The sequence below is a fragment of the Triticum urartu genome, chromosome 2A (genome assembly GCF_056163025.1).
Source record: "Triticum urartu cultivar PI428250 chromosome 2A, HENAU_Tu73, whole genome shotgun sequence".
NCBI lineage: Eukaryota > Viridiplantae > Streptophyta > Magnoliopsida > Poales > Poaceae > Triticum > Triticum urartu.
The window spans coordinates 589381171-589453259 of NC_141874.1; positions in this window are offsets into that span (position 1 = coordinate 589381171).

Genomic DNA, 72089 nt, shown 5'->3' on the forward strand with positions numbered 1-72089 from the left:
TACCATGATTTCGAATAGGAAGGACAGAAACACATACGGTGCAACGGGAGCTGCACCGTTGGCGTTGAGGTTGTCGCCCATGCCCAAACACCACGTAGACACGGTCTTTGAGCATGGTTCGTAGTCGTTCCATGCTCGGGCATTGAAGTTTGTCACTATTTTAGATTAGAATATACTACTCCTCCGGTGCTAGTAGTAGAGCAGAGTCCTACTCTACTACTCTACTCAAGCAAGTTAGGGCATAACATTGTAGGGAGTACCAGTACTATGATCACTCAAGCAAGTTGTCTGGCATCGACATGACCCTACGCTGCTGGTATGTGTCTCATAAGTCAAGCGGCGTGCTGTAGTCATCATCACCTGTCCACTTCCCGCAGCACATATTCGCTTCTCCATCTTTGTCCGCACATAATCTCGTCCAATCTTCCATCGCCGCTAAGGCGCCTCCCCCCCTCGTCCGAAACCCAAGCACTAACAATGGCAGAACCGAGTAGTGTCCGCCGAAAGAGTGGCTGGAATTCGCTCCCCATAGAGGTAATCAAGCTCATTGTTTCGCGTGTGGACAATCTCAGTACCATGCCGCTCGCGGCATGATCATCGGGGCTGTACCATTTACTCAATGCCCTTAGGCCGGAGCTTTTTAAGCCAGCTTCTTGCTTGCTGATGCCGCCTGATCTTCAGAAACGGCATGCCACGCAGCATAACGATCGTAGGGTGGCGAGCATCAACCCCCTTGACTGTGATCCGATCCCCGTCAGCCTCAACTACATTAACGGTATGTACTAGGTTGGCATGAACACGTCTTGGATGGTGCTCGTCGACGGTCGCGGCAGCTGGATGCTCGTGGAGGTCTACACCCGGCGATTGATCCCCCTTCCTTCGATTAACACTGCACTGCATTGGCACCGCGGCCTAGAATACTTGGAATCTTACAGTAGCCAACATGATACCAAGTTTGATTTGCTCAAGGTTGTAATCTTCCAAGTGCCCACAAGATCTACGAATTATAAAGACTTCAGGCTAATTGCGTTCTTCAACCGCGGTCTCGCCTATCTGACAGGTCACTGCGGTAAGTGGATAAATCTGCACGTCCATCGCAGGATCATACATCCTCCATGGTTCTCTGATGCCATTGAACACAAGGGCTTCATTTACGTTGTCGACTCCTTCTATGGCTGGACGTATTGCTGGCTTGCTTATATTCATGCTCATAACATGTTGTTCTTAAGATTGACTAAACCAAGAGCCCTTTTTTATTTGACTCCAACTTGATATGATGTTGTAGGCCGCCTGGTGTCCCTACCTTTCCTAATCCCAGAACCTTTCAAAGAAAAGCGGCATGGCAGTTGCAGGTGGTTCCTGGCTCGATCAGACGACGGCGAAATATTGATGATCGTTCGCACGTATCGGACGTGTTGTTTCGCGGAATACAATCACAGTCACTGCAAGGTCTTTGAGCAGGATCCCAGCTTCTCTGGGCCATCAGGAATTTTTGACTGGAGGATGGTAAGTAGCCTTGGTACACGCTCTCTGTTTGTCGGACTGAATTATCCGATTAACCAGGAGATAACCGACGACAAGGATCATGATGGCAGCGCGGTTTTGTTCATCAGGCAAAACTGTGTGTACACAGCGTACCATGCGTCTCTGCATGCACCATACCCTGATATGTGCCGCCATGCTCTGCAGCCCGAAGTAGGAGAGAGGGTCGCAAGTATCAGACTTCGACCTTCTGGCTGGAGTTTCCCCCGTCAAGCACCCATCTGGTTCCAGCCGTCAGCCAATCTCCACAACTTAATAAATAGTAACGTCTAACTGAGCCAGTTAGTTAGATGCGTACACTTGGTGTATTAGGATCTTTATTTAGTTTGATGCATACACTTGTTCTTATTTGGTAGCCCTTTTGTAATGATGGCTGATGTTTGGTTTGGAAGAGAGAGCTGCATATTCACTCTTCTGGCCTGCTTACTGCTTTTGTTGCACCCCCAGCCCTGGTTGCTGCTGCTATTTTCAATGTACAATCAGTAGTATATTTTGTCTGTTGATTGAATAAATGTGTTGTTAGAACGACAAACACAATGTTTTGGAAGTCGTTGCAAGGTTCGATCCTTTAGTGCCCGTATCGTACGTAGCGCATACTATTTATCGTACGGAACACATTTTTTTTGAAACTCGGAACACATTTTCCACTTGTTGATAACATGCAGCCCACTGATTAAGGCCCAATAGAGAAGCCCATAATTAACTGGAAGGGAGGCTCTCACATGAATCCGGCCCAGGTACATGCTCATGGTCCCCTAAACATAAATAAGTAAATAAATAAATAAATAAAGCTAAATGCTCATGCACCAGTTCTTTGGGAAAATAGGTAGCCCGGTATTTCTTTTTCAAGAATACTCAAGCTAGGCATATTTGTTTTCTTCGAATTACTGGGCTGCAAATCTTTCAAGACGAGGAGGGATGCATTCCGGCCTGGCTTAAGAGTATGGTCAATGTCTGTTAAAAGTAATATCAAAAGGGGTTGAAAATTCCAAAAAAATTACAGCAAATGGGATATGAGTTTCTTTTTTGTTTTTGTTCTTCACTGATATCTTATACGTATTTCATTGGATTTAACACGACATAGTACTAATTTATTTTTAAATTTGTTTTAGTATGGCTATTAATTTTTGGATTAAGAATATTTCGTTCCCCAGCAAAAATTTGCGAATTTTCAAAATTTCCCACATATTTAGTTAATTTTTTGACCCTGGTACTGACCAGAAAATGGCTAGCAATTCTAAAAATGGAAAACGGGCTGCAATAAATTCCATATGAATTAGAAAATGAGTAAAAATTATAAAAATAATAGCAAATGGGCTGTACACGCCAGAGATTTCGAGGCTGACTTGTTTATGCAAGGCTTTGTTAGTGAACACACGATTCTAGCAGCAGTTAGTGTTGGATGTCCATCCAACGGCCGACGTGCTTCTTCAATCTCTGATCTTCCTGCTCCAGCTGCCTAAACTAGCGCCAGCGGGACTGCCTGCTCCCTCCTCTTGTGGCCCGCTATGATGCCGCGCAGGCTTCCTCGGCCCACCCTACTCCCTCCGCTGGCCTGGCCGCACGCAATCAACTGCCTCCTTATTACGCGAAAAAAATGATTCCTCCCACTAACATATGGGGCGCACCGGTTGGGAGGCTGACCTGTGGGCTTACTAAGTTGACACGTACGCAGGGCTTGTCAACTTAGTCAACAAACGATTCTAGCAGCAGTAACCATTGGATTTGAATCGAACGGTCCTGCTGCTTCTTCAATCGCTACTCTTCTTGCACCAGCGGCCCAAACCAGCACCGGGGAGACCGCCTGCTCCTGCCTCCAGTGGCCGGCTGTGCTGCCGATGAGGCCTCATCGCCCCTACTACTCCCACCGCTAGCCAGGCCCTGCGGTGACGGCAGCCACACACCGCAGCTGAACCAGTGAACCCTCGTACTCCTCTCCGCGTGGGCATCCACTGCTGCGTCTTCCCCGGCTCCGCGTCATCCCCTTCCTAGGCCTCGTCGTCGTCCACCGCCTTGGTGCTCTTGGCGCGGCGTGGTCAACGTGGTCAACGACATTCCATCGAAAGAGTACGGTATGTGGAGAGGCTGACAGATGGGTCCACGGCCACAACCCAGTTTTTTATGATTTGCTAAGTAAGTCGCTTTGTCATGCTTGTTGGGCTGCAAATCTTTCAAGACAAGGAGAGCTTTCATTCGGCTGGCCGAGAAAATGGCCCATCAGTAATGAGAAATGGGCTGTACATTTTTAAAACACATCAAACCAGCAATTAGTTTCAAATATCTTTTCTTCATTTTGAGATTTGAAATTACATTAATTTTTATGTGTGTAGAATTTGTTGGATTTCCTATTGATATACATTTATTTTTAAAATCAGTTTGAATGTGAGTCGAAATTTTGGGATTAAAAACAGTTCGGACCGCACCGAAATATGCAAAATTTCGTATAATTTTTTAACCGTGGCCACAATATGGGTTGTAATGCTAACAAAAAGAATATGGGCTCCAAAAAACCGTAATAATTAGCAAATGGGCTGTAAATTATTAGAAATAATGGCAGATGGGTTGTATGCTGTTTTCCACAGATTTGAGGCTTTCCTAAAAAAAGGTTGATGCACAAGCAGTGACTGTTGGATGGCCATCCAACGGCCGTCGTGCTTCTTCAATCTCTGATCTTCCTGCTACAGCCGCTCAAACAGGCGCCGGTGGGACTGCCTGCTCCCTCCTCCCCGTGGTCGGCTCTGCTGCCGCGCAGGCCTCACCGCCCCACCGTACTCCCATCGCTGGCCTAGCCATCCCTCTATTCACCCACACCTGCTGTTATTCTCCGGCGATGGCAGATGAACCAGTAAACCCTCGTACAGTCGTACTCCCCTCCGCATGGGAAACAACTGCCGAGTCTTCCTTGCCTCCGTGTCGTTCCCTTCCTAGGCCTCGCCGTCATCCACCGCCCTGGTGCTCTCGGCGCGGCCTGGTCAACGTGGTCAGCGACCGACATGCATCTGAAGTGGACTGTACGTGGAGAGGCCGACAGCTGGGTCCACGGCCGCACGCAAGGAAATGCCTCCTTATTACACGCAAAATAATGGTTCCTCCACCTGACACGGGACCCACCGAAAGGGCCTCTGTATTTCGCGAAAAAAACGTTACCACCGCTGACAGCTCGGACCCACCAGCTATATCTTCGCACGCAAGGAAGTGCCTCCTTATTACGTTCAAAAAAAGAGTACCCCCTGCTAGTTGGGACCCACCTTGGTGGGAGGCTGACTTGTGGGCCTACTAAGTTGACGGGGACGGAGGGCTTTGTCAACTTAGTCAATATGCACGATTCTAGCTCTAGTGACCGTACGATGTCCATCCAACAACCGTAGTGCTTCTTCAACCTCTGGTCTTCTTGCTGCAGCCGCCCAAACCAGCGCCGGTCGCGCCTCGTGCTCCTGCCTCCCGTGGCCGGCTGCGATGCGGCGGAGGCCTCACCACCCCCTACTACTCCCACCGCTGGCCAGGCCATCCCTCTACTCACCCACACCCCATGTTATTCTGCGGCGACGGCAGCCTCACACCTCAATGAACCAGTGAACCCTCGTACTCCTCTACGCGTGGGCATCCACTGCCGCGTCTTCCCCGGCTCCGCATCGTCCCCTTCCTAGGCCTCGGCCTCGTCCACCGCCCTGGTGCTCTCGGCGCGGCGTGGTCAACGTGGTCAAGGAACGGCTTCCATCGGACATGGACTGTACGTGGAGAGGCTGACAGCTGGGTCCACGGCTGCAGCAAGGAAGTGTCTCCTTATTACGTGCAAAATAATTATTCCTCCACCTGACAGCAGGACCCACCGGATGGGCCACCATATTTCGCGAAAAAAACGTTTCCCCCTGACTGCTGGGACCCACCAGCTACATCTTCGCACGCAAGGAAGTGCGTCTGGGCAAAAAAACGATTTGCCCCCTGACTGCTGGGACCGACCAGCTACATCTTCGCAGGCAAGGAAGTGCCTGACAGTCAGGACCCACCTGGTCGAAGCGTACGTAGTGTTGTCATTCTGGTCGCGAACGTGTACGTACATACTGGTCGATGTAGAGGCGCGCACGTGTCGTAGTAGAGGCGCGCACGTATCGTAGTAGAGGCGCGCACGTGTCGTAGTAGAGGCGCACACATAGCATGTACACGTACGTACAGCGGCCAGGGTGCAAGAAAGAAAATACGGCCACGTATGTGTACATACGGGCGGGGTCTCGAACGCCTACTCGCGCATACGTACGGCCAGGGCTCGTGTACATGGCTGGGTAGGAACGGAGAAACAGCGTTGTCGTCATGTTCATGGGGAGGCAACGGAATGCATCGTGTTCGTGGGGAGGCAACGGAATGCGTCGTGTTCATCGGGAGGGCTTGGACGGAACAGGCGATGGAAATGAGGCCTGGCGTACCGCAGACCGGAGGAAACGGCCTTGTGTTCAACCGGCCATGTTCGAAACGGGATCCTCTTCATCGGGAGGGGTCTGGCGTACCGCAAAACGGAGGAAACGGACCTCCTATGGTTGAAATGGGGGTCCTGTTGATCGGGAGGGGTGTGGCATACCGCAAAACGGAGGAAACAGACTTGTGTTGGAGCGCTACGGTTGAAACGGGGGTCCTGTTCATCGGGAGGGGTGTGGCATACCGCAAAACGGGACTCCACGGGATACTGTTCATCTCCACTGTCGACCTCCTCCAGCCTCCACCGCGCGCTACTCCACCGGCTACTATTCAACCACCCCTCCATCGGCTACTGTTCATCCAGCCCTCCACACCATGGGGTCCTGTTCAACCACCCCTCCACCGTCTACTGTTCATCCAGCCCTCCACACCACGTGGTCCTGTTCATCCACCCCTCCACGGGCACCCCTCCACCGTCTACTGTTCATCCAGCCCTCCACCACACCACGGGGTCCTGTTCATCCAGAGGCAACGCCACCGCTCACTGTTCATCCAAACCCCCGCGCAACGCTCACTGTTCATCCCATCGACCGGCTTCAGTTAGCAGCAGTAGCGAAGGAATCGCTCAATCCGGTTCAGTTAACAACCAACGATCGATCTCTCGGGTTCAGTAACGCGTAGCCTGCAGTGCAATCGCTCGGGTTCAGTTAGAGCCCAACGCCTCGCTCGGGTTCAGTTAGAGCCAACGCCTCGCACACACGCGCGTACGTGTACGAGAGAAACGCGCATCGCTCGGCCCCCAACCTCCCACCGTAACCGGGAACTCCCCGAAATTTCCCCCCCCCCTCGCTTCTACCATAGTTTTTTTCGTCATGGACGGCCCAAAGAATGTCATGCAACTGCGTCTCCGGCCCGCCCAGGATGAAAAGCCCATTTTCTGTCATGATTTTTTGTCATAGAAGTAGGAGCCCACCACATCTATGATGATACTGGGTTTTGTCACAATTATCGTCATAGAAGTGTCATATGTATGACAGAAAGAATTTTCGTTCGGCCCAAAATGTCACAGATGTGTCTTTTTTGTAGTGCAAATCGGAAACAAATTGACAATATTAGATGATTACACCAAGTGGGCATCCTAAAAAATGCCGGCCAGTGCTAGCCCGTCCCCAAGCCACCTGGCGAGCAGGAACTAGCCCATGGCTAGGGCATCGATGCTTGGACCTCGATTCCAAGCCAGAAAATGATTCGTCTGGGTGGTGGTACTCCGAGAAAAACTCCACAATCCCAATCCCATCGATCTAAATTGAAAAAGAGCAAAAAAACAAATCAGAGAAACCCTAGAATGATATTGGAGTTGAATCCTACTAGAGTGCTTCACTTACCTCTGCATCCAAACCAGCCGCGGTCGATGAGCTCGAGGACCCGAAGCTCGTCGTCTACATATTCTCCTCCCTTCAGTCCTCTCCCGCGCCTCTTGATCTGTTCTTCACCAGCGCCTCTGTCTGATTCCCCAAGTGAGCTCGAGGAGGACGAAGCGGTAAAGGGGCAACAGGGGCAAAATTGTCCAAAACAGAGCGCCGTATATGGTCAAACGACACTGACCAAGCGGAACCGTGACGGAAGGGCAAAAATGAAAGAATCCCAAAGTGGCATGGACAGAACAGGTGAGTTTCTGAAACTAGGGGTAAAACAGATGAGTGGGAAACAACTAGGGGCATGAAACTAATTATCCCGAACCATGTGTAGGGCAATTACGTATCATTAATTTCATCCTCTCCCAAGCTTGTGCAACATGTTCATGATCAAGTTGCTTAAAATTCATAATATCTTTTCTAAGAGAGATGATCTTAGTGGGAGGAAAATACTTAGAGATAAAAGCATCTTTGCACTTATTCCATGAATCGATGCTATTTTTGGGCAAAGAAGAAAACCAAGTTTTAGCACAATCTCTAAGTGAAAACGGAAATAGCTTCAATTTAACAATATCATTATCCACATCTTTCTTATTTTGCATATCACACAAATCAACAAAGTTATTCAGATGGGTAGCGACATCTTCACTAGGAAGGCCGGAAAACGGATCTTTCATGACAAGATTTAGCAAAGCAGTATTAATTTCACAAGATTCAACATCGGTAAGAGGAGCAATCGGAGTTCTAATAAAATCATTATTGTTGGTATTAGAAAAGTCACGCAATTTAGTATTATCTTGAGCCATCGTGACAAACAATCCAACACACAAGCACACAAGAAGCAAGCGAAAAGAGACGAACGGAAAAGAGAAGGGGAACGGAGAAAGAGGGCGAATAAAAAGGCAAGGGTGAAGTGGGGGAGAGGAAAACGAGGGGCAAATGACAAATAATGTAATGCGAGGGATAAGAGTTTGTGATGGGTACTTGGTATGTCTTGACTTGTGAGTAGATCTCCCCGGCAACGGTGCCAGATATCCTTCTTGCTACCTCTTGAGCACTGCGTTGGTTTTCCCTTGAAGAGGAAAGGGTGATGCAGCAAAGTAGCGTAAGTATTTCCCTCGGTTTTTTGAGAACCAAGGTATCAATCCAGTAGGAGACTACACGCAAGCCCCTCGTACCTACACAAACAAATAAGAACCTCGCAACCAACGCGATAAATAGGTTGTCAATCCCTTCACGGTCACTTACGAGAGTGAGATCTGATAGAGATAATAATAATAAGATAAATATTTTTGGTATTTTTAAGATATAGATTGGAAAATAAAGATTGCAAAGTAAAATAGATTGGAAACTGTCGGGGGCCATAGGTCTCACTAGTGGCTTCTCTAGAGATAGCATAAGTATTACGGTGGGTAAACAAATTACTGTCGAGCAATTGATAGAAAAGTGCATAATTATGAGAATATCTAGGCATGACCATGTATATAGGCATCACGTCTGCGACAAGTAGACCGAAACGATTCTGCATCTACTACTATTACTCCACACATCGACCGCTATCCAGCATGCATGTAGAGTATTAAGTTCATAAGAGCAGAGTAATGCATTAGGCAAGATGACATGATGTAGAGGGATAAACTCAAGCAATATGATATAAACCCCATCTTTTTATCCTCGATGGCAACAATACAATACGTGCCTTGCTGCCCCTACCTTCACTAGGAAAGGACACCGCAAGATTGAACCCAAAGCTAAGCACTTCTCCCATTGCAAGAAAGGTCAATCTAGTAGGACAAACCAAACTGATAATTCAAAGAGACTTGCAAAGACAACCAATCACACATAAAAGATTTCAGAGAAGAATCAAATATTATTCATAGATAAACTTGATCATAAACCCACAATTCATCGGATCTCAACAAACACACCACAAAAAGAGTTACATCGAATAGATCTCCAAGAAGATCGAGGAGAACTTAGTATTGAGATCCAAAGAGAGAGAAGAAGCCATCTAGCTAATAACTATGGACCCGAAGGTCTGAAGTAAACTACTCACACATCATCGTAGAGGCTAGGGTGTTGATGTACAAGCCCTCCGTGATTGATTCCCCCTCCGACGGGGCTCTGGAAAAGGCCCCAAGATGGGATCTCTTGGGTACAGAAGGTTGCGGCAGTGGAAATAGGGTTTCGTGGTGCTCCTGGAATTTTTCGGGGTATATGGATATATATAGGAGGAAGAAGTAGGTCGGTGGAGCCACAAGGGGCCCACGAGGGTGGAGGGCGCCCCCAGGGGGGTAGGCGCGTCCCCTGCCTCATGGCCTCCTCGTTGAATTCTTGACGTCCACTCCAAGTCCTCTGGATCATGTTTGTTCCAAAAATAACTCTCCCAAAGGTTTCATTCCGTTTGATATTCCTTTTGTGCGAAACACTGAAATAGGCAAAGAAACAACAATTTGCACTGGGCCCTGGGTTAGTAGGTTAGTCCCAAAAATAATATAAAAGTGTATAAATAAGACCATTAACATCCAAAACAGATAATATAATAGCATGGAACAATAGAAAAATTATAGATACGTTGGAGATGTATCAATAACCTCCACTCACACAGACACACACAACCCTCGAAACCATTGGTAGGTCGCCGCCATCGCCGGTGCCTCCATCCTCAACCTCTGCCTGTGTGCTGGGGAGCTCGAGGAGCCAATGGCCAAAAAAAAGTTTATCACGGCCTTTTCGCCCGACGCCGGCGAGGTGGCCGCCGAGGTGTCCCCGTTGTCCTCCGCGGGCCCGATCATCCGTCATCGGTCCCCCAATTCGCCCGCCGCCGCACCCCTACGCCGATTCGAGGACTTCCCCGTCCTCCGCCGGACCCAGCAGCCAACGAAGTCCTACCTCAGGGTCCGATAGTGGCGGTGGGGGACGTGGGTCACCGAGATTACAGATCGAGAGACCCACACCCGCCGGTGGCTCGGTAGCTTCCACACGGCCGAGCTCGCGGCCATGGAGTACGACTGCTGGCAGGTCCGCTACCACGGCACGGCGGCTAGGCTCAATTTCCCCTTCGGCACACGTTCGGTCGACCTCGTTCTGCTGGAGCCTGGGGTGGTGACCTTGGCTATGGCGCGAGAGGACCGTGAGGCGTGTGAGCGCCTCGAGGCCGAGGCCGCTACCGAGGCCTATATGCAAGAGCTCCGCCAATAGCACTCGGAGCTTGTGGAGGCAGAGCGGGCAATCTTTGCCGGCGCGGAGGGCGGCGAGGTTATCGCCCTCTACTCCAATGACGAGGTCGAAGGCGGCGAGGACGGCGGTGAGGTTATCACACTCTCCTTTGATGACGAGGTCGAAGGCAGTGGCGATAGAGGCGCCGAGGGCGTCGAGGTGGGCCCCGAGGACAAGGAGATCGACGTCGACGAGGGGAGGAGTGCCTTCCCCAACGACCCCGACGACGGTACTAGCCCGGACCCGGCTCGCGGCACACCGTACATGACGAGGAAGGATTGGCTCGAGCTCTACTTCCACCGAAAGTAGTTTAGCTTAGTTTAAATTTATGTTTTATGTTCGGTTATGCAAAAACATCTATGTTTATGTTTGAATGCATGCTACTTTTGGTTGAACCTGCTTTGAACTTGATCAAATTGAAGTTTACAACCTTAAGTTTAGGGGATCGACTAGAAAAGGCCAAAAATTGTTGGAGTATATAGATATCCACTAAGGGTTTTAGTTCTTTAACTTTTTAAGGATCGCCTAGAGATGTACTTATGACTTGTTTATTTCAGTTCTTCACAATGTGATGCTCTATATGTGCAAGTATTTGCCGTGCAGTTCAATTTCATCAATAATAGTTTCAACAATACCACTATGAATTACGATATTTGGTTGCTGTTAAGGATATTGCAGTTAACATGCCTTTTCATTTTTCAATTGTTGTTTAGCAACATGCATTGTACCGAATGACTAAATATGCAATGCTAGGCTACATAGCAAAAAGGAAGAGTGTTACCTTAATGTTCTGATGATGTCTAGATATACATGTAATAAAATCTTATATAATGGGATGGATGAGTGTTGTACTACATCATTTTTCAATTGTTGTTTAGCTTCTAATATTAACTTGGTGCTTTTAGGTACATATATCATTGCCAAAGATCCACACTTCGACCTTTCTGCGTATGGGGCAATGAGATATTCATGACCTAGCTGAGGAAACTGATAAAGATTGTTAATAAAATGGATCAAAAGATGTCAATCGAACTATTTGTTTACACTTTATGCAAGACGACATCGAACTGCAGGATGGTAAGTAAGAACCCTGTAGCCTTGTTTTTACTGCCCGTAATGAGTTGTGTTAGATGACAATATCTGAAGCTTTTTTCTTTTGTAGTGGATCCTGAAGCTGTTTACTCAAGATTACCTCTCAAACTACATGATTGGCGTCCGACCATCACAAGGGGTTGGACTAGAGTCATGCATGCCTTCTACATCTAGGAGAGCACAATAGGGCCATTCCGCTTCACCTTTTTCAGCAACTGGAATGTCTGTTGCTTCTTTCTTTACCATCTGTAATAATACAAGTATAGATCCCTGGTACATCATTCTTTATTTGGTGCTTATGTAATTCTTAAACATATGGACCTGTGAATCGAATAAATGCATTGGTTGTTTGAACCTGATGGATATGAATAAAGCTATAGCCTACTTTCAAGTTTAAATTAGGTAAAATTTTAAATAGCAGCAATTAAATTAGGGCGAAATTACGTTGTGCAGGTCATTACAGCACACACGATTGGTAAAACACAAACGTTTGCGATATACACCATAATCCGAGATGGTTCATAGAGAGGAAACGTGTGCAAGCATGCACACAGTTGCCGTTTGCAAAGCGTGTGTGATGTGAGACACCATCACATACGGTGCGGGAAAACTAAATGTGTGTGATTGTCTACCTATCATAACGATTTATAATCATGAACTGTTTGTGATGTGCTAGGCATCGTAAAACTCCCGTGCCTATAATCTGCCTGGAAAACTCCCGTGCCTGGAATCTGCCTGGTTTTAGGCGGAACCACAAAACTCCGACTGCGATGGCAATGCGAGCATAAACAAGTAGCAAGGATGAAGCGTTTGGGATATTCGAGATATCGGAAACGGTTATATAGGGACAACTGTATGCATGAAGGCTCCCTATCCCCGACGGTTTCTGGGTCGTGTGGAAAGGACCCCCCTATCGCCCACACTCACTTGGAGACGATTCCAAATGTCGTTGCGGAAAGGGGTTAAAAACCGTTTGTTTAGGACTGACGCACACCAGTGTATGTTTGTATAGCATTTCTTAATTAAAAAATCACTAATTAGAAAGTTTGGCACTGATCTCATAAAGTTATGCTAGTATGGTGTGTGATATAGGAGAAATCCAATTCAGCTCTTGGGAGCATATGCTCTGTATTTTGTGTAAATGTCAAAAAAATCTGGAAAAATTTGATGGGTTCATTATTACACTTAAATGCTACCTATAAATGTTTAGGAGAAAATCTTAAGCATTTTGGCCTATGAAAAAAATCAGGTCGGACGCCAAATGTTAACATCAAATATTACACTTAATTTTGTTTCTTCACCGATTCACATGAAAAGTGTCAAGCACGCTTGTTACACTAATAAGAACATGTATACAAAAATTTATTTTAAAAAAATTGTTTACTATTTATTGAATCTACTACTTATACGAGAGCATGTGCACCCGGGAGACAAAACGATCGTCCCGCAATGTACACTACTGCAGGATGCTGCTAACGTGACACTACGATCAGAGACCCTTCGAGAAACTATGTGCGATGCAATAATCGCAAAAGGTGCAGTATGAAAACTGTCAGAAATGTGTAAAATGTTTGCGATGACGAATGCATCAAACACGGTTCAGGTTTTAGTTGAATTTTTCGATGAAGGGCATATGGTTCAGTTCAATTAATTGTTTGCGATGAGGAGGAACAAAAGAAACGAGCAGCTAGATGAAGGTGTGAGCGATACACAACATACGGTTCACTCGGATGAACTGTTTGTGATTAGGAAACACAAAAGAAATGGTCAGCCCGATCAAGGTGTGTGCGATGTACAGCATATGGTTCACTCGGATGAACTATTTGTGATTAGGCAAGAGAACAGAAATGGTTCAATATAACAAGATGTGTGTGATACGCGGCAAACAGGTCTGTAGTCAGAAATGTGTGTGAAGACCAATAATAACGCAGGCGATTGCTTCTAATAAGATGTATGTGATATGCTCTGTCTACACAACATCTATTGGCCATTGTGGGACGGGCGGTCATTCGGATACGCCATAAGGATGTGAAGAGGTAGTCCTATCAGCAAGGACTAGGTGTTCCACCAGTAGCTCATGTAAGAAAACTATCAAGATAAGTGTGCTCAGGCTGGAGCAGCCATCGGATGGGTGACTGGATGGGAAGTTGTGTCAGTGTTAATTAGGTGATGGGATGGGCCCCTCAGCTAATTTAACCTCGAGGTCCTTGTTTTTATTTTTATTTTTTTAACACATGTTAAAGAAGGTCTACCGCATTACTTTTTGACAATGTGTGATATGTGGCATACAGTTGATCCATCTGACCTATTTGTGATGGAATAGGCCATGTGTGTTGTGGGCAAACGCTTGCTAGTATTCAACCGTTTGGGATTGATGAATTCATCACCGATGGGTTCCCTAGTGTGGTCCGTGTTCATCTGATCATCATCTACTTTTTGTCCTAGCTCGATGCTAAGTTTCCATTAATTGATGGCGTTTTATGAACACGCTATCATTTCCCGCCATTTCCTCACATGTTTCCCGCCACCCTGCTATATTGCGCATAGGGGGTGCGTGACGCACGGAGGCGACAAGCGCAGCCTATAGCACATCCACCTTTTCCAAGCATGCCAACCCACCAAAGCGCCGCCTCTGCCATCAAAGTCGAGGCCGAGGTGCTCCCCGGCAATGCGATGGACGACGTCGTGCTGCGCGTCATCGCTAGGGTTGAGAAGACCTTTGGCGCATGGCGCTTGAGCGACGCGGATCAAGATAGGCATGTCAGCACCGACAGGCTGCAGCTCGCCGCACAACAAGATCCATGGCGCGCCGTAGAGCAAGCTAGGCACGTCCGTGCCGATAGGCTGCGGCTTGCCGCACAGCGAGACCATTGGAGCGTCGCAGAGCAAGAGGCACGGCGTGCCGCATAGCAAGAGCGGATCAAGCGGCGCTTGCCTGCTATTGACACGGTGTCGCAGCTAGGTACATGTCCCGTCAGTATCCCCATTCCTCGCCAGGAGTGGCTAGAGGCCCTCAGCATCGTACTTTCACCAGAGGCTGGCCGCGTCGTACTTGCACCAGACGCCCGCCGAGCTGTTCGCATGGGTGCCGCCGTTCGCCTTGTCCGCGGCCCGCTAGATGCCAACACGTTGGTCCGTAGGCTCGACCGCCTCATTGGCCCAGGTGTCCACCTGGACGTAGTAGAGGAACATGGCCGTCGCATCCTCGAGCTGGTGATCTCCGATGAAATAGCCAACTTGGAGCTCGAGATCACGTTCCAGATGTACCGCAAGCGTGTCGACCGCTTGGACGAACGCCTGCATGAGTTCAGGCAGAGCCAAGAGCTACCCTAGGAAAGGGTTGTTGGTCATGGTCTCATGGACACGTTTTATTTTGAAAAGTCGTTTCGACATGGATAGCTATGTATTCACAGCAATCGTAGTATTGCTCTGTTTATTGCTTTGTTTCAATGTGTGTACTCTTTTTTCCATTCTTATATGTTCTATTTCAATGTGTGTATATACGCTTTCTATTCTGTATATGTGGATGATAACAGCTAGATTCAAATTAGTATACAAAAAAAGATAGAAAATGGAATTCATAATATATATGTATAATAATTGTTCATTAGATCATCACAGAATATATATATATATACACATATATAATATCATCATATATACGTGATGATACTTAACTACTAGGCACAATGCATAAAATTGAAAACGATCAATACTAAAACTAATAATCCCTCCTGGGGCCAGTATTTCGGTAGCCCCTCGCTAGCAGCTCCCTGGTGCGCGGCGTCTTCCCAGTGCGGAGGTAGTACTCCGACTCCTCCGCCTCGCAGCGCTTGACGTACCGATCTGCCTCTTGCTGGCGGACGCGTGCGGCCGATCTTGCCATTTCGTTGGGCGCCCATGGGAGCTCCTCATCGGTGGCATGCTGGAGCTTATCGGGCCACCTCCACACAGCGACGAGGCACCCAGCGCCTATGACCTTCCTTGCTAAGTACCCCTCTTCGTACACCTCCTCGGCACGACGACGCTCGCCCCACCAAAGCTCCGCCACCTCCTTTTTCCAGGGGGCATCACGAGCTTCACAGGCCGCCTGGTACCTGGCTTCCTCCTCTGCCATCTCCTTCTTGAATGCCACCTGTCTGGCTTTCTCAGCTAGCGGCAGCGACTTCCACATACAAAGATTGTACTGGCCCCAAAACCAATCCAAAGTTGGAGGGTCCGGCGCAACCTCATCAGGCGGCGCATAGGGGTCCTCGTCGCTACTAATCAAGTGACCGTCCTCGGGGGGCGGCGACTCCTCGTCGGCGCGTGGGCAGACCGACAGCACCATGGCAGAGATTTGAAAGAGAGAGAGAATAGAGAGATAGATAGAGAGAGAGAATAGAGAGATAGATAGATAGATAGATAGATAGATAGAGAGAGAGAGCGGGGGGCGAGTGAGGGGAGGATGTAGATGAGAATGCAGGCGGGACGACGTGAGCAAGGTAGTATTTATTGGCGGCCGCAATATAAATTGACAGGGACAGCACAAACGAAGGTCGCCGAAATTTATGAGTACTGTAGTTTGAATTACACACGATTCCCGCAGCAAAATCTGTGTGTGAACATAATAGCAAAAATCCGTGTGTGAACATAATAGCTGATGGTTTCCAATGCAGAACCGTGTCTGATTAATGATCCCCGCCATTCACCTACCAAACGTCGAGCCGCGAGATAGTCTGCCAATCATGTGGGGCCGGTTGTCCTGCCAGATCTTTACATTTTCTTTTTTGAACACCAGATATTTACATCGTCTGATGATTTTTTAACTCGCACACAAGTACACAAAAATATGATTTTTCAAACCATTTTGGTTAGGCGTTGCATGTAGATGTAGTTCAAATTTGAATTACGGTCATTAAATGGTTAGAAAATCACTTAAATGTCTTTAAAAGGTCAAATGACCCCTGAAAATTTCCAATTTTTCACATGACAGTTGTATTAGTGCACGTTAAACATAGGAAAAAATTTGAAGGCCGTAAGAGGAAGTTATCTCCCGTCCGTCAGCAAACATGCATTGTTCCCTCTCAGAACAATGAACCTTCTAGTGAATTGCTCCGGTTTGTGAGGGGTGTGTGTCCAAACTTTCGTCAAACAGGCCAATTTTTTTACCACATCATCTTGGTGGCATGACATTAAATCAAGCAAGGTTTCATGTTTTTCTGATCATTTTTTATTTTTTTGGAATTAGAATGCCATGGCATGCACTCCATGCATGTGCCCATGCCTTGACACCAATATGTTTGAAATTTCCTTATAATTTACTGCACATGGAATTAATTCACACACAAGCACACAAAAATATGATTTTTCAAACCGTTTTGGTTAGGCGTTGCATGTAGATGTAGTTCAAATTTGAATTATGGTCATTAAATAGTTAGAAAATCACTTAAATGTCTTCAGAAGGTCAAATGACCCCTTAAATTTACCAAATTTTCACATGATAGTTGCACATTAAACGTAGGAAAAAATTTGAAGCCCGTAAGAGGAAGCTATCTCCCGTTCGTCATCAAACATGCATTGTTCCCTCTCGGAACCACGAACCTTCTAGCGAGTTGCTCCGGTTTGTGAGGGGTGTGTGTCCAAACTTTCGTCAAAGATGCCAATTTCTTTACCACATCATCTTGGTGGCATGACATTACATCAACCAAGGTTTCATGTGTTTCTGATCATTTTTCTATTTTTGTGAATTAAAATGCCATGTCACTCCATGCATACTATGCATGTGTCCATGTCGTGAGAGACCAATATGTTTGAAAATTCCTTCTAATTTACTTCACATGGAATTAACTCGCACACAAGTACACAGATATGATTTTTCAAACCGTTTTGGTTAGGCGTTGCATGTAGATGTAGTTCAAACTTGAATTACGGTCATTAAATGGTTAGAAAATCATTTAAATGTCTTTAAAAGGTCAAATGACCCTTAGATTTTCCAAAATTTCACATTAAAGTTGTAGTAGTGACGTAGAAAAAAATTGAAGGCCATAGGAGGAAGCTATCTCCCGTTCGTGATCAAACATGCATTGTTCCCTCTCAGAACCACGAACCTTCTAGCGAGTTGCTCCGGTTTGTGAGGGGTGTGTGTGCAAAGTTTCGTCAAACATGCCAATTTCTTTACCACATCATCTTGGTGGCATGACATTACATCAACCAAGGTTTCATGTGTTTCTGATTTTTTTTGGAATTAAAATGCCATGCCAATCCATGCATACGTATTCATGCATATGTGTCCATGTCGTGATACAAATATGTTTGAAAATTCCTTCTAGTTTACTGCACATGGAATTAACTCGCACACAAGTACACAAATATGATTTTCAAACCGTTGTGGTTAGGCGTTGCATGTAGATGTAGTTCAAATTTAAATTACGGTCATTAAATGGCTAGAAAATCACTTAAATGTCTTTAAAAGGTCAAATGACCCCTAGAATTTTCAAAAATTTCACATTACAGTTTTAGTAGTGCACGTTAGACGTAGGAAAAAATTTGAAGGCCGTAAGAGGAAGCTATCTCCCATTCGTCATCAAACATGCATTGTTCCTTCGAAACCACGAGCTTTCTAGTGAGTTGCTCCAGTTTGTGAGGGGTGTGTGTCCAAACTTTGGTCAAACATGCCAATTTTTTTACCACATCCTCTTGGTGGCATGACATTACATCAACCAAGGTTTCATGTGTTTCTGATTTTTTTATTTTTTGGAATTAAAATGCCATGTCACTCCATGCTTAATTGTGGCATAGCCGTTAGACCAATATGTTTGAAAATTCCTTCCAATTTACTGCACATGGAGTTAAATCACACACAAGTACATGAAATGTGAGTTTTCAAACCGTTATGGTTAGCTGTTGCATGTACATGTAGTTCGAATTTCAATTACGGTCATTAAATGGCTAGAAAATCACTTAAATGTCTTAAAAGTTCAAATGACCCCTGAATTTTTCCAAAATTTGACATGACAGTTGTATTAGTACTACAAAATGTCTCATTCATCTAAAACACCATCCATTGGCACTTTATTCCAAATTCGTCTTTCACAGCTAATAAAAAATATCTACAACATCACACAGTTGTTTTCTAGGAACCATTTTGCGGTGAAAATATCTAGGTCTATTTTAGTCCCCCTCCTTAAGCTTCGCCGGCTCGTCTGCTCTAGTGCCGGCAACCCCCGAATCCGTGAATCCCGATCCCCATTCCCGCACCCCCTTCTTGCAAAGATGACACCATGGAAACGCTTCGTGAATGCCCCTACGATGGTCGTGTCCCCCACGAGCGCCGCCGCCTGCACCAAGAGCGCAGCCGCCTAGGCCGAGAGCGCGGCCGCCTACACCGAGACTGCCGCCGCATTCGCGTTAAGCGCGGTCACTTCTGCTGAGAGGGCGAATGCGGCAGCCCACAGGGCAGATGCAAACGCCGAGAGCGCTCGAGCTGTCATCCGTGCCGCTGATGTCGCCCTGGCCCGGGTCGAGGCCATCCATGGCAAGATCGAGGATGCACACGCCAAGATATTCCAGGCCACCTCGGACTCCAGCATGCAACCCACGTCTGAAAAGGCGGCGGTGGCCATGGAGCACCTGCTTCCTTAGGAGGTCACCGAGCGGGAGCTGGAGATGCAGGAGGCGGCGGAGATCGAGGAGCGCCGGGAGGAGTTGCGCGTGTCCGAGGTAGAGAAGAGTATGTCCGTCATGGAATCGGCGATGGAGTACCAACGCGAGCTCCGGCGCAGCCACTACTACGAGTACTACAACCTTGAGGGCAGCGCCAAGGAAGAGGACGAGGACAAGGACACGGTCGACTTCAGCAGGGGGGCGCGGAGTCCATCAACGGCGGCATGTCGCCAGGACAAGTCATTGACATCTCATCTCATACTGGCGATGCCTAGGCCGGCGTGGCAGCGGATTTTTAATTATGCGTACTTAGGCTTTGTTTTTAATGTTGGTCTTTTGTTAGAGCAATGTTTAGGTCAACTGGCTCTGTGTAATTACTAAAATTGCTCGATTTACTAAGTGTGGTATGTCTGCTGTACGGTCTTTTGTGTGCCCAAATTAGCAAGCGATGTTAAATTATGCAATGACATACCCAGGGAATTTTCCTCCAAAATTTGAATTATCAAACTCATCCCATGCGCGTAAAGCAGAAGAATCGTTTGCAATGCACACAATCGTTCAAAGTGAATGGTCCGGCGGCACCGCGCACGTTCAATGTGAATGTGCCCATGCCTTGAGACCAAAATTTGAATTATCAAACTCATCCCATGCGCGTAAAGCAGAAGAATCGTTTGCGATGCACACAATCGTTCAAAGTGAATGGTCTGGCGGCACCGCGCGCAAAGTTTCCCTCCACATTTCCAAAATTTTGGCCTACCGCCAAAATATCTACCCCGCCCCCCTTCCCCACCCCCTTTTCTCCCCGACCACAAGTCACATTTCCCCTGTTTCCTCCTTCCTTCCTTCCTTCCTTGCTAAGCTATAGCCGCTTCCTCACTCTCTCCGTCTCACATCCTACCGCCGGGGTCGCCATGGTCTTCTTCAAAGACATCTCCAGTGGTTCCTCCTCCGGTGTCTACTCCTTCACCACCCGGGTATGCCTCTCTTCTCTCTCTCGGGCTATGACTTGGAATGAAGGATTTTTACCCGGAGGTCGGTTTGAGTCGTTTCTTCCTCTTGTAGCTCCCTAAGACCATCAGTGGCAACAAATGGAGCAGGGTGGTTGAAGATCTATCTTCTCATTGTCACCATCAATCTCCATGCGTGAAGTTAGTTGCGTTTGATTCTGTGGACAGTGGGAGGAAGTTTCTGGCATGTGGAGAGAAGGTTAGACCCTCTTTCACTGTTATAAATCATTTGTTAGATGTGATTCAGACACTGTCACGGTCCCAACCCATTCATACCACACCTTCAACCAAACGCATCCTAAGACAGTGTCACAGTTTGTACCTAGTATCTTAAATTGTTGCCATCTCATCAGCGGTGCCATTAGAAAATTATTTGGTACCGCTTCAGCAGTTTGTGCAACCAACTTTGGTCCCCACATCTGAGTAGCCAAGTAGTAAAATATTAAATCTTTATGGCACAAAGGAACTGGGCATCGGAGCAACTACGTGCTCCGGAGTCTGGGTCCCTGATTTTTTTCCGCTGCATCGGCTCGCCAGTGCAGGGCACCGGTGCGAGATGTAGGAACAGTTGTCTTTACCCCATTTTGGGCATACATAGTGGACGACCTTAGTGCTATTAGTTCTATGTTACTAAATTTGTGTATGTACACACCTGTTAGCATCAATTTGCTATCATCCAAACACTGTCGCTATGATGTTGCAGTTATATTTACCTTCCTCATAAAATGTTCAATTTTTTATTTATTGTACATGAGTAAGAACTTGTAGCGTCGTTGTAGTTAATTATAGCTTCTGATGTTCTAGAATTTGGTTGTTGTCTCAGTACCAATTATTTCATTTGCACATTGATCTTTTTGAGAAGATATGTCATAATTAACATGTTTCTTCAGTTTTTCAAAATAAGCATTGGTGATTTTCTATGTTGCTATAAAACCATTTCCCCTACAATTGTTACTGATCTAGTTTTAAATATTATAGGATGAATGGAAGTGTTCTTACTTGGAGTGGGTTGATCAAGAGTGGCCACAGTCTTTGAAGATGTGCCTAACGAAGCTCTGGAGCATGTATGAGGAAGAGAACACACGTAGGCTTAGAGAAAGTCTTGTCACCGCTGAAGCATATGCGGGATAAAAGGTTGAGGGTGGAGAATGAGCTCAGATTTTTAAAATTAGACTTTGCTAAGATGGTGTTGGCGAAGTAGGAGGCACTTTCCCAGTTGGCCCGTGCAAAACGGGTTCTTACTAAACTGAAAGCAGATGTGGATAAGACGAGCCTGGATGATCTCAATTAGGAAAATGAATATATTGTTCTTATGAAGTTGAACTAGCTATATGTTGTACTGTGCTATTTTCATGTAGCTACCGTACTATGATGTTATAATATATTTATGTGCCTGATATGAAATTGGCAAACAACTGTTCGATATGAAATATGAATTTGCGTAATACTGGAATTATTAATTGTACACTAATAAACCTGCTAAATGTGTCATGGATCTTTGCAAACGGTTCTAGCAATAAAAGCACTTGCGATGGATAGCCCAATGCCACACAGTTTTCTTCATCAAATCATGTGTGATGTAGTTGATAAAAGGAAACAGTTAACCAATGAAGGTCGTGTGTGATAGTTACACCTTTCACACACGAGCCTACACATAAAACTGTGTGGGATGTACGTCAGAACGGAAACGTTTTCCTTGGATTGACTGTGTGGGATGTACATAAGAATGGGAACGTAGTCCTTGGATTGACTGTGTGTGATATACATACGAACGGAAATGTTCTTCTGGGATTCACCGTGTGGGATGTACATACCTACGGAAATGATTTTCTCGGATTACCATGTGGGATGTACATACCTATGGAAATTATTTTCTTGGATTACCATGTGGGATGTACATACCTACGGAAATGATTGGGCTTCGATGCCTCACCCGATCGTACACGACCCCAGCTTGGGTCCCAGGAGGGCCTATCCTCGACGATTTCTGGGTCATGTTGGAAGGACACCCTATCGCACACACTCACTTGGCGAAGGTTCCAAATGTCATCGCGGAAAGGGGTTAAAAACCATTTGTTTAGGACCGACGTGCACTAGCGATAGGGACAATGTATTGGTAGGTGGAGTTGTTAGCTACTCCTTAGACGAGGTGTAATTTCTGGTTTTTTGGGTGCTTGTACTGCTGTTTGGTCATTTAATATAGATCTGGGGGCTTTTTCGTAAAAAATGATATTTTTTGTGCTAATGGAGTGTTCCATGTCGGGACAAAGCACGTATCAGTTGCTACCACACTCTGTGCATGAGAGGATTCATTAATCTGGTTGTCAACTGATTGTAATGGTGCTAGTCTCAAACACGTCAATCTTGGAGTACAAGTTGTAAGGGCAAATTCAACACCGGACATGTTCTAAATGTTCACCTCTGGTTTTTGCTTAAGTATGCAACACTTAAAATAACTAGATGGTGTCATGCGCATTAATGTGGGGACCTCCTTAGAATAATGTATAGATAAGTGGCCTATGGGTGTTAATCACATAAAGATGTGAACTATTGGTTTTAAATCACATGGCGATGTGAACTAGATTATTGACTCTAGTGCAAGTGGGAGACTAAAGGAAATATGCCGTAGAGGCAATAATAAAGTTGTTATTTATATTTCCTTATATCATGATAAATGTTTATTATTCATGCCAGAATTGTATTAACCGGAAACTTGACACATGTGTGGATACATAGACAAAACACAATGTCCCTAGTAAGTCCCTACTAGACTAGCTCGTTAATCAAAGATGGTTAAGTTCCCTAACCATAGACATGTGTTGTCATTTGATAAATGGGATCACATCATTAGGAGAATGATGTGATGGACAAGACCCATCCGTTAACTTAGCATGTTAATCATTGAGTTTTATTCCTATTGCTTTCTTCATAACTTATACATATTCCTTTGACTATGAGATTATGCAACTCCCGGATACCGGAGGAATACCTTGTGTGCTATCAAAAACTAGGTGATTATAAAGATGCTCTACAGGTATCTCCGAAGGTGTTTGTTGGGTTGGCATATAACAAGATTAGGATTTGTCACTCTGAGTATTGGAGAGGTATCTCTGGTTCCTCTCGGTAATGCACATCATGATAAGCCTTGCAAGCAATGTGACTAATGAGTTAGTTGCAGGATGATGCATTACAGAACGAGTAAAGAGACTTGCCGGTAACAAGATTGAACTAGGTATGAAGATACCGACAATCGAATCTCGGGCAAGTAACATACTGATGACAAAAGGAATAATGTATGTTGTCATTACGGTTTGACCGATAAAGATCTTCGTAGAATATGTAGGAACCAATATGAGCATCAAGGTTCCGCTATTGGTTATTGACCGGAGAGGTGTCTCGGTCATCCCTACATAGTTCTCGAACCCATAGGGTCCGCACGCTTAACGTTCGATGATGATTTGTATTATATGTGTTATGTGATTTGGTGACCGAAGTTTGTTCGGAGTCCCGGATGAGATCACGGACATGACGAGGAGTGTAGAAATGGTTGAGAGGTAAAGATTGATACATTGGAAGGTTATATACGGACACCGGAATGGTTCCGAAGAGGTTTGCGGATTTTTGGAGTACCGGGAGGTTACTGGAACCCCTCGGGAAAGTGTTGGGCCTACATGGGCCTAAGGGAGAGAGAGGGAAGCCCACGGGGGGGGGGGTGCGCGCCCCCTCCTAGGGAGTCCCAATAGGACAAGGAGGAGGGGGCGCGGCCCCCCTTTCCCTTTCACTCTCCCTCTCATTCCTTTCCCCCGGTGGAAGAAAGGAAAGGGGTGGGGGCGAATCCTACTCCTAGTAGGACTCCCCCCATGGCGCGCGCCCCCTGGCCGGCCTCCTCCTCCCCTCCTTTATATACAGGGGCGGGGGCACACCAATAGTTCTCTTAGCCATGTGCGGTGCTCCCCTCCACAGTTTACTCCTTCGGTCATAGCGTCGTAGTGCTTAGGCGAAGTCGTGCACGGATCGCATCACCATCACCGTCACCACGCCATCATGCTGACGGAACTCTCCCTCGACCCTCTACTGGATCAAGAGTTCAAGGGACGTCATTGGGCTGAACGTTGATATGTCTCCAATGTATCTATAATTTATGTGTTGGGGAACGTAGCATTTCAAAAAAAAATCTATAATGATGCAAGATCTATCTAGGAGATGCATAGCAACGAGAGGGGATAGTGTGTCTACGTACCCTTGTAGACCGAAAGCGGAAGTGCTTAGTAACGCAGTTGATGTAGTCGAATGTCTTCGCGATCCAACCGATCAATTACTGAATGCATGACACCTCCGTGATCTGCACACGGTCAGCTTGGTGATGTCCCTCGTACTCTTGATCCAGCTGAGGCCGAGGGTGAGTTGCGTCAGCATGACGGCATGTTGATGGTGATGATGAAGTTACCGACGCAGGGCTTCGCCTAAGCACTATGACAATATGATTGAGGTGCAAAACTATGGAGGGGGGCACCGCACATGGCTAAAGATCAACTTGTGTATCAATAGGGTGCCCCCTCCCCCGTATATAAAGGAGGGGATGAGGAGGGTCGGCCTCAAGGGGCGCGCCCAAGAGGGGGATTCCTACTCCTAGTAGGAGTAGGTTTCCACCTTTCCTAGTCCAAGCAGGAGAAGAAGGAAGGAGAGGAAGAAGAGAAGGAAAGGGGGCCGACCCCCTATCCCTAGTCCAATTCGGTTCGGGCTAGGGGGCGCGCGCCACACCTTGGCCTGCCTCCTTTCTTCCACCATTAGGCCCATGAGGCCCAATAACTTCTCGAGGGGGTCTGGTAACCCCCGGTACTCCGAAATTATCCGAAACGACCCGAACCATTCCGGTGTCCGAATGTAGCCTTCCAATATATGAATCTATATTTCTCGACCATTTCGAGACTCCTCGTCATGTCCGTGATCTTATCCGGGACTCTGAACAAACTTCGGTTCATCAAATCACATAACTCATAATACAAATTGTCATTGAACGTTAAGCGTGTGGACCCTACGGATTCGAGAACTATGTAGACATGACCGAGACACATCTCCCGTCAATAACCAATAGCGGAACCTGGATGCTCATATTGGTTCCTACATATTCTACGAAGATCTTTATCGGTCAAACCGCATAACAACATATGTTGTTCCCTTTGTCATCGGTATGTTACTTGCCCGAGATTCGATCGTCGGTATCATCATACGTAGTTCAATCTCGTTACCGACAAGTCTCTTTACTCGTTCTGTAATGCATCATCCCGCAACTAACTCATTAGTCACATTGCTTGCAAGGTTTATAGTGATGTGCATTACCGAGAGAGCCCAGAGATACCTCTCCGATACACAGAGTGACAAACCTAATCTCGATCTATGCTAACTCAACAAACACCATCGGAGACACCTGTAGAGCATCTTTATAATCACCCAGTTACGTTTTGATGTTCGATAGTGATACGTCTCCAATGTATCTATAATTTCTGATTGTTCCATGCTATTATATTATCTGTTTTGGCTGTTAATGGGCTTTATTTTACAATTTTATATTATTTTTGGGACTAATCTATTAACCGGAGGCCCAACCCAAATTGTTGTTTTTTTTGCCTATTTCAGTGTTTCGTAGAAAAGGAATATCAAACGGAGTCCAAACGGAATGAAACCTTCGGGAACGTGATTTTTGGAACAAACGTGATCCAGGGGACTTGGAGTGGACGTCAAGCAATCAACGAGGCAGCCATGAGGCAGGGGGGCACGCGCTCCACCCTCGTGGGCCCCTCATTGCTCCACCGACCTACTTCTTACTCCTATATATATCCACATACCCCGCAAACATCCAGGAGCACCGCGAAACCCTATTTCCACCGCCGCAACCTTCTGTACCCAAGAGATCCCATCTTGGGGCCTTTTCCGGAGCTCCGCCGAAGGGGGCATTGATCACGGAGGGCCTCTACATCAACTCCATGGCCTCTCCGATGATGTGCGGGTAGTTTACTTCAGACCTACGGGTCCATAGCTAGTAGCTAGATGGCTTCTTCTCTCTCTTTGGATGTCAATACAAAGTTCTCCTTGATTCTCTTGGAGATCTATTTGATGTAACTCTTCTTTTTGCGGTGTGTTTGTCGAGATCTGATGAATTGTGGGTTTGTGATCAAGTCTATCTATGAACAATATTTGAATCTTCTCTGAATTCTTTTATGTATGATTGGTCTATCTTTGCAAGTCTCTTCGAATTATCAGTTTGGTTTGGCCTACTAGATTGATCTTTCTTGCAATGGGAGAAGTGCTTAGCTTTGGGTTCAATCTTGCGGAGCTCGCTCCCAGTGACAGAGAGGGAAACTGCACGTATTGTATTGTTGCCATCGAGGATAAAATGATGGGGTTTACATCATATTGCATGAGTTTATCCCTCTACATCATGTCATCTTGCTTAAGGCGTTACTCTGTTCTTATGAACTTAATACTCTAGATGCATGCTGGACAGCGGTCGATGTGTGGAGTAATAGTAGTAGATGCAGAATCGTTTCGGTCTACTTGTCTCGGACGTGATGCCTATATACATGATCATGCCTATATATTCTCATAATCATTCACTTTTCTATCAATTGCTCGACAATAATTAGTTCACCCACCGTAATACTTACGCTATCTTGAGAGAAGCCACTAGTGAAACCTATGGCCCCTGTGTCTATTCTCCATCATATAAGTTTCCCATCTACTTTATTTTTCTATCTTTTACTTTCAATCTATATCATAAAAATACCAAAAATACTTATCTTATTATTCTCATCTCTATCAGATCTCACTCTTGCAAGTGGCCGTGAAGGGATTGACAACCCCTTTATCGCGTTGGTTGCAAGGTTCTTATTTGTTTGTGTAGGTACGAGGTGACTTGCGCATGGTCTCCTACTGGATTAATACCTTGGTTCTCAAAAACTGAGGGAAATACTTATGCTGCTTTACTGCATCACCCTTTCCTCTTAAAGGGAAAACCAACATAGTGCTGAAGAGGTAGCAAGAAGGATTTCTGGCGCCGTTGCCGGGGAGATCTATGCCAAGTCAAGACATACCAAGTACCCATCACAACTCTTATCATTCGCATTACATTATTTTCCATTTGCCTCTCATTTTCCTCTCCCCCACTTCACCCTTGTCATTTTATTCACCCTCTTTTTCGATCGCCCTTTCTTTTGCTTGCTTCGTTGTTATGGCTAGTCCTTTATCTACTCCTTTATCTCCCGAGAATGAAGTTCTTAATTTTAAACAAAGGGAGGGAGAAAATCTAAAAGATGCTTGGTACAGAATTTGCAATGCGTAAAATAGATCTACTAGGAAGCAATCTACTTCCATTCCTCTTCACAATTTTTATGTAGGCATCACGCCTTGGAATAGATATATTCTTGATACCATTACCGGAGGAAATTTCTTGGGTAGCCATACTTTTGATTCTTATAATGCTATGATAGATTTGTTTGGCCCACCACCTCTTTTGGTTAATGGAACTATTTTAACTTTGGAACATGTGATGCAACGGCTTGAGATTATTGAAAATAAAGTTGCCACCATGAAGTTAATTGAAAATTTGTATAGGAAGATCCATAACCAAATTACCCAATACGGATCTATGGTAGGAGTTTCTCTTAAATTTTTTAAGGAAAAAGGACCTATGGTTAATGAAAAGATAGATCAAGATTCCACTAGAATTGATAAAATTGAGGATATTATTACCAACCTTGGCTCTTCCTTTTCTTCCGTGAAAAACACTCCTCCTACTGCTAAGATTGCCAAATTGATGTATGTTCCTAAAAATAAGGGTGAAACTTCTAGTAAGGAAAATGTGGATCTTTCTTCCATAAGTGTTCACCCCAACTGTCTCACTATCCTTAAAGAACCTTTTGCTACAAATTATTTTCTTGATTTCGTGCCTAGGAGTTTGATAATTAATAAAAATAAAGAAACTCCTAGGAGTTATAGGTGTCTTATTGAAGAATTGCCTACCAAAGATGACAATACCTAGATCTATCTTCGCTTTTATGCCTAGCTAGCGGCGTTAAACGATAGCGCTTGTTGGGAGGCAACCCAATTTTATTTTGATTCCTTGCTTTTTGCTCCTGTTTAGTAATAAATAATTTATCTAGCCTCTGTTTTTGTTTTGTTTTTTGTGTTTAATTAGTGTTTGTGCCAATTAGAACCGTTGGGAAGACTTGGGGAAAGTCTTTTTGATCTTGCTGAAAAAAAACAGAAACTTTAGCGCTCACGAGAATTGCTGCCATTTTTTATTGGAGAGCGATATTTAGTTAATTATTTGTGAAGATGATTAATATATAAATTACTCACGTCCAGAAATTTATTTTAGAATTTTTGGGGTTCTATAAGTATTCTAAACCTACAGATTACTACAGACTGTTCTGTTTTTGACAGATTCTGTTTTTCGTGTGTTGTTTGCTTATTTTGATGAATCGATGGCTAGTAGTAGAGTTTATAAACCATAGAGAAGTTGGAATACAGTAGGTTTAACACCAATATAAATCAATAATGAGTTAATTACAGTACCTTGAAGTGGTGGTTTGTTTCCTTTTACTAACGGAGCTCACAAGATTTTTCTGTTAAGTTTTGTGTTGTGAAGTTTTCATGTTTTGGGTAAAGATTTGATGGATTATGGAACAAGGAGTGGCAAGGGCCTTAGATTGGGGATTCCCATGGCACCCCAAGGTAAAATACAATGACACCAAAAAGCCTAAGCTTGGGGATGCCCCGGAAGGCATCCCCTCTTTCGTCTTCGTTCATCGGTAACTTTACTTGGAGCTATATTTTTATTCACCACATGATATGTGTTTTTCTTGGAGCGTCTTGTATGATTTGAGTCTTTGATTTTTAGTTTACCACAATCATCATTGCTGTACACACCTTTTGATAGAGACACACATGAATTGGAATTTATTATAATACTCTATGTGCTTCACTTATATCTTTTGAGCTATATAGTCTTTGCTCTAGTGCTTCACCTATATATTTTAGAGCATGGCGGTGGTTTTATTTTATAGAAATAATTGATCTCTCATGATCCACTTATATTATTTTGAGAGTCCTTTAGAACAACATGGCAATTTGCTTTTAGGCATAATAAAAACTTTCATATAAGTGCATTGAATACTAAGAGAAGTTTCATACTTGATGATTGTTTTGAGATATGGAGATAGTGATATCAAAGTTGTGCTAGTTGAGTAGTTGTGAATTTGAGAAATACTTGTGTTGAAGTTTGCAAGTCCCGTAGCATGCACGTATGGTAAACATTGTGTAACAAATTTGAAACATGAGGTGTTATTTGATTGTCTTCCTTATGAGTGGCGGTTGGGGACGAGCGATGGTCTTTTCCTACCAATCTATCCCCCTAGGAGCATGCACGTAATACTTGGTTTTTGATGACTTGTAGATTTTTGCAATAAGTATTTGAGTTCTTTATGAACAATGTTGAGTCCATGGATTATACGCACTCTCACCCTTCCATCATTGCTAGCCTCTTCGGTACCGTGCATTTCCCTTTCTCACCTTGAGAGTTGGTGCAAACTTCGCCAGTGCATCCAAACCCCCTGATACGATACGCTCTGGCACACATAAACCTCCTTATATCTTCCTCAAAACAGCCACCATACCTACCTATTATGGCACTTCCATAGCCATTCCGAGATATATTGCCATGCAACTTTCCACTGTTTCGTTTATTATGACACGCATCATCATTGTCATATTGCCTTGCATGATCATGTAGTTGACATCGTATTTGTGGCAAAGCCACCGTTCATAATTCTTGCATACATGTCACTTATGAGTCATTGCACATCCCGGTACACCACCGGAGGCATCAATATAGAGTCATATCTTGTTCTAGTATCGAGTTGTAATCATTGAGTTGTAAATAAATAGAAGTGTGATGATCATCATTAATAGAGCATTGTCCCAAATAAAAAATAGAAAGGACAAAAAAAGAAGGCCCAAAAAAATAAAAAATAAAATAAAATGGGGCAATGCTACTATCCTTTTTCCACACTAGTGCTTCAAAGTAGCACCATGATCTTTATGATAGAGAGTCTCTTGTTTTGTCATTTTAATATACTAGTGGGAATTTTTCATTATAGAACTTGGCTTGTATATTCCAGCAATGGGCCTCCTCAAGTGCCCTTGGTCTTCGTGAGCAAGCAAGTTGGATGCACACCCACTTAGTTTCTTTTGTTGAGCTTTCATACATTTATAGCTCTAGTGCATCCGTTGCATGGCAATCCCTACTCCTTGCATTGACATCAATTGATGGGCATCTCCCTAACCCATTGATTATCCGTGTAGATGTGAGACTTTCTCCTTTTTTGTCTTCTCCACATAACCCCCTTCATTATATTCTATTCCACCAATAGTGCTATATCCATGGCTCACGCTCATGTATTGCGTGGAAGTTGAAAAAAGTTTGAGATTACTAAAGTGTGAAACAATTACTTGGCTTGTCATCGGGGTTGTGCATGATGAGAGCATTCTTGTGTGACAAAAATGGAGCATGACCAAACTATATGATTTTATAGGGATGAACTTTCCCTGGCCATGTTATTTTGAGAAGACATGATTGCTTAGTTAGTATGCTTAAAGTATTATCATTTTTATGTCAATATTAAACTTTTATCTTGAATCTTTAGGATCTGAACATTCATGCCACAATAAAGAAAAATTACATTGAGAAATATGTTAGGAAGCATTCCACATCAAAAATTCTGTTTTTATCATTTACCTACTCGAGGACAAGTAGGAATTAAGCTTGGGGATGCTTGATACATCTCCAACGAATCTATAATTTTTTATTGTTCCATGCTATTATATTATCTGTCTTGGATGTTAATGGGCTTTATTTTACACTTCTATATTATTTTTGGGACTAACCTATTAACCGGAGGCCCAGCTCAAATTGCTGTTTTTTTGCCTATTTCAGTGTTTCATAGAAAAGGAATATCAAACGGAGTCCAAACGGAAGGAAACCTTTGGGAACGTGATTTTTGGAACAAACGTGATCCCGGGGACTTGGAGTGGACGTCAAGCAATCAACGAGGCGGCCACGAGGCAGGGGGCGCGCCTACCCCCCTGGGCGCGCCCTCCACCCTCGTGGGCCCCTCGTTGCTCCACCGACCTACTTCTTCCTCCTATATATATACCCACATACCCCGCAAACATCCAGGAGCACCACGAAACCCTATTTCCACCGCCGCAACCTTCTGTACCCAAGAGATCCCATCTTGGGGACTTTCCCGGAGCTCCGCTGGAGGGGGCATTGATCACGGAGGACATCTACATCAACTCCATGGCCTCTCCGATGATGTGTGAGTAGTTTACTTCAGACCTACGAGTCCATAGCTAGTAGCTAGATGGCTTATTCTCTCTCTTTGGATCTCAATACAAAGTTCTCCTCGATTCTCTTGGAGATCTGTTCGATGTAACTCTTCTTTTTGCGGTGTGTTTGTCGAGATCCGATGAATTGTGGGTTTATGATCAAGTCTATCTATGAACAATATTTCAATCTTCTCTGAATTCTTTTATGTATGATTGGTTTATCTTTGCAAGTCTCTTCGAATTATCAGTTTGGTTTGGACTACTAGATTGATCTTTCTTGCAATGGGAGAAGTGCTTAGCTTTGGGTTCAATCTTGCGGTGCTCGATCCCTGTGACAGAAAGGGAAACAACACGTATTGTATTGTTTCCATTGAGGATAAAAAGATGGCGTTTACATCATATGTCAGGACCCCTATTCCAAGTCACATCAATCTAACCGGTAACACCTCATATCACATTGCGGCCTCACGCACGGTATCCCCATGGGTGTCGCCTTACCATGGCTCGGGACCGTTTGCGCCTTTTGGCTCACGTATACAATAGTGTCGCTAGCATCCATATGACAGAGAACCCGGGCCGACATGGCTAGTCGTGAACCCAAAGCGGCACAGACCTATGGAGACAGGCATACATGAATCACATCAAGCATGTCGGTCAACAGTGTGTGAATCCGGGCTATAGCACTGGGCTAACAGGACTCCGGGGAACCCAGGCTGTAGCAGGCTAGGCAGGACTCCGGATGTCACCGCGTGACATTTCCCCCAAGGGACAGACATAGGAACGAAGTGAAACACATGCCGGCCAGTCAAGTGTCCTGAGCAGTAGTGCTGGGCTAGTAGGACTCCGGTGAACCGGGCTGTAGCGGACTACTATGGCTCGAGGAGCACTCGACTACATTTCCCCATAAGAGAGGCTGCCAAGGATAAACAACTAGATTGTCGGATCCCACGCATACCAAGCATTTCAATCATACTCACAATATGCTCGATATGTGCAAATACAACATGGCATCACAACAAAACTCTACAACTCAAGTACTTTATTTAAAGGCTCTAGAGAGCCATACATAACATGTTCATACAGGTAGGGGTCACATGACCTGACACTCAAGTCATACAAGCATACAAGCACATGCGGAAGCAAATAGTCTGAGTACAGACACTAGAAAGAAAGAAGCCTTCTCGAAGCCTGTCTATCTACATAGGGCCCTCCATGGCCAGGATCACCACCTGGGTGGCAAGTTACTCATCGATGTCAAGGTCTACATAAAACCCATCGGAGGGGGCGGTGTTGTCATCTGAAAACAGTAATTAAAGCAAACATGAGTACAAAGGTACTTAACAAGTCTTAGAACAGAACCTACTATACATGCTCATCCTCAAGAAGGTGGTGGAGTTATTGCAGCAAGCCAGCTTTGACTCTTGGCTAAGCTATCCTACGAGACACCACTAGTAAAATAGTTTTCGCACACGAGTCCACTAATCACCAACTCAATACTCCACCGGGGATCCTCCCTCGTCATCCTACGAGAGGGCCATCCTCGGTACTCACACTTATCTTGAGTCTTTTAGTAGTAACCATTAACTTGTCTATGAACTATATAGGCAACCAAGTAGTCCTTTACCGCGGACGCGGCTATTCAAATAGATGATGTTAACCCTGCAGGGGTGTACTTCTTCATACACGCTCTCACCACTTACCGTCGTTTACACGACATGTACTCGGCAACCTTCAAGTGGAAGCCCAATGAGGGTGTCGGCCACGGCCTACCTAAACACTCAAGTCTCTAGTCCAGGTTTATCGCCTATCCAGGTTCCATCTGCAGGGAGTCCGGCCGAGGTTTCCACATACGGCCCCGAACGATGTCAACAGGGTTCCCGAGACGCCAAACGGGTGACTCGGTACACCGTGCCACGGTGTATCTACCACATCATAGCCCACCCCTAGGGTCAGCGCTACGCACGGCCGCCAACACATAACCTACAAACACTAGAAACTAGCAACTCCTAGACAGAGTACTAGGGTGATTAAGAAGCCGAGAGGGTCCATTGGTTTCAGGCCCAATGTATGGTAGTAGCTGATTCTTAAATCACACATACAGATATCAGTTCTATGGGATGGCCTCAATGAAACAACCCACCATATACTCCTACATGGCCTCTCATCGATACCTTTACCAAAACATGTTCAACACATCCCTCACATTACCAACATAATCATTTTACTCTAGCCCATCACCCAGATGAACCAGACCTGACACAACTCTAAGCATAGCAGGCATAGCAAGGTAGGAAACACATACATGGCTCAATCAACTCCTACACATGCTAGTGGGTTTCATCTAGTTACTGTGGCAATGACACGTCATGCAGAGGATAAGGGTTCAACTACCGTAGCACACAGCAGTTTGAAACGTTGTTGTCTTAATGCAGTAAGTGAGAGCAGAAGCGAGAACATGGGATTGTATCGATATGATCAATGGGGCTGCTTGCCTGATGGAGTGGTAGTAGGGTACTGCCCTTCAGTTGGATACTCGGAGATATCCTCGGAGGCAGAACCTGCACGAAAGACACCACAGAATATAATCAACACATGGCAATATGCAACAATATGATGCATGCTATGACATGGCAAAATGATGTCTCCTGCCTAATGCAATGTGAAACAAGTTGAAATGGGTCCAATTGAATCAAAGATTCAAATGGAAGCTTAAGTTCTTATGCATAATAAGTGTATTAGCTTGTTTCACCTAAACAGCAAGGTTAAAGTGTTTTCTCATGCATGAAACCATTAGAGATGGAAAGATTGAATTTTTCTGATCATTTTTCATATATAATTTGTTTGATTTGGAGCTATGGTTGATTTTCTATGATTTTTAGAAGTTTTGGCTATTTTTTGGAATTTCCTATATAAGAATAAATCTAGAAATTAAATAATTGCGTCAGCACTGCGTCACTGTGACGTCAGCGAGTAAAAGGTGCCAGCCCAGGTCAAACTTGACGGCTCAGACCCACACGTCAGTGAAACATCTTATTAACAGGGTTAAGTTAACACTAACTAAACTGTCAGTGGGGCCTGGGCCCGCATGTCAGTGGCCTATTGTGTTAACTAAAAGCTAATTAGTGCTAAACTAAAATTAGCAGGGCTCTAGGCCCACCTGTCATTGACCCAGGGGAGTTAAACCCCTAGTCAAACGAGGTCAACTCGCCAGCGGCTTGACGCCGGCGACGACAGACGCGGCGGAGGGGCTCGGGTTTGCGTCTCCGGCGACCAAACGGGCGGCCGAGACCATCTACGGGGAGCTGGAAGCGAGCCGCGTCGTTTGGTGGTGGAAGTGGAGCTCGGGGAGGCCGGGAACGACGCCGGTGACGACCTTGGCGGTCGCCGGAGCACGGGTGAGCTCGGGCTTGTTGCTGCAGTGGCCTAGGCGGGGCGGCGCTAGCATCTACGGCTCCTACGCGATGCGGGGAGTGTGTTGGACACATGCGGAGCATGACCAGCAACGACGCGGGCGGCGGCGCATGCGGGTGAGCTTCCGCATGGTGACGACAGCGAGAACGGAGAGGATGGAAATGTAGCTGAGCTCACAACGGTTGCGACGATCTAAACGGTGAGGTCGGGGATGAGCTGGAGCAGTGGTGACGGCGAAAGGGATCTCCGGCGGCGATCAGCAAAGACGAGGACGAGGCGCTAACTCCAGGGCAAGCGAGCGCTCGGGGCTCGGCCTGCTCGACGGAGAGGAGGGTGGCGGAGCTCCTGGACACGGTGGCGTGGCACAGAGACGACGGAGAGCACGGCTATGGCGACGGTGCAGCTACGGCAGCGTCGGCCATCATGGGAGAGAGCGAGGGAGAGAGGCAGGGGCGCGTGTGAGGTGTCCACGGGGTCGGGGCGGTGCCGGGGAGGCGGTTCAGGCGTTGCGGTGGCGAGGGACGCATGCAGGCAGGGAGGTGGCGTGTCGCCACGGCGCGCGCGTGCGCTGTCTCCCTCCTCTGCCTACTGGCAGAGGTAGAGGATGACTGGCATGGGCCCTGGTGGGCTGTGCCAGCCAGATAACTGGCCTCTGGCCTTTCTCTCTCTCTCTTTTCTGATTTGTTTTCTGTTTTCTAATTTTCTGCAACTGTTGGGCTTTATTAAAAATAGTTAGGCACTTACAAAAATCCCGAAAATAATCATAGGCTCTGTTTAGATTATTTCCAACAGCCCACACTTATTTCCAGAATTATTTGAGCATTTAAAATATTTTATAGCATTTAAATGTCCAAATTCAAATACTTATGATTTAATTCAAAAAATCCAGAATGTCCTAGAAAAGAGTGCACCATTTTTGCCAGGGGTTTTAGCCCAATCCTGAAATGATGAACATTTTGTGAAGGGCATTTTGGGTTCATTGAAACCAATTTTAGTAAACCCTAGTTGGTTTAAGGGGTGCTGGGGGTTCTGTTATCCCCATTTCATCTTTCTGGGAGAATTAAACATGATGCAAACACTCTAATGCATGAACTTGCTAGGGTGTGACATCATATTGCATGAGTTTATCCCTCTACATCATGTCATCTTGCTTAAGGCGTTACTCTGTTCTTATGAACTTAATACTCTAGATGCATGCTGGATAGCGGTCGATGTGTGGAGTAATAGTAGTAGATGCAGAATCATTTTGGTCTACTTGTCTCGGACGTGATGCCTATATACATGATCATGCCTAGATATTCTCATAATTATTCGCTTTTCTATCAATTGCTCGACAGTAATTTGTTCACCCACCGTAATACTTATGCTATCTTGAGAGAAGCCACTAGTGAAACCTATGGCCCCCGCGTCTATTCTCCATCATATAAGTTTCCCATCTACTTTATTTTGCTATCTTTTACTTTCAATATATATCATAAAAATACCAAAAATATTTATCTTATTATTATCATCTCTATCAGATCTCACTCTTCCAAGTGGCCGTGAAGGGATTGACAACCCCTTTATCGCATTGGTTGCGAGGTTCTTATTTGTTGTGTAGGTACGAGGTGACTTGCGTCTGGTCTCCTACTGGATTGATACCTTGGTTCTCAAAAACTGAGTGAAATACTTACGCAGTTTTACTGCATCACCCTTTCCTCTTCAAGGGAAAACCAACGCAGTGCTCAAGAGGTAGCAAATAGCACACAAGGTGTTCCTCCGGTATTCGGGAGTTGCATAATCTCATAGTCATAGGAACATGTATAAGTCATGAAGAAAGTTATAGCAATAAACTAAACAATCATAGTGCTAAGCTACCGGATGGGTCTTGTCGATCACATCATTCTCTAATGATGTGATCTCATTTATCAAATGACAACACATGTCTATGGCTAGGAAACTTAACCATCTTTGATTAACGAGCTAGTCAAGTAGAGGCACACTAGGGACACTTTGTTTGTCTATGTATTCACACATGTACTAAGTTTTCGGTTAATACAATTCTAACATGAATAATAAACATTTATCATGATATAAGGAAATATAAATAACAACTTTATTATTGCCTCTAGGACATATTTCCTTCACTCTCCCACTTGCAGTAGAGTCAATAATCTAGTTCACATCGTCATGTGATTTCACACTAGTAGTTCACATCTTTATGTGATTAGTTCACATCTTCATGTGACTAATACCCAAAAGGTATACTAGAGTCAATACTCTAGTTCACATCACTATGTGATTAACACCCAAAGAGTGATCATGTTTTGCTTGTGAGAGAAGTTTAGTCTACCGGTCTGCAACATTCAGATCCGTATGCATTTTGCAAATTTCTATGTCTACAATACTCTGCACGGAGCTACTCTAGCTAATTGCTCTGACTTTCAATATGTATCTAGATCGAGACTTAGAGTCATCTAGATCGGTGTCAAAATCTTGCATCGACGTAACTCTTTACAGCGAACTCTTTTATCACCTCCATAACCGAGAAATATTTCCTTAGTCCTCTAAGGATAATTTTTACCGCTGTCCAGTGATCTACTCCTAGATCACAATTCTACTCCCTTGCCAAAATCATGCTAAGGTATACAATAGGTTTGGTACACATCATAGCATACTTTATAGAACCTATGATAGAGGCATAGGGAATGACTTTTCATTCTCTTTCTATTTTCTGACGTGGTTGGGTTTTGAGTCTTTACTCAATTTTCACCTTGCAATATAGGCAAGAACTCCTTCTTTGACTGTTCCATTTTGAACTACTTCAAAATCTTGTCAAGGTATATATGTACTCATTGAAAAATCTTATCAAGTGTCTTGATCTATCTCTATAGATCTTGATGCCCAATATGTAAGCAGCTTCACCGAGGTCTTTCTTTGAAAAACTCCTTTCAAACACTCCTTTATGCTTTCCAGAAAATTCTACATCATTTCCGATCAACAATATGTTATTCACATATACTTATCAAACAGGCTGTAGTGCTCCCACTTACTTTCTTGTAAATACAGGCTTCACCGCAAGTCTGTATAAAACTATATCCTTTGATCAACTCATCAAAGCGTATATTCCAACTCTGACATGCTTGCACCAGTCCATAGATGGATCGCTGGAGCTTGCACATTTTGTTAGCACCTTTAGGATTGACAAAACCTTCTGGTTGTATCATATACAACTCCTCTTTAATAAATCCATTAAGGAATGCAGTTTTGAAATCCATTTGTCAGATTTCATAAAATGTGGCAATTGCTAACATGATTCGAACAGACTTTAAGCATCGATACAAATGAGAAAATCTCATCGTAGTCAACACCTTGAACTTGTCAAAAAATCCTTTTCGACAAATCGATCTTTGTAGATAGTAACACTACTATTAGCGTATGTCTTCCTCTTGAAGATCCATTTATTCTCAATGGCTTGCCGAGCATCGGGCAAGTCCACCAAAGTCCACACTTCATTCTTATAAATGGATTCTATCTCAGATTTCATGGCCTCAAGACATCTGTCGGAATCTGGGCTCATCATCGCTTCCTCATAGTTTGTAGGTTCATCATGGTCTAGTAACATGACTCCCAGAACAGGATTACCATACCACTCTGGTGCGGATCATACTCTGGTTGACCTACGAGGTTCGGTAGTAACTTGATCTGAAGTTTCATGATCATCATCATTAACTTTCTCACTAATTGGTGTAGGCATCACTGGAACTGATTTCTGTGATGAACCATTTTCCAATTCGGGAGAAGGTACAATTACCTCATCAAGTTCTACTTTCCTCCCACTCACTTCTTTCGAGAGAAACTCCTTCTCTAGAAAGGATCCATTATTAGCAACAAATATCTTGCATTTGGACCTGTGATAGAAGGTGTACCCAATAGTTTCCTTTGGGTATCCTATGAAGACGCATTTCTACGATTTGGGTTTGAGCTTATCAGGTTGAAGCTTTTTCACATAAGCATCGCAGCCCCAAACTTTAAGAAACGACATCTTAGGTTTCTTGCTTAAACCATAGTTCATACGGTGTTGTCTCAACGGATTTAGATGGTGCCCTATTTTATGTGAATGCAACTGTCTTTAATGCATAACCCCCAAACGATAGTGGTAAATCGGTAAGAGACATCATAGATCACACCATATCTAATAAAGTGCGGTTACGATGTTCAGACATACCATTACGCTGTGGTGTTCCAGGTGGTGTGAGTTGCTAAACTATTCTGCATTGTTTCAAATGAAGACCAAACTCATAACTCGAATATTCACCTCCACGATCGGATCATAGAAACTTAATTTTCTTGTTACAATGATTTTTCACTTCACTCTGAATTTTTTGAACTTTTCAAATGTTTTAGAATTATGTTTCATCAAGTAGATATACCCATATCTGCTCAAATCATCTGTGAAGGTCAGAAAATAATGATACCCGCCGTGAGCATCAACGCTCATCGGACCGCATACATCAGTATGTATTATTTCCAATAAGTCTGTTGCTCGCTCCATTGTTCCGGAGAATGGAGTCTTAGTCATCTTGCCCATGAGGCATGGTTCGCAAGCATCAAGTGATTCATAATCAAGTGATTCCAAAAGCCCATCAGCATGGAGTTTCTTCATGCGCTTTACACCAATATGACCTAAATGGCAGTGCCACAAATATGTTGCACTATCATTATCAACTTTGCATCTTTTGGCATCAATATTATGAATATGTGTATCACCACGATCGAGATTCAGTAAACCATTCACATTGGGTGTATGACCATAGAAGGTTTTATTCATGTAAGCAGAATAACAATTATTCTTTGACTTAAATGAATAACCATATTGCAATAAACATGATCCAATCATATTCATGCTCAACGCAAAACACCAAATAACATTTATTTTAGGTTCAACACCAATCCCAAAGGTAAAAGGAGTGTGCGATGGTGATCTTATCAACCTTGGAATCATTTCCAACACACATTGTCACCTCGCCCTTAACTAGTCTCTTGTTCATTTTGCAACTCCTGTTTCGAGTTACTAATCTTAGTAACTGAATCGGTATCAAATACCTCGGGGTTAATATGAACACTAGTAAAGTACACACCAATAAAATGTATATCAAATATACCTTTCACTTTGCCATCCTTCTTATCCGCCAAGTATTTGGGACTGTCCCACTTCTAGTGACCAGTCCCTTGGGAGTAGAAGCACTCGGTCTCAGGCTTAGGTCCAAACTTGGGCTTCTTCACTTGAGCAGCAACTTGCTTGCCGTTCTTCTTGAAGTTCCCCTTCTTCCCTTTGCCCTTTTTCTTGAAACTAGTGGTCTTGTTAACCATCCACACTTGATGCTCCTTCTTGATTTCTACCTCCGCAGCCTTTACCATTGCGAAGAGCTCGGGAATTGTCTTATCCATCCCTTGCATATTATAGTTCATCATGAAGCTTTTGTAGCATGGTGGCAGTGATTGAAGAAATCTGTCAATGACACTATCATCAGGAAGATTGACTCCCAGTTGAGTCAAGTGGTTGTGGTACCCAGACATTCTGAGTATATGTTCACTGGCAGAACTATTCTCCTCCATTTTGCAGCTGTAGAACTTATTGGAGACTTCATATCTCTCAATCCGGGCATTTGCTTGAAATATTAACTTCAACTCCTGGGACATCTCATATGCTCCATGACGTTCAAAACATTGTTGAAGTCCCGATTCTAAGACGTAAAGCATGGCACACTGAACTATCGAGTAGTCATCAGCTTTGCTCTGCCAGACGTTCATAACATCTGGTGTTGCTCCTACGGCGGGCTTTGCACCTAACGGTGCTTCCAGGATGTAATTCTTTTGTGCAACAATGAGTATAATCCTCAAGTTACGGACCCAGTCCGTGTAGTTGCTACCGTCATCTTTCCACTTAGCTTTCTCTTGGAACGTATCAAAAAATAAATAAACGGGGAGCTATAGCGCGAGCTATTGATCTACAACATAATTTGCAAACACTATCAGGACTAAGTTCATGATAAATTAAGGTTCAATTAATCATATTACTTAAGAACTCCCGCTTAGATAGACATCCCTCTAGTCATCTAAATGATCACGTGATCCATATCAACTAAACCATGTCCGATCATCACATGAGATGGAGTAGTTCCGTGGGCCTGACCCCTTGGCCTAACCATATCATCCAATATATGAATCTTTACCTTCGGACCATTCCAAAGCTCCTCGTCATGTCTGTGATCTCATCCGAGACTCCAAACAACATTCGGTTACCAACATACAAAACTCATAAATACTATATCATCAATGAACGTTAAGCGTGCGAACCCTACGGGTTCAAGAACTATGTAGACATGACCGAGACACCTCTCTGGTCAATAACCAATAGCGGGACCTGGATGCCCATATTGGCTCCTACATATTCTACGAAGATCTTTATCGGTCAGACCACATAACAACATACGTTGTTCCCTTTGTCATCGGTATGTTACTTGCCCGAGATTCGATGGTCGGTATCTCAATACCTAGTTCAATCTCTTTACCGGCAAGTCTCTTTACTCGTTCTGTACTACATCATACCGCAACTAACTCATTAGTTGCAATGATTGCAAGGCTTATAGTGATGTGCATTACCGAGTGGCCCCAGAGATACCTCTCCGACAATCAGAGTGACAAATCCTATTCTCAAAATACGCCAACCCAACAAGTACCTTCGGAGACACCTGTAGAGCACCTTTATAATCACCCAGTTACGTTGTGATGTTTGGTGGCACACAAAGTGTTCCTCCGGTAAACGGGAGTTGCATAATCTCATAGTCATAGGAACATGTATAAGTCATGAAGAAAGCAATAGCAACAAACTAAACGATCAAGTGCTAAGCTAACGGAATGGGTCAAGTCAATCACATCATTCTCCTAATGATGTGATCCTGTTAATCAAATGACAACTCATGTATATTGTTAGGAAACTTAACCATCTTTGATCAACGAGCTAGTCAAGTAGAGGCATACTAGTGACACTCTGTTTGTCTATGTATTCACACATGTATTATGCTTCCGGTTAATACAATTCTAGCATGAATAATAAACATTTATCATGATATAAGGAAATAAATAATAACTTTATTATTGCCTCTAGGGCATATTTCCTTCAGTCTCCCACTTGCACTAGAGTCAATAATCTAGTTCACATCGCCATGTGATTTAATACCAATAGTTCACATCACCATGTGATTAACACCCATAGTTCACATCGACATGTGACCAACACCCAAAGGGTTTACTAGAGTCAATAATCTAGTTCACATCACTATGTGATTAACACCCAAAGAGTACTAAGGTGTGATCATGTTTTGCTTATGAGAGAAGTTTAGTCAACGGGTCTGACACATTCAGATCCGTAAGTATTTTGCAAATTTCTATGTCAACAATGCTCTGCATGGAGCTACTCTAGCTAATTGCTCCCACTTTCAATATGTATCCAAATTGAGACTTAGAGTCATTTGGATCAGTGTCAAAATTTGCATCGACGTAACCCTTTATGACGAACCTTTTTGTCACCTCCATAATCGAGAAACATATCCTTATTCCACTAAGGATAATTCTGACCACTGTCCAGTGATCTACTCCTAGATCACTATTGTACTCCCTTGCCAAACTCAGTGGTAGGGTATACAATAGATCTAGTACACAACATGGCATACTTTATAGAACCTATGGCTGAGGCATAGGGAATGACTTTCATTCTCTTTCTATCTTCTGTCATGGTCGGGCTTTGAGTCTTACTCAGTTTCACACTTTGTAACACAGGCAAGAACTCTTTCTTTGATTGTTCCATTTTGAACTACTTCAAAATCTTGTCAAGGTATGTACTCATTGAAAAACTTATCAAGCGTCTTGATCTATCTCTATAGATCTTGATGCTTAATATGTAAGCAGTTTCACCGAGGTCTTTCTTTGAAAAACTCCTTTCAAGCATTCCTTTATGCTTTGCAGAATAATTCTACATTATCTCCGATCAACAATATGTCATTCACATATACTTATCAGAAATGTTGTAGTGCTCTCACTCACTTTCTTGTAAATACAGGCTTCACCGCAAGTCTGTATAAAACAATATGCTTTGATCAACTTATCAAAGTGTATATTCCAACTCCGAGATGCTTGCACCAGTCCCTAGATGGATTGCTGGAGCTTGCATATTTTGTTAGCACCTTTAGGATTGACAAAACCTTCTGGTTGCATCATATACAACTCTTCTTAAATAAATCCATTAAGGAATGCAGTTTTGTTTATCCATTTGCCAGATTTCATAAAATGCGGCAATTGCTAACATGATTCGGGTAGACTTAAGCATAGATACGAGTGAGAAACTCTCATCTTAGTCAACACCTTGAACTTGTCGAAAATCTTTTTGCGAAAATTCTAGCTTTGTAGATAGTAACACTACTATCAGCATCCGTCTTCCTCTTGAAGATCCATTTAATCTCAATGGCTCGCCGATCATTGGGCAAGTCAATCAAAGTCCATACTTTGTTCTCATACATGGATCTCATCTTAGATTTCATGGCCTCAAGTCATTTCGTGGAATCTGGGCTCATCATCGCTTCCTCATAGTTCGTAGGTTCGTCATGGTCAAGTAACATGACCTCCAGAACAGGATTACCGTACCACTCTGGTGCGGATCTCACTCTGGTTTACCTATGAGGTTCGGTAGTAACTTGATCTGAAGTTACATGATCATCATCATTAGCTTCCTCACTAGTTGGTGTAGTAGTCATAGGAACAGATTTCTGTGATGAACTACTTTCCAATAAGGGAGCAGGTACAGTTACCTCATCAAGTTCTACTTTCCTCCCACTCACTTCTTTCGAGAGAAACTCCTTCTCTAGAAAGGATCCATTCTCAGCAATGAATATCTTACCTTCGGATCTGTGATAGAAGGTGTACCCAACATTTTCTTTTGGGTATCCTATGAAGACACACTTCTCCGATTTGGGTCTGAGCTTATCAGGTTGAAACTTTTTCACATAAGCATTGCAACCTCAAACTTTAAGAAACGACAACTTAGGTTTCTTGCCAAACCATAGTTCATACGATGTCGTCTCAACAGATTTAGATGGTTCCCTATTTAACGTGAATGCAGTTGTCTCTAATGCATAACCCCAAAACTATAGTGGTAAATCGGTAAGAAACACCATAGATTGCACTATATCCAATAAAGTACGGTTATGACGTTTGGACACACCATTATGCTGTGGTGTTCCAGTTGGCATGAATTTGTGAAACTATTCGACATTGTTTTAATTGAAGACCAAACTTGTAACTCAAATATTTGTCTCCGCGATCAGATCGTAGAAACCTTATTTTCTTGTCACGATGATTTTCCACTTCACTCTGAAATTCTTTGAACTTTTCAAATGTTTCAGACTTATGTTTCATCAAGTAGATATACCCATATCTGCTCAAATCATCTATGAAGGTCAGAAAATAACGATACCCGCCGCGAGCCTCAACACTCATTGGACCACATACATCAGTATGTATGATTTCCAACAAATCTGTTGCTTGCTCCATTGTTCCGTAGAACGGCGTTTTAGTCATCTTGCCCAAGAGGCATGGTTTGCAAGCATCAACTGATTCATAATCATGTGATTCCAAAAGCCCGTCAGCATGGATTTTCTTCATGCGCTTTACACCAATATGACCTAAACGGCAGTGCCACAAATAAGTTGTACTATCATTATTAACTCTGCATATTTTGGCTTCAATATTATGAAAATGTGTATCACCACGATCGAGATCCAACAAACCATTTTCATTGGGTGTATGACCATAGAAGGTTTTATTCATGTAAACATAACAACAATTATTCTCCAACTTACATGAATAACCGTATTGCAATAAACATGATCCAATCATATTCATGCTCAACGCAAACACTAAATAACATTTATTTTAGGTTTAACACTAATCCCGAAAGAATAGGGAGTGTGCGATGATGATCATATCAATCTTGGAACCATTTCCAATACACATCGTCACTTCACCCTTAACTAGTCTCTATTCATTCTGCAACTCCCGTTTCGAGTTACTATTCTTAGCAACTGAACCAGTATCAAATACCGAGGGGTTGCTGTAAACACTAGTAAAGTACACATCAATAACATGTATATTGAATATAGATTTTTTCACTTTGCCATCCTTCTTATCCACCAAATACTTGGGGCAGTTCCGCTTCCAGTGACGAGTCCCTTTGCAGTAGAAGCACTTAGTTTCAGGATTAGGTCCAGACTTGGGTTTCTTCTTGAGAAGCAACTTGCTTGCCGTTCTTCTTGAAGTTCCCCTATCTTCCCTTTGTCCCTTTACTTGAAACTAGTGGTCTTGTTAAACATCAACACTTGGTGCTCTTTCTTGATTTCTACCTTCATCGATTTCAACATCGCGAAGAGCTCGGGAATTACTTTCGTCATCCCTTGCATATTATAGTTCATCACGAAGTTCTAGTAACTTGGTGATAGTGACTAGAGAATTCTGTCAATTACTATCTTATCTGGAAGATTATCTCCCACTTGATTCAAGAAATTGTAGTACCCAGACAATCTGAACACATGCTCACTGGTTGAGCTATTCTCCTCCATCTTGTAGGCAAAGTACTGTCAGAGGTCTCATACCTCTCGACACGGGCATGAGTATGAAATACCAATTTCAACTCTTGGAACATCTTATATGCTCCATGGCGTTCAAAACATTTTTGAAGTCCCGGTTCTAAGCCGTAAAGCATGGTGCACTTAACTATCAAGTAGTCATCATATTGAGCTAGCCAAACGGTCATGACGTCTGCATCTGCTCCTGCAATAGGCTTATCTCCTAGCGGTGCATCAAGGACATAATTCTTCTGTGCAGCAATGAGGATAATCCTCAGATCACGGATCCAATCTGCATCATTGCTACTAACATTTTTCAACTTAGTTTTCTCTAGGAACATATCAAAAATAAAACATAGGAGCTAAATGCGAGCTATTGATCTACAACATAGATATGCTAATACTACCTGGACTATGTTCATGATAAATTAAAGTTCAACTAACCATATTACTTAAGAACTCCCATTTAGATAGACATCCCTCTAATCCTCTAAGCGATCACGTGATCCATATCAACTAAACCATAACCGATCATCACGTGAAATGGAGTAGCTTTCAATGGTGAACATCACTATGTTGATCATATCTACTATATGATTCACGCTCGACCTTTCGGTCTCAGTGTTCCGAGGCCATATCTGCATATGCTAGGCTCGTGAAGTTTAACCTGAGTATTCTACGTGTGCAAAACTGGCTTGCACCAATTGTAGATGGACGTAGAGCTTATCACACCCGATCATCACGTGGTGTCTGGGCACGACGAACTTTGGCAACGGTGCATACTCAGGGAGAACACTTTTATCTTGAAATTTAGTGAGAGATCATCTTATAATGTGTCGGATTTTGGGTTCCGGCAGACCCTTGAGGTTCGAACACTGGGGTGTGCGCGGAGATCTCTCCCCTACCGATCTGCGTCCAATCTCCTCGCGTGATTTTAGCTAGAAACAACGAACAACACAAGGGACACAAGGTTTATGCTGGTTCGGGCCACCGTTGTGGTGTAATACCCTACTCCAGTGTGTGGCGTGGTGGATTGCCTCAGGGGCTGATGATGAACAGTACAAAGGAAGAACAGCCTCGCGAGAGGTGTTCTTGAGCTGGTGCGATGAACTGCTAGGGTGAGTTCAGTCGCCTCTCTCTCTCTCTCTGCTAGGGTTCTACCAGATTTCTAGCCGTCCCTCTACTCTGTGGTGGCTAGCTCTATTTATAGAGGCCCTGGGCCTCTCCCCAAATAACGAGCGGGAAGGGCGCCAACAATTGGCCATTTTGAAGGGGAACATCTAGTACAAGTTATCCTGACCAAAGGTGGTCTTCGGCTGCCAAAAGTACTGGTGATGACGCTGTCTTGGGCTCCACGGTGACCTCCGTCCTGCCGCTCTGCTGGTCTTGGTCTCGTTGCACCGGAATGGTAACCTTTGCCCGATGCCTTGGCCTGTGCTTGCCCCCTTTGCACCAAAGGGGAAACAAGGACACTGCGCAGGCCGGCGCCCTCCTGGCGCCCGCCTGGTCTCGATCGTCATGGCTTGCGTCATAGGCTCCTCGTGAGGTACCCCTGCCTTGATCTCTCCGCCTTCTCGCGAGCCTGCCTGACGAGGCTGCCTCTGAGGAAGCTTCCTGTCGTCCGCCCTGCGAGGCTTGGCCCCTCACGAGGGTCTTGAGCTTGAGCTGATGAAGATGGGCCGAGTTGGGCCCCCACTTGAGCCACGCCGTAGGCCGCAGGCAGGCAAGTCTGGGGACCCCCGTTCCCAGAACGCCGACAATAGCCCCCGGGCCCAAGGCGCGCCCGGGCTTGGCCTAGCAGGAAAGCGAAGGGGCAAGCGCGAAGCGCCGCGGTCCCTAACAGCCTGCGGCCTTGGGCGCCGCGTGGCGATTGATTGGACGTGGGCGACTACGCTTCCCCACGACGCTTTGGCGACCGCACGACTTGATAAGTCCCTGCATGTAGAGAAACCGATCATGATTACCTACGATCGTGGTGCTCGGTGGTTGGCCTCCTCCAGCTATAAGTACGGGGCCGCGCGAGCCCCTTCAGCCCGTCCCTTCTTGCTGCTCCTTTTCTTCTTCTTGGACACTTGCTGTCCCCATGGCCCCAAAGAGGTTCTCGGCCGCGGAGAAAGGAAAGGCCCCCAGGCAGGGCCTGACCTTCCCCCGACCAAGCGCGGCCGAGGCCGCCCTCGCAAGTATACCACGGTCCCCGTGGTGGCCTCCCGCGGCCATGGAGGTAGTTCCCTACGCGGTGGTGAGCGCCCGGTTGCCGACGGGGGGCACGCCGTGGGTGTGCGCCCCCCTAGGCCACGCTTTCGCTCTGCGGAGGTGCTACCGGAGTTCGTCATGTGGTCGGCGGACCCATCCAGCACCAGGCTCCAGCTCCCCCGTTTCTTCGTAGATGAACTGCCGGCCAGCGCTCGGTGCGGCTTCTGGCTCCAGGCAGACGGCTGCTGCAGCAGGGCCTCCTGGGCTTCGCTGGAGGTCTCCGTTTCTGGGAATGGGGCTCTGACACGCGGCTGGCAAACATTTGCCCGCGTGCGTGGCCTGGGCCGGTGCTGCACCCTGTACTTCAAGTTTGATGGCGACGCCACCCTCTACGTGAGGGTGTTCGGGGAAGATGGTCGCCGTGCTGGGTGCTGCCCTGAAGACGATGACCGCGGCCGCCTGCCCAGCCCCGGCACTGACCAGGATGAAGATGGCGACTGGCGTACAGGCGGCGGTGCTCAGGGTTCGCTGAGCTTCGGCGACCCCTCTCAGGCAGCAGCTCCTCCAGCGGTGGCCGCGACCAGCCCCCGCGCCGTCGCGCCCGCCTGGGTGAGGGTAGCGGGTCAGCCCGCCGTCACGCCCCGGTGAAGCGAGAGGAGGGATCCGCCTGAGCCCCAGGAGCATCTCAAGCCTTCGCTGTGGGTTGGCGCATGACAAATCGCGCCCTTTTTGTTTTCTTTCTTATCCTGCGCAGAAATAGAGAGTAATGTAGGGCCCCGCGGGGGCGTGTCAGAATTGCTGTTGTTTAACCATCGTGTTGTTTCCGCTATTTCTGCGCTATGTTTCTGCACCTTGCACCCATGTGCGGGAACTATTTTAGCTCGGTGGGGCTTGGCGCGGTCCTCGCCTCCCGAGGCCGTGGCCTCGTCGTGCACTTCGTGCCCTGCAAGGATCAGTAGGAGGGGTAACTTACGATCTTGGTTGTGGGGGCGATCGGCATAGGTCCTGCGCTCGTGTCGCGATGCCCATGGGGCACGGACTAGGAGGGGTGCTCCCGTAGAGGACTCGGGTAGGAATGCTCCAAACGATCAGGGCAGAAAACACTCGCGAGGGCGCCCGGGAACCTCCCTCGCGAGACTTGTGCGAGAGAAAATGAGGCAAGCGAGCGAGAAAGACAAAGAGTCACAAGCCAGGAACGTCAGCAACTCCAATAAAACTTCAAACGGGAATAAACAAGCCAACTGCAGAAAACAAATGGGAAAGCCGCGTCCAGCACCTATTCTAGTCTTCGACGTCTTCTCACCAGCGTGGAGCTAAGTGCTGCCACTAGGCGTGGGCGGGAGCCCCCGAGGCCCGAGGGCGGCACTCCGGAGACTCCGGGGCGTGTACAACCCCACTTATTATTACGTGAGAGTGTCACGGGCGGCGAGCTTCACAGGCATTTGCCTTCTTCACAGGCACCGGGCCTTTCCCAAAACGCAGCAGCTTCACAGGCATTTGCCTTCTTCACAGGCGTCGGGCCTTTCCCAAAAGGCAGCAGCTTCACAGGCATTCGCCTTCTTCACAGGCACCGGGCCTTTCCCAAAACGCAGCAGCTTCACAGGCATTCGCCTTCTTCACAGGCACCGGGCCTTTCCCAAAACGCAGTAGCTTCACAGGCATTCACCTTCTTCACAGGCACCGGGCCTTTCCCAAAACGCAGCAGCTTCACAGGCATTCGCCTTCTTCACAGGCACCGGGCCTTTCCCAAAACGCAGCAGCTTCACAGGCATTCGCCTTCTTCACAGGCACCGGGCCTTTCCTAGGTGCTAGGCCTCGCTCAGGGATAGAACCTCCGGAGATGTTGAATGTTCCATGCGTTCTGGACGGGTACCCCCTCCGGGGTCTCCAAGCGTGCGGAGCCAGGCCTGGAAACATGAACAACCTTGAATGGGCCCTCCCACATGGGAGAGAGCTTGTGCAGCCCCTCCTTGGAGAGAACCCGTCTGAGCACGGGATCCCCTACCTCAACAGTTCTAGGGCGGATATTGCGGTAGTGGTATCGTCATAGCGCCTGTTGATACCTTGCCGCTTGCAGCACGGCTTCTCGACGGCGTTCCTCCCCCAGCACGAGATCCGCCACCCGCATGGCGTCCTGCTGCGTCTCGTCGAACGCCAGGACCCGTGCGGAGCGACGCCTGACCTCGTGAGGGAGAACAGCTCTGCTCCGTAGACGAGGAAGAACGGGGTCTCGCCAGTCGGCTTGGTCGCAGTTGTGCGGATTGACCACAACACGGACTGGAGCTCGTTGTACCAGCCCCTGCCACAGGCTTCCAGCTTCTTCTTGAAGGTCCTGGCTTTGAGGCCCCTCAGGACCTCCGCATTGGCCCGCTTAGCCTGGCCGTTGCTCCGGAGGTGTGCTACCGAAGCGTAACATATCTGCGTTCCAAGGTTAGCACAGTACGTTTTGAAGAGATTACTGGTGAATTGCGAACCGTTGTCAGTGATGATGCTGTTGGGCACCCCAAATCGGCTCACGAGGCCCTTGATGAATTTGAGCGTTGAGCCTGCCGGGATTGTGCGGACGGCTTCCACCTCAGCCCACTTGGTGAATTTGTCCACGGCGATGTAGAGGTAGCGATAGCCCCCTAGCGCCCGAGGAAACGGGCCCAGAATGTCCAGCCCCCAAACTGTGAATGGCCATGAGAGGGGCATAGTCTGTAGACCCCCTGCAGGCTGATGGATCTGCTTAGCGTGAAACTGGCAGGCCTCGCAAGCCTTCACAAGCTCAACGGCGTCATTGAGCGATGTGGGCCAATAGAATCCACTACGGAACGCTTTGCCGACGAGGATCCGTGACGACGAGTGGTGCCCGCAGTCTCCGCAGTGTATGTTCGCCAGTAGCTCCTTCCCTTGCTCTTGGGAGATGCAACGTAGGGACATGTCATTTGGTCGCTTCCTGTAGATCTCTCCATCCCTAATGCAATAAGCCGTGGCCTGCCGTGCCACACGCTCCGCTTCCTCCTCATTCTCCGGCAGAGTCCCTTGCATCAGGTAGTTATTGAGCTCCGGGATGCAACACCCTTCCTGAGGCTCTAACGCTAGGAGCAGGCGTGCCCCTGAGGCTGGCACTACTAGAAAAAGGGCTATAGATGGGATTGACACTAATGGCGCACCAGACAAGCGGTGCGCCATTAGTATATACTAATGGCGCACCACCTTCTGATACGCCATTAGAGTTGAAACTACTAATGGCGCACCTGGCCCAGGGTGCGCCATTAGCATCAAAAAAAAATTTGAACTAGTGCGCCTGTCCAAACATACTAATGGCGCATCCAGACACAGTGCGCCATTACTAGTTGTAACTAGTAATGGCGCACCTGTCGGAAAGTGCGCCACTAATGTTGTTTTTTTTATTATATTTTGTATTCCTTTTTTTGCAAAACTACTAATGGCGCACTGTTGAATAGTGCGCCATTAGTATTTTTTTTGCAAAACTACTAATGGCGTACCACCAGAAGGTGCGCCATTAGTAACCTGGATTACTAATGGCGCATTTAGGGTTGGTGCGCCATTAGTAAGTGGGCAGCTCCTGGATCCAACGGCCCGCACCTCACCCTCTCACTCCTCTCTCTCCCCGCGCAGCGAACCCTAGCGCTTCCGATCCAGATCCCTCCCCTCACCGCCACCCACCCCTCCCCTCCCCACCACAGATCCTCGCTGCCGCCACCCACCTCTCCCCTCCCCACCTCAGATCCCTCCCCTCGCCTCCGCCCACCCCTCCACTGGCCGTCGTGGACTGGTCGCCACCGCCGGACTGGTTGCCTCCTCTGATCCAGATTGACACGCCGCTTCCGTCACCCCCGCCGTCGCCGCCCCTTCCTCCCCCAGCCCCGACCACCCCCCTTCCGCCACCCCCGCCCCTCCACCTAATCCAACGCTGCCCCCGAAGCCATGGCAGACACCGATAGTAGCAGCAACCCGCTGCTCGCCGACTTCTTCTTCTCGCCCTTCGACCGTGTCGTGCCCGCACAGCTCTGTGTCTCTTCCATTCCCCTCCCGATTCATGCCCATCCCACGGCGCCGCCGCCGCCCAGCACCCCCACCCCGGCGACCTCCCGACCGGCGAGCCCCTACATCCGTCGTGTGCACCTTCTCTCCCAGTCCCAGATCGACCCGGCGGCCAGGACCCACGCGAAGCGACGGAGATCGGCTGCGTCGCCCTGCTACCGCCTCCTTCCTTCCTCCCTCGGGGCGCTCGAAGACCCCGTGCTCGTTGCGCCTCCTCTGCTCCGACCTTCTCCAAGCCATCCATGGAGCTCCATCATCAAGGTGCCTGATTCATTTTGATTTCGATTTTCTTCTGCTTTTGTTTGTTGCTCAGTTCTGTACTGTTGGTGATGCCATGGTCCTCCCTTTCCATTGCTGTAGGAGAAGAAGAAAAAACCCGAGCAGGGAGGGAGGAAGCAAGGAAGGTCACCATGGACCTCGCCCAACTCCCACCCTGCAGCTGCAGGTAACCCCCTCCCACTCCCTGCCTTGTTAGACCTGAAGATGCAGTGTCTAAGATATTCAGTGAACTGTGTGGATGCCGCCTCTCTCCATCTCTCCTAGCGCCTGAAACCATCCTCCCCTTGCCTTCTTCTTGTTTGTTTTGTTATTATCTCTGCATCTGATTTGTGCAGTTTGTGCACATCTTGTCTGGTTGTCTGCAGGAATGGGGCGGTGCTGCATGCAGGTTCAGGAGAATAAGCCATGGATGAGGAAGACTAAGGAGGAGCGGAGGGAGATGGACGAGTCCTTCGTCGACACTTACCGCCCCATATCTTTCCCCTCTCGCCTTAGTTATAGTTTTGAATTTTGTGTGTAGGCGTGTACAATCTAATTAACATGCTCATTCTTCTGATTGTTGGTGCTAAAATGAAGTTGCTAGTAGGATTTACTTCACACGTTTATTTTATTTCTTTCTTGGTGCCCTCTGTTTGTTATTAGGATTTATTTAGTTCACATGCTTTCGCGGCTGTTGGTAGTTTGTTTTGCAACCCTTTGCAGAAAGTTTGCATTGCAAGCCTACTTCTCTAGCACATTGTTTCTTAGAATCATGATGCAACCTATATGTTCTATGATTTTGATGTTTTTTTGCAGCGTGATCTAGACTATGATTATCCAGTGTTCTTATTTTTGCAATTTGGTCTATATGATTGAATGCAATGTTGAGAAAGTGTGTCTTCCTCTTGAGCATCATTTTGAGCAAATGTTTTATATAGAAGTTGCCGCCACGGGTTCAATTTGTTTCGATTTGGTTGGGTATGAGTCCCCTTGTTGCAAGGTGACGACTTGTCTCTCCCTTTGTTCGTTTCGCTCTGGCCACCGTCAAGTGGTTGATTGGAGAATACGCGAGGAGAATATGTCATGTATTTCATTAGAAAAATAATACTGCCTATATTTGCATGCTTGCAGGAATGTGTCAAATACTTGTTATGTACATGTAGTGGCACGAGAGTCAATATTTACTAGTGCTTGCCTTCTTGTGTTATCTGGACACATTGGTTAATCTACTTTTCTTGTGATTTCCCAATTCAATATCTAAGAAATGAATCTATAGACTTTAATGAATTCAATGTATGATCCTGATGAGAATTATATGATATCTACCTATTTTTATCCTTGACCAGTATCAATTGTGGTAGCTCTTAAGCGACACATACTTTTTCTCGCTCCGAGTTCCTAAGCATGGTATTATATTTTTGATAGCTAGAACATACACTCTTTGAATATTCTGAACATTAGTAGCTAACTAAGTTGTGCCCCATTGATGTCTCGATTGTTACATTACATCTAAAATAGTTAGCCTCAACTAACTGTGAAATTTAGAATGTTCAAATTCAGATCTTAAGTTCTCAAACTGGACCGGCTTTGGGACTTATATATACACAAATCAGTACTGAAGTAGGTTTGTATGATCTCCTGTTAGTAAAATTACAGCATAAATAACTTCCCATGTGATTTCAGGTTGTGTTCCATAGACCTGCTGTTGCTGCTGGTTGTGTTCCCCGACCGAGTCCCCAAGTTGCTGCTGCTGGTTGTTTTCCCCGACCATGTCCCCAAGCTGCATCCTGCTGCCCCTGCCCCGTGCGTCCTCAACTTTGCTCATGGACAGCTACTGTAGGTGATCCAATTGCCTCCATATGTGGCTACTACTATTGTAGTTTGGTTGTAGACGCAACTGTTGTAGCTCGGGTGAAATCTTAGTTTGCCTGCCTTGAGATAATGAGATGGATATAGCGCATAACATTGCTTCAGACATTTGCAATGCATCTCTTAATTTAACATACATGGTTGGGTAATTCTGTTGTGTTAAGTAGAAATATTGAAATGCCACTAGGGCCGAGGCTGAATCTAGATACGCCCGCTATCTAGCGGGAGAGGGGAGGGAGCATTGGAGGAACTGGATGAAGACGAGTTTCATCGTGATGATGCTCATCGTGATGACCGCAGCTCTCTTCTATGTGATGGTAGTTTAGATGATCGATATCGACTTGTAATGTGAAGACAAACTCGCTACTCGCGGTCTCGAGACTTGTAATATAATGTTCTATCTTTGTTCGGTCTTTTCAATTCGGAGACTAATATGATGAATTGTATTTGGAGACTAATATGATGAATTGTATTCAGAGACTAATCTTCTATTGTATTCGATGAATCTGTTGTTGATGTGTGCTGTCTATATTTTGTCCAATTATACATTTTGTAACCTGTGCAAAAAACAGAAAATTAAAAAAAACCTAATATTCATACTAATGGCGCATCACATCACAGTGCGCCATTAGTATGCCAAAGGATACTAATGGCGCATCATTAAACGGTGCGCCATTAGTATGCCGAAGTTACTAATGGCGCATATTGTTGTTGTGCGCCATTAGTATGCCAAAGCACCTGGGTATACATGGCCCCCTGGGAGGCATACTAATGGCGCACTGTTGTATATACTAATGGCGCATCTGAGGTGCGCCATTAGTATACCAGATACTAATGGCGCACCAGTGGTGCGCCATTAATAAAATATACTAATGGCGTAGCACTAATGGCGCACCACTAATGCGCCATTAATGGCCAAATTAGGTGCGCCATTAGTAGGCCTTTTCCTAGTAGTGTGGGCCGCAGACCGGGGCTCCTGAGGCAGGCGACTGAGGGAGCTCCTCCCTTGGTTGCACCGTGCTCGATAGTGACGGCACCGCCGAGGGTTTGAAGAGCCGCTCCTCGAAGACGCCAGGCTCTTGAGGCAGCCGCCTAGATGCCCTCTTGGCAATGTCATCAGCCTCCTGATTGGTGCCATGAGGCACATGCTGCAACTCCAGCCCCCAGAACTGTTTCTCCATCTTGCGAACCTCAGTGAGGTAGGCTTTCATGTGCTCGTCCTTCGGCTCGTATATCTTGTTGGAGAAGTTGACAAGGAGCTGCGAATCGCCCTTAATGATGAGGCGCTTCACCCCTAAGGCAATTGCGGCCTTCAAGCCTGCTATTAGGCCTTCGTACTCTGCTATGTTGTTGGAGACCTTTTCTCCATGCTGGAAGCAAAGTTGTACCGCGTAGTAGAGTTTGTCCTGGGTAGGGGATACGAGCACTGCGCCAGCTCCCTCACCGTGTCGGAAGAATGCCCCATCAAAGTACATGACCCAGCCATTCGGTGCTTCACTTCCCGGGGAAAGTGATCGGTCTTTGCCTGCCTCGAGACCCGGTGCTTCTGCCCATTCTGCCACGAAATCTGCAAGTGCGGCTCCCTTGATGACTCTGGTCGTACTAAATTCTAGCTGAAATGCCAGTAGCTCAATGTTCCATTCAGCAACCCTGCCAGCTAAGTTGGGGCTCCTGAGCACTCTTTCCAAGGGGTATGCTAAGACGACTTTGATGGGATGCCCTTGGAAGTAGTGGCGCAGCTTGCGCGAGGCCACTAGTAGCGCGAGGAGGAGTTTTTGAGGCATGGGATACCGTGCCCTTGCGTCCCGTAGCACCGTGCTGACGAAGTACACGGGAAGCTCGATGAGGCTGAGGGTGCTGGCGCAGCTTGCGTCCTCCGGAGGTCGAGGCGTCTCTTGAGACGAGGGAGCTCCCAGTGCTTGGTCGCCTGAAGAGGCCTCTCCTGCTCCGGGTGCGTTCTCCTGCTGCGGATGTTCCTTTCCGGCTGCGGTTGCGGCCTCCGCGACGCCCTCCTGGCTCTGCTTTGCTTCAGTTCGGACGGCCAATGCGGCCTTGGCACAGCGCTCCTCCCTGACCGCCACCAGGGCTGCACTAGCGGAGTAGGGGGTGGCCGCAAGGTAGAGCACCAGGGGCTCTGGAGGACACGGAGCTACCATCACTGGTGGACTGGTAAGATACCTCTTGAGGTCTTGGAATGCCTTGTCAGCCTCTTCAGTCCATTCGAAGGGGCCCTTTTTCTTCATCAGCTTGAAGAAGGGCAACGCTCGTTCCCCCAGCGTGGAGATGAAGCGCCCCAGCGCAGTCATGAAGGAAATATGCCCTAGAGGCAATAATAAAGTTATTATTTATTTCCTTATATCATGATAAATGTTTATTATTCATGCTAGAATTGTATTAACCGGAAACATAATACATGTGTGAATACATAGACAAACAGAGTGTCACTAGTATGCCTCTACTTGACTAGCTCGTTAATCAAAGATGGTTATGTTTCCTAACCATGGACAAAGAGTTGTTATTTGATTAACGGGATCATATCATTAGGTGAATGATCTGATTGACATGACCCATTCCATTAGCTTAGCACCCGATCGTTTAGTATGTTGCTATTGCTTTCTTCATGACTTATACATGTTCCTATGACTATGAGATTATGCAACTCCCGTTTGCCGGAGGAACACTTTGTGTGCTACCAAACGTCACAATGTCACTGGGTGATTATAAAGGTGCTCTATAGGTGTGTCCAAAGGTACATGTTGGGTTGGCGTATTTCGAGATTAGGATTTGTCACTCCGATTGTCGGAGAGGTATCTCTGGGCCCTCTCGGTAATGCACATCACATAATCCTTGCAAGCATTGCAACTAATGAGTTAGTTGCGAGATGATGTATTACGGAACGAGTAAAGAGACTTGCCGGTAACGAGATTGAACTAGGTATTGAGATACCGACGATCGAATCTCGGGCAAGTAACATACCGATGACAAAGGGAACAACGTATGTTGTTATGCGGTCTGACCGATAAAGATCTTCGTAGAATGTGTAGGAACCAATATGAGCATCCAGGTTCCGCTATTGGTTATTGACCGGAGACGTGTCTCGGTCATGTCTACATTGTTCTCGAACCGTAGGGTCCACACGCTTAATGTTACGATGACAGTTTCATTATGAGTTTATGTATTTTGATGTACCGAAGGTTGTTCGGAGTCCCGGATGTGATCATGGACATGACGAGGAGTCTCGAAATGGTCGAGACATAAAGATCGATATATTGGAAGCCTATATTTGGATATCGGAATCGTTCCGGGTGAAATCGGGATTTTACCGGAGTACCGGGGGGTTACTGGAACCCCCCGGGGGGTTATTGGGCCTACATGGGCCCTAAGGGAGAAGAGGAAAGGAGGCAAGAGGTGGCCGCACGCCCCTCCCCTCCCTAGTCCGAATAGGACAAGGAGAAGGGGGCGGCGCCCCCCCTTTCCTTTCCCTCTTCCTCCTCTTTCCCACTTCTCCTTCTCCAACTAGGAAAGAAGGGAGTCCTACTCTCGGTGGGAGTAGGACTCCCCCTTGGCGCGCCCTCCTTGGCCGGCCGCCCCCTCCCCTTGGCTCCATTATATACGGGGGCAAGGGGGCACCCTAGAACACACAAGTTGATCTTCGTGATCGTTCCTTAGCCGTGTGCGGTGCCCCCCTCAACCATATTCCACCTCGGTCATATTGTAACGGTGCTTAGGCGAAGCCCTGCGACGGTTGAACATCAAGATCGTCACCACGCTGTCGTGCTGACGGAACTCCTCCCCGAAGCTTTGCTGGATCGGAGCCCGGGGAGCGTCATCAAGCTGAACGTGTGCCAAGAACTCGGAGGTGCAGGAGTAACAGTGCTTGGATCGGTTGGACCGAGAAGACATACGACTACTTCCTCTACGTTGCGTCAACGCTTCCGCTTCGGTCTACGAGGGTACGTAGACAACACTCTCCCCTCTCATTGCTATGCATCACCATGATCTTGCGTGTGCGTAGGAAATTTTTTGAAATTACTGCGTTCCCCAACAGTGGCATCCGAGCCAGGTTTTTATGGTTTGATGTTATATGCACGAGTAGAACACAAGTGAGTTGTGGGCGATATAAGTCATACTGCTTACCAGCATGTCATACTTTGGTTCGGCGGTATTGTTGGATGAAGCGGCCCGGACCACATTACGCGTACGCAAGACTGGTTCTACCGCCGTGCTTTGCACACAGGTGGCTGGCGGGTGTCAGTTTCTCCAACTTTAGTTGAACCAAGTATGGCTACACCCGGTCCTTGCGAAGGTTAAAACAGCACCAACTTGACAAACTATCGTTGTGGTTTTGATGCGTAGGTAAGATTGGTTCTTGCTTAAGCCCATAGCAGCCACGTAAAACTTGCAACAAACAAAGTAGAGGACGTCTAACTTGTTTTTGCAGGGCATGTTGTGATGTGATATGGTCAAGGCATGATGCTAAATTTTATTGTATGAGATGATCATGTTTTGTAACCAAGTTATCGGCAACTGGCAGGAGCCATATGGTTGTTGCTTTATTGTATGCAATGCAATCGCCCTGTAATGCTTTACTTTATCACTAAGCGGTAGCGATAGTCGTAGAAGCATAAGATTGGCGAGACGACAACGATGCTACGATGGAGATCAAGGTGTCACGCTGGTGACGATGGTGATCATGACGGTGCTTCGGAGATGGAGATCACAAGCACAAGATGATGATGGCCATATCATATCACTTATATTGATTGCATGTGATGTTTATCTTTTATGCATCTTATCTTGCTTTGATTGACGGTAGCATTATAAGATGATCTCTCACTAAATTTCAAGATAAAAAGTGTTCTCCCTGAGTATGCACCGTTTCCAAAGTTTGTCGTGCCCAGACACCACGTGATGATCAGGTGTGATAAGCTCTACGTCCATCTACAACGGGTGCAAGCCAGTTTTGCACACGCAGAATACTCAGGTTAAACTTGACGAGCCTAGCATATGCAGATAAGGCCTCGGAACACTGAGACCGAAAGGTCGAGCGTGAATCATATAGTAGATGTGATCAACATAGCGATGTTCACCATTGAAAACTACTCCATTTCACGTGATGATCGGTTATGGTTTAGTTGATTTGGATCACGTCATCACTTAGATGATTAGAGGGATGTCTATCTAAGTGGGAGTTCTTAAGTAATATGATTAATTGAACTTAAATTTATCATGAACTTAGTCCCTGATAGTATCTTGCTTGTTTATGTTGATTGTAGATAGATGGCCCATGCTGTTGTTCCGTTGAATTTTAATGCGTTCCTTGAGAAAGCAAAGTTGAAAGATGATGGTAGCAATTACACGGACTGGGTCCGTAACTTGAGGATTATCCTCATTGCTGCACAGAAGAGTTACGTCCTGGAAGCACCGCTGGGTGCCAGGCCTGCTGCTAATGCAACTGACAACATTAAGAACGTCTGGCAGAGCAAAGCTGATGACTACTCGATAGTTCAATGTGCCATGCTTTACGGCTTAGAACCGGGACTTCAACGATGTTTTGAACGTCATGGGGCATATGAGATGTTCCAGGATTTGAAGTTAATATTCCAGCAGAATGCCCGGATTGAGAGATATGAAGTCTCCAATAAATTCTATAGCTGCAAGATGGAGGAGAATAGTTCTGTCAGTGAGCATATACTCAAGATGTCTGGGTATTGTAATCACTTGATTCAACTGGGAGTTAATCTTCCGGATGATAGCGTCATTGACAGAATTCTCCAATCACTTCCACCAAGCTACAAGAGCTTCGTGATGAACTATAATATGCAAGGGATGGATAAGACAATTCCCGAGCTCTTCGCAATGCTAAAGGCTGCGGAGGTAGAAATCAAGAAGGAGCATCAAGTGTTGATGGTCAACAAGACCACTAGTTTCAAGAAAAAGGGCAAAGGGAAGAAGAAGGGGAACTTCAAGAAGAACAGCAAGCAAGTTGCTGCTCAGGAGAAGAAACCCAGGTCTGGACCTAAGCCTGAAACTGAGTGCTTCTACTGCAAGCAGACTGGTCACTGGAAGCAGAACTGCCCCAAGTATTTGGCGGATAAGAAGGATGGCAAGGTGATCAAAGGTATATGTGATATACATGTTATTGATGTGTACCTTACTAGAGCTCGCAGTAGCACCTGGGTATTTGATATTGGTTCTGTTGCTAATATTTGCAACTCGAAACAGGGACTACGGATTAAGTGAACATTGGCAAAGGATGAGGTGACGATGCGCGTGGGAAATGGTTCCAAAGTCGATGTGATCGCGGTCAGCACGCTACCTCTACATCTACCTTCGGGATTAGTATTAGACCTAAATAATTGTTATTTGGTGCCAGCGTTGAGCATGAACATTATATCTGGATCTTGTTTGATGCGAGACGGTTATTCATTTAAATCAGAGAATAATGGTTGTTCTATTTATATGAGTAATATCTTTTATGGTCATGCACCCTTGAAGAGTGGTCTATTTTTGATGAATCTCGATAGTAGTGATACACATATTCATAATGTCGAAGCCAAAAGATGCAGAGTTGATAATGATAGTGCAACTTATTTGTGGCACTGCCGTTTCGGTCATATCGGTGTAAAGCGCATGAAGAAACTCCATACTGATGGACTTTTGGAACCACTTGATTATGAATCACTTGGTACTTGCGAACCGTGCCTCATGGGCAAGATGACTAAAACACCGTTCTCCGGTACTATGGAGAGAGCAACAGATTTGTTGGAAATCATACATATAGATGTATGTGGTCCGATGAATGTTGAGGCTCGTGGTGGATATCGTTATTTTCTCACCTTCACAGATGATTTAAGAAGATATGGGTATATCTACTTAATGAAGCATAAGTTTGAAACATTTGAAAAGTTCAAAGAATTTCAGAGTGAAGTTGAAAATCATCGTAACAAGAAAATAAAGTTTCTACGATCTAATCATGGAGGAGAATATTCGAGTTACGAGTTTGGTCTACATTTGAAACAATGCGGAATAGTTTCGCAGCTCACGCCACCCGGAACACCACAACGTAATGGTGTGTCCGAACGTCGTAATCGTACTTTACTTGATATGGTGCGATCTATGATGTCTCTTACAGATTTACCGCTATTGTTTTGGGGTTATGCTTTAGAGACGGCCGCATTCACGTTAAATAGGGCACCATCAAAATCCGTTGAGACGACGCCTTATGAACTATGGTTTGGCAAGAAACCAAAATTGTCGTTTCTTAAAGTTTGGGGCTGTGATGCTTATGTGAAAAAGCTTCAACTTGATAAGCTCGAACCCAAATCGGAGAAATGTGTCTTCGTAGGATACCCAAAGGAGACTGTTGGGTACACCTTCTATCACAGATCCGAAGGCAAGACATTCGTTGCTAAAAATGGATCCTTTCTAGAGAAGGAGTTTCTCTCGAAAGAAGTGAGTGGGAGGAAAGTAGAACTTGATGAGGTAATTGTACCTGCTCCCTTATTGGAAAGTAGTACATCACAGAAACCGATTTCTGTGACACCTAAACCAATTAGTGAGGAAGTTAATGATGATGATCATAGAACTTCAGATTAAGTTGCTACTGAACCTCATAGATCAAATAGAGTAAGATCCGCACCAGAGTGGTACGGTAATCCTGTTCTGGAAGTCATGCTACTAGATCATGATGAACCTACAAACTATGAAGAAGCGATGGTGAGCCCAGATTCCGCGAAATGGCTTGAAGCCATGAAATCTGAGATGGGATCCATGTATGAGAACAAAGTGTGGACTTTGGTTGACTTGCCCGATGATCGGCAAGCAATTGAGAATAAATGGATCTTCAAGAAGAAGACTGACGCTGACGGTAATGTTACTGTCTACATAGCTCGACTTGTTGCAAAAGGTTTTCGACAAGTTCAAGGGATTGACTACGATGAGACCTTCTCACCTGTAGTGATGCTTAAGTCTGTCCGAATCATGTTAGCAATTGCCGCATTTTACGATTATGAAATTTGGCAAATGGATGTCAAAACTGCATTCCTGAATGGATTTCTGGAAGAAGAGTTGTATATGGTGCAACCAGAAGGTTTTGTCGATCCAAAAGGAGCTAACAAAGTGTGCAAGATCCAGCGATCCATTTATGGACTGGTGCAAGCCTCTCGGAGTTGGAATAAACGCTTTGATAGTGTGATCAAAGCATTTGGTTTTATACAGACTTTTGGAGAAGCCTGTATTTACAAGAAAGTGAGTGGGAGCTCTGTAGCATTTCTGATATTATATGTGGATGACATATTACTAATTGGAAATGATATAGAATTTCTGGATAGCATAAAGGGATACTTGAAAAAGAGTTTTTCAATGAAAGACCTCGGTGAAGCTGCTTACATATTAGGCATTAAGATCTATAGAGATAGATCAAGACGCTTAATTGGACTTTCACAAAGCACATACCTTGACAAAGTTTTGAAGAAGTTCAAAATGGATCAAGCAAAGAAAGGGTTCTTGCCTGTGTTACAAGGTGTGAAGTTGAGTAAGACTCAATGCCCGACCACTTCAGAAGATAGAGAGAAAATGAAAGATGTTCCCTATGCTTCAGCCATAGGCTCAATCATGTATGCAATGCTGTGTACCAGACCTGATGTGTGCCTTGCTATAAGTCTAGCAGGGAGGTACCAAAGTAATCCAGGAGTGGATCACTGGACAGTGGTCAAGAACATCCTAAAATACCTGAAAAGGACTAAGGATATGTTTCTCGTTTATGGAGGTGACAAAGAGCTCATCGTAAATGGTTACGTTGATGCAAGCTTTGACACTGATCCGGACGATTCTAAATCGCAAACCGGATACATGTTTACATTAAATGGTGGAGCTGTCAGTTGGTGCAATTCTAAACAAAGCGTCGTGGCGGGATCTACGTGTGAAGCGGAATACATAGCTGCTTCGGAAGCAGCAAATGAAGGAGTCTGGATGAAGGAGTTCATATCCGATCTAGGTGTCATACCTAGTGCATCGGGTCCAATGAAAATCTTTTGTGACAATACTGGTGCAATTGCCTTAGCAAAGGAATCCAGATTTCACAAGAGAACCAAGCACATCAAGAAACGCTTCAATTCCATCCGGGATCTAGTCCAGGTGAGATACATAGAGATTTGCAAGATACGTACGGATCTGAATATAGCAGACCCGTTGACTAAGCCTCTTCCACGAGCAAAACATGATCAGCACCAAGGCTCCATGGGTGTTAGAATCATTACTATGTAATCTAGATTATTGACTCTAGTGCAAGTGGGAGACTGAAGGACATATGCCCTAGAGGCAATAATAAAGTTATTATTTATTTCCTTATATCATGATAAATGTTTATTATTCATGCTAGAATTGTATTAACCGGAAACATAATACATGTGTGAATACATAGACAAACAGAGTGTCACTAGTATGGCTCTACTTGACTAGCTCGTTAATCAAAGATGGTTATGTTTCCTAACCATGGACAAAGAGTTGTTATTTGATTAACGGGATCACATCATTAGGTGAATGATCTGATTGACATGACCCATTCCATTAGCTTAGCACCCGATCGTTTAGTATGTTGCTATTGCTTTCTTCATGACTTATACATGTTCCTATTACTATGAGATTATGCAACTCCCGTTTGCCGGAGGAACACTTTGTGTGCTACCAAACGTCACAACATAACTGGGTGATTATAAAGGTGCTCTACAGGTGTCTCCAAAGGTACATGTTGGGTTGGCGTATCTCGAGATTAGGATTTGTCACTCCGATTGTCGGAGAGGTATCTCTGGGCCCTCTCGGTAATGCACATCACATAAGCCCTGCAAGCATTGCAACTAATGAGTTAGTTGCGAGATGATGTATTACGGAACGAGTAAAGAGACTTGCCGGTAACGAGATTGAAATAGGTATTGAGATACCGACGATCGAATCTCGGGCAAGTAACATACCGATGACAAAGGGAACAACGTATGTTGTTATGCGGTCTGACCGATAAAGATCTTCGTAGAATGTGTAGGAACCAATATGAGCATCCAGGTTCCGCTATTGGTTATTGACCGGAGACGTGTCTCGGTCATGTCTACATTGTTCTCGAACCATAGGGTCCGCACGCTTAATGTTACGATGACAGTTTCATTATGAGTTTATGTATTTTGATGTACCGAAGGTTGTTCGGAGTCCCGGATGTGATCATGGACATGATGAGGAGTCACGAAATGGTCGAGACATAAAGATCGATATATTGGAAGCCTATATTTGGATATCGAAATCGTTCCGGGTGAAATCAGGATTTTACCGGAGTACCGGGGGGTTACCGGAACCCCCCCAGGGGTTATTGGGCCTACATGGGCCCTAAGGGAGAAGAGGAATGGAGGCAAGAGGTGGCCGCGCGCCCCTCCCCTCCCTAGTCCGAATAGGACAAGGAGAAGGGGGCGGCGCCCCCCTTTCCTTTCCCTCTTCCTCCTCTTTCCCACTTCTCCTTCTCCAACTAGGAAAGAAGGGAGTCCTACTCCCACCGGGAGTAGGACTCCCCCTTGGCGCGCCCTCCTTGGCCGGCCGCCCCCTCCCCTTGGCTCCTTTATATACGGGGGCAAGGGGGCACCCTAGAACACACAAGTTGATCTTCGTGATCGTTCCTTACCTGTGTGCGGTGCCCCCCTCCACCATATTCCACCTCGGTCATATTGTAGCGGTGCTTAGGCGAAGCCCTGCGATGGTTGAACATCAAGATCGTCACCACGCCGTCGTGCTGACGGAACTTCTCCCCGAAGCTTTGCTGGATCACAGCCCGCGGAGCGTCATCAAGCTGAACGTGTGCCAAGAACTCGGAGGTGCCGGAGTAACGGTGCTTGGATCGGTTGGACCGGGAAGACGTACGACTACTTCCTCTACGTTGCGTCAATGCTTCCGCTTCGGTCTACGAGGGTACATAGACAACACTCTCCCCTCTCGTTGCTATGCATCACCATGATCTTGCGTGTGCATAGGAAATTTTTTGAAATTTCTCTGAGGGTCCTCGGCGGGCTCATGTATTCAACTGCCTTGACCTTCGCCGGGTTGGCCTCGATGCCCCTGTGGGATACAAGGAAACCCAGGAGCTTGCCCGAGGGGACTCCAAATATGCACTTCTCCGGGTTGAGCCGTAGGTACACTTCGTTGAGGCTTGCAAAGGTTTCTTCCAAGTCCTGTATCAGGGTTCTTGCCTCACGAGACTTCACCACAATGTCATCGCCATAAGCTTCAGCGTTTCTCCCGAGCTGTCGGCCTAAGGCGATGTGCATCAGCCGCTGAAAGGTTGCGCCTGCGTTGCGCAACCCAAACGGCATGCGCGTATAGTAGTACACTCCACACGGGGTCAGGAAAGCCGTCTTCTCCACGTCTTCTACCGCCATCTTGATCTGGTGATAGCCCGAGAAGGCATCTAGGAAGCACAATAGGTCACACTCTGCGGTGGAGTCGACTATCTGGTCAATGCGGGAGAGCGGAAATGGATCCTGCGGGCAGGCCTTGTTGAGGTTGGTGAAGTCGACGCACATGCGCTCCTTTCCTCCCTTTTTTTGGCACAACGACCGGATTAGCCAGCCAATCAGGGTAGCGGACCTCGCGGATAACTCCTGCCGCCTCTAGCTTCGGGGTCTCTTGAATGATGAAAGCCTGTTTCTCAGTAGACTGCCGCCTTGCCTTCTGCTTCACGGGGTGCACATTGGGGCACACGTTGAGGTGATGCTCAATCACTTCCCTTGGGACCCCTGCTAACTGATCAGGTTCCCACGCGAACACCTTCTTGTTCACACGCAGGAACCCGATCAGGGCCTTCTCCTGCTCGGGCTCGAGGTTGGCCCCTGTGGTGAAGGTGGCGCTAGTGGACCCGTCCTCATCGATTGGTACCTGCTTGGTTTCCGCCTTATCTTGGGTGAACAACTGCTTCTTTTTAGCCGGCGCAGCCCCCTTGGGCTCAAGGGCGTCGGTGCTAGTGGTCTGTGCCCCCGCGGCTGCCCTGAAAACAAGCTGGAGCACCTGCAGCGCATCCCTTGTGTCTCCTGACACGGTGAGGACGCCGCTGCTCCCAGGCATCTTCATGAGGTTGTACGCCAGCTGAGTTGCTGCCATGAACCGAGCCAAGGCCAGATAGCCGAGGATGGCGTTGTAGGGGAGGCCAATGGGGGCGATGTCGAAGTCGATCAGCTCCGTGCGGAAGTTGTCGCAGGTGCCGAAGGTCACTGGGAGGCGGATCTGTCCCAAGGAGGCGATGGAACCGGCTCCGACGCCCGAGAAGGGCGTGCTGGGTTGGAGCCGCTCCAGCGGCACGTGGAGGAGGCTGAAGGCCTCCACCGAGAGCACATTGAGGCTGGCACCACCATCGATGAGGGTCCTGGTGACGGCCACTTGGCAGATGGTGGGGTGCACAGCATCGGGAGCGCGCCCGAACCAATGGGGTTGAAGGGGTGGTCCTCTGAGTCGAAGGTTATATCGGCCTCGGGCGCCACCCAGCCCGGGGGGGCTTCTCGGCGCTTGGAGGCGATGCTGATCCGCGGGTCAACGGCTTGACATGATGGCTCGAGGCTGGTGCCTGGGAGCCACCCAGGAGAGCTGTGACGACGGGCGGCGCTGGTGCGGCAAAACGGGCGAGGAAGAGGTCGCGCAGCTCCTCCCAGGAGGTGACAGAGGCCGTCGGCTGGTGGAGGAGCCATGCGCGCAGGACGCTGGTGAGGGCCATGGGTAACCAGTTGGCCATCACCCGGTCGTCGCCCCCGGCTCTGAGGACGGCCTCCTTGTACGCCAGTAGGAAAATCATCGGGTCTGTCGCGCCGTCATAGCGTGGCGGGGTCTCGGGCCTGAAGTTGCGTGGCCACTGCACCTGTCGCAAGGCGGGGGCCAAGGCCCGGAGCCCCCTGGCCCCAGTGTCGGCATCCGTTGCTGGAGCGGGCGGCGCGTTGTCCGCCATGAGGGTGGGATGCGATGTCGGGGGAGAGCGGGTCGTCAGGAGGGAGGACTCCGGCGCACCCCTACCTGGCGCGCCAAATGTCGGATTTCGGGTTCCGGCAAACCCTTGAGGTTCGAACACTGGGGTGCGCGCAGAGATCTCTCCCCTACCGATCTGTGTCCAATCTCCTCGCGTGATTTTAGCTGGAAACAACGAACAACACAAGGGACACAAGGTTTATACTGGTTTGGGCCACCATTGTGGTGTAATACCCTACTCCAGTGTGTGCCGTGGTGGATTGCCTCAGGTGCTGATGATGAACAGTACAAAGGAAGAACAGCCTCGCGAGAGGTGTTCTTGAGCTGGTGCGATGAACTGCTAGGGAGAGTTCAGTCGCCTCTCTCTCTCTCTGTGCTAGGGTTCTACCAGATTTCTAGCCGTCCCTCTACTCTGCGGTGGCTAGCTCTATTTATAGAGGCCCTAGGCCTCTCCCCAAATAACGAGCCGGAAGGGCGCCAACAATTGGCCATTTTGAAGGGGAACATCTAGTACAAGTTATCCTGACCAAAGGTGGTCTTCGGGCTGCCAAAAGTACTGGTGATGACGCCGTCTTAGGCTCCACGGTGACCTCTGTTGATGCAAAATCATTTTTACTAGTCTTATTGAAGACCCGACTCATCATATTATAATGAGCCGGCCCTTGGGGGCTACCAATTGCTCCTGTCAACAATTCAAGCAATTACAAGTCCCAGGTTGCTGCAAGCATGACAACCCGGCACTTGGGGGCTACATATATGGAGTATTCAGTTTTGAGATGAACAAATCGGATTTCTTCATTTTCAGCCGGAAATTTTCTGACGGCCTTTAAACTTGAACTTGCGAGAAGTTAATTCCTTTTTGAACTGGACATTGTTAAACCGGATTTGAGCGCTTCAGAGCTTTGTGGGAGAAAGATGTCTCTTGAGCCGGATTCTAAACCGGAGTCATTTCTGATGACCTGGAACTTCTTCATCGAGCCGGGATTTTATAACTGTCATATACTTTCTAAGCCAGAAATTTTCTGACGGCCTTTAAACTTTCATCAATATAACAGTAGCTTCCGGGACCGGGTTATCCTTCCCTCCATCGTCCTAGGGTTCTTAAATTTGCTAAAACTAGCAAGATTCGCTGAGTCATGTCATCGTAGCCCCCGAGTTTCAAAGGTGACTCAAGGAGTTGGCTTGAGACTCTCTATATTTGACTGTGATATAAACCGGCATAACTTGTATATCATTGGCGTTGATAGCACGATGTGAATCCATAGAAGGTTGAGGTGACTGCGGTGGGTTGTACATGATCCCATATGAGCCGTGTCAGCAACTCGGCCAATGGTTCCTTCCAACTGGGATTTGAAGTTAATCAAAACTGTAGTGGCGGCGACTTGTGCGCCTGCCCATTGAACCATCCAGTACAAATGGCGATTGATGATAATTTGTCTCCAATTTGAAAGAAAAACCGGGCTACCCAAGCTGTGACTTGCTCATACCCAATAAACAGCTCATGCAGACAGGTGCAGCCCGGTATGTTGATGTAGACCAGGCTGTGAGAGACGGACAGCAAAGACGACCGTGGCTTTCAAAGGCGGCACAGACAGATGAGTCGGCCGCGGTATTGTAAACCGGTGTGGACGCATGAACCGGTGGCCATGGCGGGCGGGCGAGTTGTCCGTGGTGAAGCCGCGCGATACAGCCGAATGTGCATCCATGGTATAACACCACCCCCTTTTCTTTTAATAGTTGCCCTACGTAAAAATATTACAGGCCAGAGTAATTGTTGTCGGATGAATTAACATGTACTGATAAAATATATAGAAACGATAGCATCTGGTATTTTTTGCCGGACGCTGGCGCCGGATAATGCATAGTGCTGCTTTTGTTTTGACAAAAGAGTTGATTGGTTCTGTGTCTTGTAATGCCTGAGGTCTCCACATAACCTGGCCGGAATTTTTTGAACCGGAATTTCTGAAACTGGAGTTTCTTGATAATCCGGCCGGAACTTTTGACAATCCGGAACTTTTGAACCGGAACCTCTTGATAATCCAACCGGAATTTTTGATAATCCGGAACCTTTTGAGCTGGAACCTCTGTATAACCGGCCGAAACTTTTGATAATCCGGAACCTTTGAACCGGAACCTCTTGATAATCCAACCGGAATTTTTAATAATCTGGAATCTTTTGAGCTGGAACCTCTTGATAATCCAGCCAAAAAATTTTGCTAGTCCGGAAGTATTTGATAATTCAGAACTTTTCTTTAGCTGAAGTCGGAACTCTTTGACGACTCGGACAGAACCTTTCGGCGATGCAGCTGGAACCCTTCGGTGATTCGGACTGAACCTTTCGTCGAGGCGATCGGAACTTTTTGATGATTTAGACAGAACCTTTCGTTGAGAAGGTCGGAACTTTTCAATGATCCGGTCGGAAATTTCCGACGAACCGGCGGAATGTTTCGATGAGCCTGACGGAACTTTTTCGGCGAGCCGGCTGGAACTCTCCGACAAACCGACCGGAATTTTTTCATTGAGCCGGACGGAGCTTCTCGATCCCTGAGATAGCGCCCTCCAAGAACTCAACACCACCGTGCGCAGGCCCCACGGTGGGCGCCAACTGTCGTGGAATTATCACGGAAGATGTCCTTAGTGTCAGGACATAGTCGCGAGGCCAACGCATCTATGTGGTAGCTTGAGAGGGGTTGAGCGGGACGAGAGACGCGATGTTTTACCCAGGTTCAGCCCCTCACGGTGGAGGTAAAAGCCTACATCCTCCTTCATTGATATTGATGATGATGACCACGGTTACAAGAGTGCTCTATCTCGAGAGCTATTGTCTAAACCTAACTTGTCCAACTTGTGGAACTTATCAATCTTGTCCAACTTGTGAGGAGCCCTGCCCCTCCTTATATATGTTGGAGGGGCGGATTACATGTAGAGTCCTATTAGGATTAGGACTAATCTATCTTAATACAAACCGGATACAAGTCCAGGTCTTACCTCCTTGTAAGACAATGTTCCTCATGCCTTTCCTCTTAAACCAGCCCACCATTAACATAAACCGGCATGCTGGGCCTTGGGCCTTGTCATCCGTCCGGAACACGCGCCGGGTCACCAATGAGTCTTCAGGCTCGTGAATCGTCATACCAGTGAACCGCCAGACACGTAAACCGCCAGACATGTAAACCGCCAATCACGTAAACCGCCAATCCTCTGGCGGTTTACCAATGAAACGCCTAGTCCGGCCGGGTTATACTTCCGGCCGGTTTACGCCGCGGGGTATATCCCCAACAACCTCCGTCCTGCCGCTCTGTTGGTCTTGGTCTGGTTGCACAGGAATGGTAACCTTTGCCCGATGCCTTGGCATGTGCTTGCCCCCTTTGCACCAAAGGGGAAACAAGGACACTGCGCAGGCCGGCGCCCGCCTGGTCTCGATCGTCATGGCTTGCGTCACGGGCTCCTCGCGAGGTACCCCTGCCTTGATCTCTCCGCCTCCTCGCGAGCCTGCCTGACAAGGCTGCCTCTGAGGAAGCTTCATGTCGTCCACCCCGCGAGGCTTGGCCCCTCGCGAGGGTCTTGAGCTTGAGCTGATGAAGATGGGCCGCGCTAGGCCCCCACTTGAGCCACGCCGCAGGCCGCAGGCAGGCAAGTCTGGGGACCCCCGTTCCCAGAACACCGACATAATGCTACCGTCAATCAAAGCAAGATAAGATGCATAAAAGATAAACATCACATGCAATCAATATAAGTGATATGATATGGTCATCATCTCGTGCTTGTCATCTCCATCTTTGAAGCACCTTCATGATCACCATCGTCACCGGCGCGACACCTTGATCTCCATCGTAGCATCGTTGTCGTCTCGCCAATCTTATGCTTCTACGACTATCGATACCTCTTAGTGATAAAGTAAAGCATTACAGGGTGATTGCATTGCATACAATAAAGCGACAACCATATGGCTCCTGCGAGTTGCCGATAACTCCGTTACAAAACATGATCATCTCATACAATAAAATTTAGCATCATGTCCTGACCATATCACATCACAACATGCCCTGCAAAAACAAGTTAGATGTCCTCTACTTTGTTGTTGCAAGTTTTACGTGGCTGCTACTAGGCTTAGCAAGAATAGTTCTTCCCTACACACCAAAACCACAATGATAGTTTGTCAAGTCGGTGTTGTTTTAACCTTCGCAAGGACCGGGCGTAGCCACACTCGGTTAAACTAAAGTTGGAGAAACTAACACCCGCCGGCCACCTATGTGCAAAGCACGTCGGTAGAACCAGTCTCGCGTAAGCGTACGCGTAATGTCGGTCTGGGCCGCTTCATCCAACAATACTGCCGAACCAAAGTATGACATGCTGGTAAGCAGTATGACTTATATCGCCCACAACTCACTTGTGTTCTACTCGTGCATATGACATCTACGCATAAAACCAGGCTCTGATACCACTGTTGGGGAATGTAGTAATTTCAAAAAAATTCCTCCGCACACGCAGGATCATGGTGATGCATAGCAACGAGAGGGGAGAGTGTTGTCTACATACCCTCGTAGACCGTTCGCGGAAGCATTATATCAACGTGGTTGATGTAGTCATACGTCTTCACGATCTGACCGATCCAAGTACCGAAAGCACGTCACCTCCGAGTTCTGTACACGTTCGGCTCAGTGACGTCCTCACCTTCTCGATCCAGCAAGAGGGGCGAAGTAGTAGATGAGTTCCGCAGCACGACGGCATGGTGACGGTGTTGGTGAAGATCAATCTCCGCAAGGCTTCGCCTAAGCACTAAGAAAACTATGGCGGAGGATAAAATAGAGGGGACGGGGTTGCTGGCACACGGCTTGGTGTTTCTTTATGTGTCTTTGGTGCTAGCCCTGCCCCTCTATTTATATGTTGAGCCCTGGGGTCGAAACTTGGAGCAAAAGCCTCCTCAAAGTCGGTTTTGCCCGAAAGGC